Source organism: Diadema antillarum, unplaced genomic scaffold, assembly GCF_040938485.1.
Source record: "Diadema antillarum isolate AM-2024a unplaced genomic scaffold, OU_Dant_1.0 scf00000070, whole genome shotgun sequence".
In the NCBI taxonomy this organism is placed as follows: Eukaryota; Metazoa; Echinodermata; class Echinoidea; order Diadematoida; family Diadematidae; genus Diadema; species Diadema antillarum.
In genome coordinates, this window is record NW_027270959.1 from 3,265,100 (window position 1) to 3,329,114 (window position 64,015).

General features: G+C 38.0%; 2 protein-coding genes across 2 annotated transcripts; one reads left to right on the plus strand and one right to left on the minus strand.

Moving 5' to 3' along the window:
* Positions 1-19,221: 19,221 nt before the first annotated feature.
* LOC139716843 (mitochondrial disaggregase-like) lies at positions 19,222-37,691 on the minus strand. Its single transcript, XM_071628376.1, has 14 exons — positions 37,627-37,691; positions 35,688-35,818; positions 28,738-28,792; positions 28,267-28,353; positions 26,874-26,977; positions 26,302-26,430; positions 25,552-25,649; positions 24,694-24,808; positions 23,752-23,829; positions 22,373-22,635; positions 21,595-21,757; positions 20,641-20,834; positions 20,042-20,146; positions 19,222-19,506 (listed from the first exon to the last, which is right to left on the minus strand). The coding sequence occupies exons 1-14, from the start codon at positions 37,689-37,691 to the stop codon at positions 19,222-19,224; spliced, it is 1,872 nt and encodes a 623-aa protein (XP_071484477.1).
* LOC139716855 (scaffold protein ILK-like) lies at positions 36,451-60,591 on the plus strand. Its single transcript, XM_071628386.1, has 12 exons — positions 36,451-36,491; positions 37,480-38,115; positions 41,308-41,473; positions 44,239-44,334; positions 44,909-45,005; positions 46,273-46,350; positions 47,212-47,297; positions 48,905-49,136; positions 55,629-55,750; positions 56,739-56,838; positions 58,021-58,151; positions 58,856-60,591. The coding sequence occupies exons 2-12, from the start codon at positions 38,027-38,029 to the stop codon at positions 59,003-59,005; spliced, it is 1,347 nt and encodes a 448-aa protein (XP_071484487.1). The 5' UTR covers positions 36,451-36,491; positions 37,480-38,026; the 3' UTR covers positions 59,006-60,591.
* Positions 60,592-64,015: the final 3,424 nt, after the last annotated feature.

Below are 64,015 nucleotides of genomic sequence, written 5' to 3' on the forward strand. Positions count from 1 at the left end.
CAAATATGCTCAAGAAAACAAAACTGCATTCCTCGACTCAAAAAGCAGAATCAATGAACGCTGCTTTTGCTGTCACCAGTCCCTACTACACTGGCAGATTTTCTCGCAATCGTTCTAACAAGGAACATTCTGCTATTCAACTTACCAACAGTGGGTCGATATCGGTTTAAGTGATGTAAGTAAAAAAACTAGTACGTGTATCTAGAACAACTTTCGGGTGAACTGTATACCACACCACTTGCCAAATGTGCGTACATGCGTACATCCGTGTGTATATTAACAAGGATGGAGTAGGGTACAGTGTATATGATTGTTTGGTTTGTATGTTTATTTGTTTGTTTGTTTCATTTTTTGTCTGAGAAGATAGCTGGATAGCCTTTTTATCAGCTGCACTCGCTGGTCTTCCATGGCATGGGGGTCCAGTTGGATGTGAGTGAAGCGGGATCTTTTATGTCCATGAGTTGTGACTCTCTCAAACACGGGACCTACTTACTAGAAAGGACGGTACGATTACACACATCACTGCTCAGTTAGACTCGGGAATAGAGCCTGAGTCCATTCGATCTGGAGGCAGACGCGCTGCCAACTTAATCAAATTATCATCTAATGGAATGGTATTGCGACAAGCGCACACGCACGCAACAATGTGGTGCGCGATTCTGCTGTTGTAAAGACGCTATCAAATGTACTATTAATTTTGTGGGAAAGAGGGGCACGGCTTTCGAGCCTGCCCAGTCTCCTTCGCGGCGAAGCTGAAAGTTACCTCAGCATGGACTAATGTGAAAGGGGGCAGTGATAGCAATAGCGAAGGAGGAGAAGATGGAACAAGGAAAGAAGAACAGCGTGTCGGAAGCACGAATTCTGCCGAGGGAGTTAAACTCGAGGGGAAGGAGCGGGCGGATGAAGAGGACCCCAAACCCTCAACATCCGGCGAAGGGGGCTCCAATACCCCTCAAACCAGTGCCAGTGGGACATCGTCTACCCAGCAAAAAGAGCAGGGCCCAGGAGGAACTTCATCCGCTCGGGGTGGCTCAACGGAGACCAGTCCTAACCGCGAAGAAACCGCTGAATCACTGGAAAATAACACTGATGGGCATAAGTCATTATTCGACGACGACAGCGGGAGTGGGAGCGACCCCGACGAAATGGACACGCAGGTGTCTAAACGGTCATGGGCGGAGCATGCAGCAGACGAGAGCGAAGGTAAGCATGAGCCCCGTTTATCTATCTCCCAGCCCGCTCTTTGGAGATATCGCGTTCCGGAAAGTTGAACATCGTCGCCCTGGACGTCGAGGCGTCAAGAGGCAGTCGACGTCGTTGTCTCCGAAAAGAAAAGAATGAACATTAACTATCCCCTTGGGTGCCCTTTCCATAAATGCCGATGAATACATCCATAGCATTATTAAATGTTCGTGGTCTACGTGGCCCTGCAAAACTCAGGAAATTTATATCTTGGGTAAAGATATTAAAAATTGACATTATTCTCTTGCAAGAAACATATTTGCCCAGTTCTGATTATACATCGTTCCGGTCAATATGGAAAGGACCAATATTCTTTTAACCATCTCTGTCTACTCACTCAACAGGGGTGGCAATAGCTTTCTCAACAAATTTCCCATCAAAGGTTAAACTTGGGTGTAAACACGCGATAAACTTTGATTGACAGATATTGAAGTAGCTTTATCTTGTGATAACAAGCAAACCTGAATTAGTAACAGATGTAAGGGGTACACAATCAACATATGGCTTCAATTGCCTGCAGAGGGCGTGCTTAGAGCAGAGTGCTTGCTAGGGCACCTCTCTGCTTGCAGTTAACGGCTTGGACGTGATGTGGATCGGAACCTGGTTTGTCTTGACGTGTTGTGTGCCCTAGTCCCGTACAAGACCTGCAGAACTCACGAGCCCTACCACATATCATCCAACAACACACACAACACCAACAACCCCCAAACCACCCCCTCATAACTGGCAACGAGGATGGGATCGCTGCAGATGACTGGACTGGAGGCGGTTGCTATGGGCTGGCGTGCATGTAGTTTTGTAGTTTCTTTTTAACTTGTACAAAAATGTAATAAAGAAGTTTGAGTAGATTGAAGAACAAGTGATTTTACTGTTTTTGAAGAGCAGTGGTGTATAAATGTGTGAAGTGTAGTACATGTATTACAAACTCAGTTTTGTAAACATTTTGTAATCAGGAATAAATCAAAAATTCTAGTATACTAAATATTTTTCCTTCTGACGGTTGAAGGGTACAACACAGTTGCAATATGACATTGTACGTGAAAGTAAGAGGAGAGGAGAGGAGAGGAGGTGTGCAGATTCCCCTTGGTAGGTGAGGATGGAGATTTCAACTTGGAGGTTCTCCAATACAAGCATCCTACAGCTAAGGGGCTGCTTTATGTGGGTGATGATGGAGAACAGGTGCTTTTTCCTGCCATACAGGGGAAGATTCACCCCATTGGGAAGTGGGCTGATGTGGAATATCGCCCCCTTATTCCACCAGTGGAAAGGAACCCGCAGAGTAACGGATTCCAGGCAATGTTGAAGGATCTCCTAGCTCGTCTTCAACTGTAGCTGATTTTAGTACCTGAGAAGAGGCTTCCTACCTTCACAGGACAAGTTGGAGAAGTTGCTGACTTCATCAGCGCTATGAGAAGTACTTTTGTACGCTACGCTGTCCTAGAAGACCTGTAGGGGACATTTCTCGTAGACTACCTTAGGGATGCCCCAAGTCGGAAGAGAAGTCCCTCAGAGAAGGCAAGACTATAGTGGAGATTCTCACTTTCCTGGAGACATCTCACAAAGACCATGTACCAGTTGGAGAGCTGCAAGTCCTTTTCCTCGAATGGAAACAGAGACGTAGAGAGTCTGTCAGGAATTATGCTGTAGACTTGGAGAAGAGGTTCTAGCGACTTACCGTGAGGGATGCAAAGTTATGTGCGAACCCAGAGGCTACCCTGGCGGAGCAGTTCCTCATAGGCATTGATGACATGTATCTGTGAAACACGCTGAGCTACATGCATGAGCTAAAACCGTCGATCTCTTTTTGGGAGATTAGGGAGTTTGCAATAAAGGGAGAGCAGCAAGAAGAGGCGAGGTCAAAATCCAGCTTGTCAGGTGCTGCCCACCAGGCTGTGGTTCAGATGAAAGTTCTGCCTGCTGATGCAAGTCTAGATGTTCTGAAGGCTGATAGGGACATGGCAGACGGAATTGTAGCAGCAGTAAATGGCCTTGCTCAATCGTTGTTTCCACCCCCTGGCCAGCCAGGACAACAGAGACAGCCACCTACCACTGGTAATCCGAACAGAGGGATATGTTACCACTGCAGAGTCTTCGCTCACCTCACACGTGAATGTCCACATAAGGGTCAGCTTTGGAACCCAAGGAGCTTTGGAGGGGCCACCTAATGCAAGATATGAGGGGACAGGAATCTACTTGGGCCTACGCAGGGAATTTTTATCCCGATCCAAGCGCTCACCAGCTCAGCAAGGTTGATCTGGCTACCCAGCAGGTAATTCGTTGCACCAACCAGGAAACGCAGGAGATGGGTGATGGGAGGATTCTAGACCCCAGGGATCAAGGGGAACATCACAGATGGCACCAACCCCCCTCAATGCAGGCCCACTGTAAGTTTTAAGTATGTGTTGGTTTCCAGTGACGTCAGAAGCGGGGAGTTGCCTGGATTGACTTATTCGATTGATAGGGGGCGTTGGTTACCAGCCTCAAAAATCACAGACCAGGGTGTTTGTGGACAGAGATTTCTGCAAGTAAATTCACGCTAATCTGCTTAAGTCCAATGTTGTGAGTATTGCAAAGTCAAGATTTCCGTTGAGGAATGTTGAAATGATGTATGAGTGTAAAGATGATAAAAGGTATAAGTGCACGTGAAAATTTGTGTAGAAAAGTGTGAACGATTTACATGTGTATGTACGTTATAGCATGTATGTTAGTTACGTGCAAGTCAATACGTAGCGCATGAATGTACAGTGTACAATCGGTTGTGTTCGTTGCGTATAAAGCATGAAAATGAAGGTGCTGTTATATGGCAGATGAAAGTAAAAGGAAGAATAATGTTAGTACTGTAGTGTATGTAAAATACAACAGGGTGTATCAGACTTATAATAAGTGAAATTGATTAATCAAATAAGTTTGGTGTATAGAATCATTACAAGGCTGTAACAGGGTTATATGGTGTGAGAACACTACTGAGTGCAGTTGAAAGGCACGATGTAAACCTAGGGTATTAATTGGTTGTGATGCTGATACAGCATAGGATAAGTCAGATAATAGTTTGTATTGTTTAAATTCAGGGACCGTGTGAAGTTGATTTAGGTTTGAAACAGGGAAAGAGTTGTAAAGTCAGGTGTATTGATAATGATTGGAGATCATTATAAAGAGTAAGGAGTTAAAGATGTGATTATGAACCCAAAGTGTCAGGGTAAGTGAGCAGTGTTTTACAGCTGTAGCATTTGTTTATCTATTCATGTAAATCCATGATGTGTAACTGAGCACAAAGGTGCTTATTATTGTTCTTATATTTAATTTGATTTCGCAGATTTAAAGTGCAAGTGCAAGGTGCAACTGTTCAGTGCAAACTGCTCGAGTACAATGTAACCAAGGTGTAACTAAAGGGTACCGACACAGTGAAGATTCGCAAGGTGTACATTCTGAGATGTAACTGCACAAGCAAGGACAGAGAATAACACACGTGCACACGACAGCACAGTTTAAAAAAACTATGGACTGAGGACTCATTTATTCATGTGGATTTGCAGAGGTTGCTTCCTAGCATACATACGTCACACCCACCTTGAAGGGGATCGACAGATAAGAACATCCGACAACAGACGCAAGGACAAACTCCTGTGACTGGCCAGATCGATGTCTGAGATTAGTGCAGTAGCAGGGCATGATGTGATGGACAGATTCCTGTCAAGGGCTGTTGGCGAGTGTTTTTCGGTTGGAGTGAAGTTTGGAGACACAGAGTTTCCCTGTCTCTTGGATCCAGGATCGCAAATGACCATAGTTGGAGAGACATTCTTCAATGAGCAATTGAAGCCAGCAGGATTTGAGGTCAAGGGGATCCCCACCTCTTTCACTGTAGTGTCTGCTAGTGGAGAAGCTACACCATATGTCAGATGCTTTGAGATGGATGTCAGCACACTAGGTCAAGTCATCACGTCAAGGGTACACCTGGCTATCAAAGACAAAGCTGCACTGGAACATGGCCAAGATGTGATGATGGGCATCCTGGGGATGAAGGTACTGCAAGACTGTTGGGAGCAGTTAGTCAAAGCTGAAGGACACACCCATCTCCGGATGATACAGCGGCCAGAGACTCATCCTGTGTGGCAGAAGGCATTCAGTGCTGTTGACGAACAGGCCCAGTAGTGTCACGAATGTGCCGTTGAGGAGGTAAACCTTCAAAACAGTAGCTACAACGTACCTCATGGTGTCTGCTCAACAGGCAGTGTCACTTGAGATAGGCAGTCAGGTTCTAAGTGGGGAAGGATGGGCCAACTGACGCAGAGGTAGGAAGCCCTATGTTCGTCAGCAGTAGGTGAAGACTGCAAGAGAAGTGACAAGAAAGAACGCAGAGGCAGCAACTGCTGCAAGAAGAGCAGTACAAGGACGAAAGGTCTTTGAGAAGCCTCTTAGTGTAAGACAATATGTTCTGGTGAGACGCTATGGACTGAAGGGGAGGGTGAAGATTGCTAACCTCTGGTACACAGAACCCTACATGGTCGTAAAGCAACCATTTGCTGAACAGCCAGTCTACGTGGTCTGCAGTCACCTTGGAAGAGAAGAGTCCTGCATCGTACGCAGCTCAAACACTGCCCTTGGCTGCCAAAAGGAGCTGCAGAGGCCGTAGACAACATTTCAAGCGAAAGTGGATCATCCTCTGATAGCTCAGACCCCCATGGATATGTGCTGTGCCTGTACCCGGCGAGAGCCTTACAAGAGTCTCAGAGTGGTGATGGCGGAGAGCCCTTAGATGCACGTTCAGGGGAAGACTTTGGTAATAAGGACGAGATACTGTAAAACATGTATATTCGCGGCATGAAATTTTCGCGAATTGGAGCTGACAGCCTTTTTCGTGGCATGAAATTTTCGCGAATTGCCACTGGCGGTCAATGCATGTAGTGTAGACAAAAACTTTCTCGTGCATTTTAATTTCGCGCATTTTGGCGCTCGCGAAATTCGCGAAATTAAAATGCACGCGAAAATTTCTCGTTTTACAGTACCCTGAATGACAAGTTGAACTACCCCACTGTTTGAGAGAACACGAGAGTTCCTCACAGGAAGACCAGAGACAGTTTGGTCTTCTGGATCTACGTCGTCAGGAGCCTCAGAGTTAGGGCCTCGGCGGTACCCTGTGAGACCCACTAGGAGCATACAACCTCTACCTCCCAGGAGATACGCGGAATCGTATTTCTATTCCTAGCTGTTTCTTGGGTGAGACTACTAGTATGTTGGGGATAGGAGTTGATTCCCCTAAGAGGTTTTACATTGTACTTGCCGGGAAGTTTATCCAGTTGTTATAATAATAATACAATGCCTGTGTATGCCTATGTATGCCTATTGTATGCCAGAAAATCACAAGAAATCACACGGATGGACATGCCATCGCTGTGCCTCTGCCTCACATTCTGAGAGCTAAAGACATAATGCAACTAATTTATCTGTGATTTCATGCATCTAGACCTGCTGAACATGAATTTTGTGGTTCTGTCCCTGCTGCAAACACCGCTGCAAACACCAGTCTTTCGCGCTATAGTCCCACACATTCATCTTCGTGTCATGGACCACCAGTTCTTCATGCAGAAATTGCAGTGACAATGACGATCTGCTGTAAGTTTTTTCTGACATTGCATACACCACAGGACCAATATTACATGCCCTCTTGCTACAGTGACCTGTATCTCTCAGCCTTATATCCGTGGAAACCCTGAACTTAATCAATGTCAATGCACAGTGTGCTTGGATAAACTGATACTGAGTGTTAGTTATACATGTCCTACGGCTACTGAACTGTGTACCGTAAAACGGGGTGAAAAGGGACGGCGAGGTGAATAGGGACAAAACCGAGAAAAGTTTTTTGAATGTGCATGTTTCAAATTTGCTTGAACTTTTTTTCTTATTTTTATCACAGGATGGAAGGACCATCCAACAGTGTCCAGAAAGTGGTCGTCCTGATGTGAAAAATTTTTAAAAGGGTACTGGAGGTCCAAATAAAAAGTTTTCAAAAAATCACAAAAAAATCAGGGCGGTCAAAACTTTTCTGCTCCTGTGGCCATTGATTAATGAAATTCGCTAAAAAGGTTCATGAATCTAGCCTATTAGGTCCTACAACACACCTTTAAATTTGAAATAATTATTTCAACAGGAATTTGTGACAGCACATTTTTTCTTCTCTTGGGCAAAAAATCAGTTAGACTGGGGTGAATAGGGACACCATGGTATCGTTTGACTGGCCCTTTAAATTTTCTGTATGATTAACTATTATATTGTCATAAATTGCTCTGAAATGTTTGTTATGTCCAGCTATTTCCAAAAGTGTGAATTTTTATTCTAAATCTCTTGACAAGAGAGCAATAAGGTCTTTGGATATGTGGCTTCACTTTTGTATTATACACAGATGAGAGTGAACTTTGCTGTCTTAACCCTAACTTGGGGAGGAAGGGTCGGGGAACCCCGGCCCCACCCACCCTCTTGGGAATTTTTTTCACTGCCTAAGACAGGCTAGGACTTTTCCACTTGTATTTCATGACCCTTTTCTCTGTCTTCTGCATGTTTTAATGCCAATAACACATCTTTTTGGGTCAGACCCACACTATACAGCTGTAGGTGCCAGCTTATAATTGCTGTAAGAACCCCCAAAATATCCCCGACATCATAAGAGTCAAGTTACACTGAATTTAGAGTGTATGAATAAGATTGTACATCATGATTTGCCACTTGAAGAAGAAGTGGGTTGATATTTGAGTGCAATTCAATGGATTAGTAAAGTTTTGACTCACTTTTCAATCTTAACCTTTGACCTGATGGGTCACATTTTTTTATATCAGCTCATTTTGTTGGGCTGTTGAAATTTTTGTTAAAGATTGATTTAACAATGGAATAGATTGCTCTTAAATGTTTGTATATGGCCATTTTTACAATCAGTGGTGTAAAATGCAGTATTGGCACTAATTGGTGTATAACTTTCTTATACACTGACAGATATGCATTATTTTTTCTCATAAACTTACCACCCACAGTGTCTACCTTGGGTACCTTAATGAACTTTCCTCTCTTTTTCTTTCAGATGTGGCAGGCACTTACATGCTTGAAATCCAACTCTTTTGGTGTACTCACTCTGACATAGTATTTTTGTTAGAGCTAGCATATTAAATTGTTTATTCCTTTTCATTATTTTTGTTGCTGTTGTGATAGACAGGTATCCAACTTTAAGAACTATTATGTTTACCAGGTTCTGCTTTGTCTTCTTTAAATACTGAAATTGTCCAAACTTTATGTTTCGGAGGTGACATTTTCCGTTAACAATTAACCCCTCTTTTGAGTTAGCTCTTGTTCACAATTATAAAATTCAACTTTGCTAATTTCCATCAAAACAGAATAGTAATCAATCTGACTTAACTTTGATCTAAAGATTATTCAATTCAAATAACTTATCATTTTTTGGTGAGCGTTTATAAATTTATGTAACTTTTCCGTTAACATTTCTGTCACCTCCGAGACAACAGATTTATGTATTTAATTTTTTTATTCTTGACATCAGTTATACATTACATTTGCAAATATGTAACATATCCCCTCACATTATCTCTGAAGGAAGGTAGTAGAAATATAGCCTGTTGTTTTCATTTCGGAGCAATTTACAATTTTCCGTTAACACTTGTCACCTCCGAAACACTTGTCACCTCCGAAACAACAGGCATATTATATTTGATAATTTCTCGAAGACAAAGCAATTTTGTTTGATTCTGTCCAATTGACAGGAATCTCTTTTGGATGACAATAGTAATATGGCAACAGGAAGTGAGAATTTTCTAGGGATTAATAAAAGATTCAATAAAAACTAAAAATTACTGTTTCGGAGGTGACAAAACACTGTTAACAAGATTTTTTGTTCATTTCTGTTGAAGAGAAACCATATCATGTACACCAATGGTTTCATTTATTTTAATAACATAAGTCTCAAAGTGGAGAAATCAACTACCACACTCTCACTCTTTTTTTTATTACTAGACTGTACGTTTTAGGGCAAATTTACATTTTTTCACTTTTTTTTAACAATGAGAATGCACAAAATACACCCATCTGTTGTATATATAATATTGTAATCAAGATCATTTCTCCTGCTTTAGTTAAGTAAACATATAGATGCTTTCATCTTAGAAGCTTGATTTCCAACAAGCAATTTAGTTGTGAAGATTTACCAATCACAGCTTTCCATGTAGGTTGCTTTTTCCTGTGTTTCGGAGGTGACATTGTCTGTTAACACCATATTATTGTGTGATAGTGAAAGGCAAGACTTCAGTTCCTTTTCACTATCTATTAATATTTTCTAATACATATTATATATACAAAATCATCACAACAGAAGTGACTTTTGTATACATAGCTCACCAGAATTCCCTTGATACCAAAGTAATACATGTGGCAGTTCTTTAATCTTTAAAAAAAAAAGAATGTAAAAAAAAAAATTCGTCAAATAATCAAACTCCACAAAAAGGCCACATGCCTATAGCTGGTGCACAACTTGTTCTTGAATTCATAGTTGTTGTTTTTCCAAGTACAATGTGGTAATCATAAACAAAATTATGTGATTTTTTGTTAATATGACAATAATTATTACATTTTCCGAGTTGAACCAAACTGTGTATGACATTGTATTTTTTAAGATTATTGAAGTTATGTGACAACTAAAGTGAACAGAGGAACAACTCCCAAGGACTGGAAAGGGAAAGATTAAAAAAAAAAACCAAGATTTGTAGTTCTATTTCAGTACTTTTGATGAGGTGTTTACCTTGTTTTGTTATTATGTTTTATCTTAGAATTTGGCTTTAAGTACTGGAATTTCAAGGAAAAGAAAATGGTTTCTTAAATGACAAGTCCACTTTCATATACATGTGGATTGAGTGAATGCAAATGTTCAACAGTAAAACATATCATTGAAAGTTTGGGGGAAATTGGACAATCCATTCAAAAGTTATGGGTTTTTTAAGTATCTGCGCAATCACTGCAGGATGAGAAGACTACGACAGTGTATGATGTCACATGCATACAACGATATAAGGAAAATATAAGTGAATTTCACAAAACTTTACTTTTTGAAAAAAGTGCACATTTCTTCAACTTGCTTCTGATTTATTTTAGGGCAATATTATTCACCCTGCCGTCCAAAAGAGAGAAGTCATGTGTTTTGTTATGCAAGAAAAGCGAAAATACAGAATGTTGAATTTTCTTGATACTTTCTCTATATCCTTGTACACATGTGACATCACAAGCTATAGAAGTCTTCTCATTCAGCTTTGACTGAGCAGAAACTTTAAAAATCCATAACTCTGAAACGGATTGCCTAACTTTCCTCAAACTCTCACCGATGTGTTTTACTAATATTGCTATATTTACTCAACCCTCATGTCTATTGAGGTTAACTTGTCCTTTTCCAGTTTCGGTCCCTTTTAGGTTTATTTGAGACCAGTTTGTGTCCGGGACCTTCTGTGAAGTTGATGGGGAAAATTACTGAACAAAAACAAATTTTCCCCTCAAGTTCACAGAAAAGCATTATGCTGCTCTCTTCAGCTGGGAAACACAAACTGTTGTCTTAACCAAACTGTAAAAACCTGTTAAAGATTAGTATGAATTACAATCTCAAACAAAATATGAGCTGGTATCCATTATCATGAAAGAGAATAACTAAACAAAATAACAAGTAAGAACTGAAAGAAAGAGCTTATATTTGAAAATTAAAGCCATGAAGAAAGACATGAATGTTCACTAAATAGTTAACACCTGATAAGTTGGGTTGTCTCTGTGTTGTGTCACCTCAAAAACAATAAAATGTTTTTTCTTATCATATACTTTTTACTCTCAAAAGTGGCTGTTAAATATGCATGATTTGCAGGTAATTTTCAATCAATTCAAAATGATATGTAAAATATATTTTAGTAATGTCAACAGTTTCAATGAATCTGGTGTGGTACATAGAAAATTTATCCCAGATGAACCAAACACCTTTCACCAGTATTATAACATTTGTATGGTGGCTATCAAGGATGATGAAGAATTCATGAACATCCTTGAATTAATCTATTTATAAAACTATGTGCAAACAAAAATGTACACAAGTCAAATAAGAATGTTTGCTTTTGGTATTCATACCGTATGTCCCCGCCAAAAAATTACAGTGGTACACTCCGCAACAATAACTTTAAAGATAGTGAATCAATCTAAAATACAATGTAAGGGATTGAAACTATAACTCATTGCCCACGCCTTACAGAAAACCCCATTCAATTTGCTTCAGAGGTCAAAGAGAATTGAGGATTTTTGTAGAGCATGTGAGGAATCCCTTCCCTCCAAGTTCTGCATGTGTTTACACATTAATATGCAGTTCCAAGAGCATCCAAGTACTGAACTTGGAAGAATCAGACTCCTGACATCCTTTATAACAATCCACATTTCTTTGAGATCACTTAACCAAATTGACTGGGGCTTTCTGCAAAATAGAGCTAAGATGTTATAATTTAAGACCCCAAAGTAGAATTTAGTTGATTTAATCATATTGGGTGCTATCAATGCAAAAGTCTAATTGTAATTTTTTTTTTTTTTTTTTTTTTTTTTGGGGGGGGGGGGGGGACATACTATATGAATACATGAACACAATGTTAACATTGAATGTCACCTCCGAAACAAAGTTATTCTTCCCTGGTGTTGTGGAATAAAATATTCTGAGAGTAAAGAAAAATTACTGAAATGATCTTACACCCTCATTTCAATTTAAGGTAGAAAATGGAATGCCATGTTTCTTCTGGTATACAATATCTAGCTTATGTCCATCATATTCTTACTGTAAATTAATATTTTAACACAATGTTAACATTGAATGTCACCTCCGAAACGAAGTGATTCTTCCCTGGTGTTGTGGAATAAAATGTTCAGAGAGCAAAGAAACATTACTAAAATGATCTCACACCCTCATCTCAAGTTAAGGTAGAAAATGGAATGCCATGTTTCTTCAGATTACAATATTTAGCTTACATCCTTCGTCCAAATGGAAGGCAAACTACCGGTACCCATGCTAATTAATGAAGTGTAAAAAAACACTTGTTCTGTGTGGTTTATCTGCTTGAAACAGGAGTTAATTTCTTGTTCTCGAGTTATAATTATTAAAAACATTGATAAAAAGAAGAAGTTTTTGTGTTATTGTCCCTTATTCTCAAAATAAGTGAGTATTAGTATAAATGTCACCTCCGAAACATTCTAATATGTTAACTGTCACCTCCGAAACATCCATGTGTGAAAAATCCAAGTTTTAAAGAAATTATTGGAATTTCATTTAACCTACATAGGAAGGTAGCCCTTCTTAAACACTTGTTATAGTAAGAGTTTGACCTGGCCTGCCCTCCAATAAATAGTTAAAATCTTAAAAATTACATGTCAATTGGTATTTTTCAGCAAAAATTTATAAATCTCATGTATTTTTTTTTAATTCACTTTATATTCAACCCCCAAATAGTTTTGATTCACAAACTATATATTGTTGTTAACCATATAAACTTTGCATGGTGAAGTTTGACTACAGAGTTTTGTCAATATGGTGCAATTCATGAAAGCAAAATTTTGCTTAAATTTACTTCAGGTGCCAGGGTTTTCCTTAAATTACACCAAGAACCCTTCAGCTTTAAGGTCTGAAATGTTATTTTTTTCAAAAATTTGAATACTTTCAAATAGGAATCAAACAGAATAATGAAAAAATATTTTGTTTGAAATTTTGACCCTCCGAGTACAAAACTTACACCACTGATCGTAAAAAAGGCCATATCATTTTTAAACTCTGTAGTTGTTCCCGTAATCCAATTCTTTGGATGGTTTGAAAAAAAAATGCCTCCAAACAGCTTTTTTTGGATCAAAATTAGTGTTGTCCCTGTTGACCCCAAATTTGGGGTCAACAGGGACAGCATCATTTTATAAAAAAACATAGTTTTCCCCCAAATATTCATTTTCTTTCACAATACCAAATTAAAGGTATTTTAGGTGGACATAAAATCCCCACATAAGATTGAGTCTCTGAGCTGCATGAAAAAAAATACAATCATAAGAACTTTAAATTTGTCCCTATTCACCCCGTTTTACGGTACTGTGCATACGTGTATCTGTAGCGGTGCTGAATGCTATGTGCAAGCAAGTTGTGCGTACTTCAGTCGCCTAGCTACACAGTGTACTGCTTGTAGACTACTGAGTATCTCATGTGACATCTGAAGTTAAGCCTCATCTTCTCAGAACTCAAAACCTCCCGTGATTATCACCAAATGACTACACAAGTGTTCTTCACGTGACGATATATAAGAGTAAGACCTACCTCGAAGTGAAGATGAATTGACTTATGCTCTACTATAGTCTCAGAGTGCCAATGTGGATTACAGCTACAGTCCACTGGCTGCTTCTCTGCAGTCAGTATGCCTGACCTCGCCATTTCTGTTCATCACTGAGTATAGCACCGTAATAGTCATCACTCCTGGTTCCAGTACTACTGTCACACTGTCTGTCGCACTTGATACCCCAATATGGAGACCCGCAAACGGAAAGCCACAAGTACTGAAGCAATCATTCAGGCTTTTGGAGAGTATATCCAGAGTCCTGATTTCCTTAAAGCCATCAAAGAAGCTGTTGAGAAAGCCATGAATAAACAAATGACAAAGTTTGTCCAGCGCCTTGACCTAGTTGAGCAAAAGTGCACCAGTCTCAAGGAGAAGTCCGATCAACATGATGGCTGCATCTTTGACCTGGAAGCATCCCTCAAAGCAAAAGATGCTGAAATAAAACGTCTCACCACCGCTCTTGATGATCAAGCAACAGCTGTCAACAATCTCAAACTGACGATGAATGAAGCAGAGCAATATTCCCACCGCAACTCCCTGAAGTTCCATGGTGTCAAAGAGAGCAGACTAGAAGACACAGACCAACTCATCCGCCAGCTCTGTTCCGACCAGCTCGATGTGCCCATTACTCTCAATGATCTTGACAGATCGCATCGTGTTGCCCCCCGCAACGACATCGCGACATCCCAGCCGTCAAACTCCCAACAATAACAGCAACAAGCCACGCACGATCATAGCAAAATTCAGTTCTTACCGTATTCGCAATGCGGTTATCCGTGCCTGTAGGAAACTCAAAGGCAGTGGTATGTCTGTTACGGAAGCTCTCACTCCCATGAATCGGGAACTCCTCTGGTCAGCAAAAAAACATCCCAAGGTCAAAGACGCTTGGTCAATGGATGGACGAATCATCGTACTCTTGCCAGCAACAAACAGAAAGACAATAAAGAAGACCATCCGTAGTAAATGTGACTTGGAAAAGCTTTGACATGGGCCTAAATTGATCCCAAATAGGCACTTAGATATTGGGTAACTTGTTGAATTTTGTATTTTTTTTTTCTTTTTGAATTATATGTACACACTTGTATATCTCTGATTTTCTGTATAACTTTTGCACTTCTTTTCTTTTTTCTTTTTTTTTCCCCAGATGTTTGAGCCTTGTAATAGTTGATTACTCAAGTGGTCGAAGACAACGGAACCTCAGATACTTTATATACAGATACTCCAGTAATAGTGCATGATGATGTGAGGGTTTCTCCCTTAACATCTGTTTTTCAGGAAGAATCAACTACATCTTCCAATTTCTGTAGTGAAGAAAATGAAAATGTTGAAAATGAAGAAACTCACTCAAGTGTAATCAAGTATTATCTGGCTAACGAGTTTGATGTAACAGTTCAGCAATTAATATTAACAGATAATTCTAGTATGTTACATTTTAATGCAAGGAGTCTGTCCCGAAATTTTGATCAAATTCAAAGTTATATCTCAAGTATCCAATTTTCGTTCTCAGTGATAGGAATATCAGAGACATGGATAAACTCATCTTTGACTTGAAGTGAAGTTGTATACGTACATGATATGTGTACTTAAATATGTTGTCATCAGGGACGATGACCTTTAAGCAGGGAAGAGATGTAAGGGGTACACAATCAACATATGGCTTCAATTGACTGTAGAGGGTGTGCTTGCTTGCTAGGGCACCTCTCTGCTTGCTGTTAACGGCTTGGACGTGATGTGGGTCGGAAGCTGGTTTGTCTTGATGTGTTGTGTGCCCTAGTCCGATGCGAGACCAGTAGAACCCACGTACCTTACCGCATATCGTCCAACAACACACACAACACCAACAACCCAAACCACCCCCTCACACGGATATCGAATGTGGTCCACCATTGGGGCGCAGTGACCACTGTTGTCTGTTTTTAATTGGATTGTGAGAAACATGCTAGAATACCAGAACTGCCTGCTTGACTTCTCATCAACAAAGGTAACTTCAATGACATGAGATCAATGATGTCCGACATCGACTGGAACGATGTTCCCTCTGACAAGAAGTGTAATGATGCTTGGCAGGTCTCTACTATGTGTCTTCAGACCTGTGTGGAAGACTGTTTTCCAGTAAGTCCTCCAACCGCAAAATGAAGTATACACAATAGAAGAATTGAAAGCATTGACAAAGAAGAAACAGGGCATGGAGGCATTACAAAAGGACACTCAACCAAGAGGATTTTCAATGTTGTAGGGATGTCAGCAACACCCACTGGAGCTTCGAGGTCAAGTGTTAACTTTGAAAGGGACCTCCAGTGTCAAGCATAATTCCAAAGATTTCTGGCATGTTAACACCAAAGTCAAGACAAGATGAACAATAAATGCTCTTGTGATTGAGAACGTAGAACAACTCACTACAAATGAAGAGATAGCTGAGGCTTTTAACTCTACCTTCTCTAGTGTGTTCACCAGTGAAGATATAAGCAATAAACCAGAACCTCAGAGACAGTATGACGGACCTTGCCTAATGGATGTCGAGATCACACAGGAAATGGTGGAGAAGCAGCTTAAGACACTTAATGTAAACAAGTCTGCTGGTCCTGATGGTTTTCATCCCAGAGTATTGAAGGAGCTGGCCAAAGAGATCAGTTAGCCCGTGGCAGTCATCTTTCAAAGATCTCTGAACAAAGGAGTCCTACCAGTGGAATGGAAAATGGGTAACTTGATACCAATCCACAAGAAAGGTAAATAGACAACAAGTCAGTAACTATAGGCCTATAAGCCTATTCAACTTCTATAATACGCAAGGTCATGGAGTCTATCATAAGAAATGCTGTGATGGATCACATTACAGACACAACCTACTTCATGATGCACAGCATGGCTTTACTCCTGGTCGATCATGAAATACCCAACTCATGAGACAGGTTGAAAACTGGACAAACCTCCTCGACCTGGGAAGACCTCTTGATGTATTCTACCTTGACATTAAAGATCCAACACAACCCCGAGAAGAAATACTTTCAGTTAAAGAGTGGTCGACTCTTGAAACAGTCTCCCTTCATCAGTAATCTTGGCTCCTCCACTTAATGATTTTAAGTCCAGGTTGGACAAATCATGCAATACCCAACTCATGAGACAGGTAGAAGACTGGACAAACCTCGACCTGGGAAGACCTCTTGATGTATTCTACCTTGACGTTAAAGATCCAACACAACCCTGAGAAGAAATACTTTCAGTCAAAGAGTGGTCGACTCTTGAAACAGTCTCCCTTCATCAGTAATCTTGGCACCTTCACTTAATGATTTTAAGTCCAGGTTGGACAAGCACTGGTGCTCCCTACACCAATCTCGTCCCTAAAGAATGTATAATCCATTCATCCACCATGCATGTACATTATGTTTTAGGTAGGACCATGTACAACTCGAAGGAATGACCAGAAGTCTCGACAGGACTACAAATATACCTACTACTTCCGTACAATGATGGTGATGGTGATGCTGATGCTGATTATGTTGTTGATGTTTGCAGTGAAGATGGCAGAGATTATCATTACATCCAACAGCGCCCTCTTGAATCCTAAGCTAAAGCTAGCCAACAGGTCTACACAAGGAAAGACAAGACTACGCGCATTGCGAAATCAGGAAACAGTTGGTGCGGAACAGAAAGTGAACTTGCTTAATGGTGCCCTGAAACTTTTGGCCAACTCTATTATCTTTTTTTTTGCTCATTCCAAGCAATCTGAGAACCAGAAATAAAGTGGAAGGCCTCAGCTTTTCTGCAACAATGTAGAAAGTCAGGAATCATTGAAATTAGCAACCACTCCTATGTTGATGATGGCAGTAGAAAACCTGCACACACTTAGAAGTTTAATGTTTTTATGGTTCACTAACATGTCTGCCTGTTTCTTATTCTCACAAAGAACTCTGTTAATTGATTGCTTACCAACCATGCATGACTATAGACAACTCCCATTAAAATGAAGTACAGTAAACCTCGGATAAGTCGACGTCGAGTGAGTCGAAAATCACTTTAACTCGAAGCAAAATAAAAAGTCCTGATTTTTCCCTATGTATTTTCTCTCAGAAATATTTGGATAAGCCGAAGTACAGAACATTCAGTCCCTTTTGTACAAAATACACGTAGTTTACATCACTTGAGCCGAAGAAGATTTGTCTGGCATTCTCATTACATTTAGAGGAGAACAAAACAATTGGCATGTCACAGAACCCATCCCTGGCCTGCTGCAGGTAAGCATGCACACTCACCGTACCGCTCCGCACGCATGTCAAATACATGTATACACATGTATACATGTATACACACAGCACATCGATCCATACTTTATCCATACACACAGCACATCCATACTTTATCCATGTCAAGCCAGAATTCCTTGGTCAACCAATCGCTGCTTTAATATTTTAGTGACAGGCCAAGTGGGCGGAGCTTGTTTGTGCGTGCCCGGCTGGCTGTATAGTTTTGTTCGATGGAGGTGGGATGGGCCTGGGAGAGTGTTTGTCTCTCAGGGTAGGTTGACAGAGATGACTACCTATGTTGCACCATAGACATAACACATGCACATTGCCACATTAGCGCAGACATTCTCAGAACTACGTTTAACTACTAGTATTGATACAAATTCCATGTTCAATTTAGAACAAAATGAGAACATTATCTTCAAGAACAGACCAATTTGAATGCAAACACACACACGCACGCACACACACACACACACACATGCATGCAAATGTACTATAATACATGTACATAACTGTGACTCAAAAAAAAAATCGACTCTCATGAGAGTCAAAGTTCACTTAAGTCGACGCATTTTTGTCAGTCCCGAGAGCTTTGACTCATGCGAGGTTTACTGTACTTGGGACCGGCAGTTTTCTTTTGTTGAATCAAAATTTCATTATAGTCAAACAGTAAGGTATATGATGATACATTGTATGTAGAGGAGTCTGATTACTTTGGGATCTAAATTTTTACATGTACTTTGTTGAGGCAAAATTTGTTATAACCGTGTTCATTATAACAGAAGTGCACTGTAACACATAGGTTCTTTACGCTTAACAATTGGGCAGCATTGTACAACTACTTGAACAAATGTAGAAGGTAAAAGATCCCTGAATTTACTTCAACAGTCTTAATTTGATACATAAAGAACTGAACTAAGAATCACACTGTTATCATTTGCATTACAACTTTCTCATCAACAATGTGCTTCAGTGTCCAGATTTCACACTTCTTCATATGACACTAGCAGACAGATAGAAGAGCTCCCCAGAATTTTCATGACAAATTTCTTCACGAGAATGGCAAGAACCCATCTGACATCGAAATGCCCTGAAATGCTTGCAAAAAACAAAAACAAATATGATAACACTGTGTAGATGTTCTAATTACGAACAAGACCACCTCTCAATAACCACTCATCACACTCTGTTATGCTGCACCCGTTATTTTCTTGTCATAGTTGATATAATATATGTACGCTTCATATACATGTACCCAGGGTAACCAGATTGGGGATTCTTCAGATATTTTGTAATGTCAGCATTTTTGCAGGCAGTAACAGATGGGTGATATATCACATTTTTGATGATGTGTCATTGTCCAAACATCAAAAGTTTGAATGATGGTCTCCGTCAGGCTGTGGAGGCCCAGGAAGAAGATTCACTGTCTCCTTCTGACCTTTCTTGATCACCTGCAGCTTTAAGACTGACTGATGAGGCTCATGGGATGACACCCTGCCCCCTCCTTCTCCTCCTCCTCCTCCTTCTTTTCTGTTTGAATCTCTCCTGTTACCATGGTGATTTTCATCCACAGCAATGTGAAGCTGGCATCCTCTGGAGATGAGCCGCTTCTCCTGAGCAGCTGCTAGCTGGTTGACAATCCGACGCTCCACCTTCACAGGTAGAAGAAAAACGAATACAGGACTGATTGCGATGCATATTTTCTTTGAAAGAAAAGACAAACTACACAACAAATGAAGCTTATTTATGGACTTAAAAATATCAAATAACTAAACCATTACTTTCGAAATGCTCTGGATTTCATTTTGATACTTTAACAACAGAAATCTTGAACGGTGACTCAATTCTCACTGTGCCTGGCCACTAATTCATTAATAGTCAATCATGTTTGGTGTTCTGTTTATTTCCTCTAAAACCGTTTGAGGTAGTGAAAGTTTGACAAATTCACTTGGGCATTGTTATGTGCAAGTCCTACTGAACAGCAATTTGATGCGAGTGGGAAAACATAAGATGACAAAATCTTTACTCACTGACAGTCTTTAGGTACAGAGTGTACTTGTATCACAAGACCTGCCAGAAATTGTGCCCAACCGGCAATCAAGAAGAGCAAGAGTTATTTTTTCTTTTCATTACTTTCTCCATGGCAAGAAGGGTCAAAGGTTGGAGCAATTCCTCAAGCACACTGACCTCATGTTTGATAGACCTGGCTCCATAGTGGACATCGTAGCCATCGGCCAGGATTTCCAGGACCTCCACATCCCAAGTCAGTTCCATGTCGTGTCTATCTTTTGCCTTGTAGGACAAGAAATGCAGATAATACTAGTAAAGCATCCATACCAAGGTTGTCTTTCGGCACGAACCTAATGAAGTATAGGAATTATTATATGGAAGTCTGTATCAAACGTATACCACACAGCTGGTACAATGTACCGAAACTGTCATTATCAGTGGCACTGATAATGCAATGAGCAATCACTTATACAAGAGTAAATTCATTGATCAGCTTTGGTGTGGGTGTGTAATTTAATGCAAAAGCCATGTAGCTATCTTTTTACATAGAACAATTCAAACTTTAAATTCATTTTTTAATCAAATACCTACAGTAGATACTGAAACAGACTCACATACATGTATATAAATTCTTCTGTTGCCTTATGAAAATAATTTTGCAAAACCAAGAATCACCGACACTTAAACGCTACAACTTGTGAAAGGAAAGAGGTGTCTGGACATTCAAGTAAACCCATGTGGCTCCCCAATAATCAAGCAAATGGAGTCTAACCTACCCTCTTGGCCCAGAAGTTCAGCTCCTTGGTGACCAGCCGGATGAGCTCGGACCGGGAGAAGGGCAGGAAGTACACCATCTCGTTGATGCGGCCCAGGAACTCGTCTCGCCGGAAGTGACGCTTGAGGATGGGCTGGACGACGTCCTCCTTGAAGCGCTTGGATATAGTCACCTGCTCCATCATCTCAGCCACCACTGCCAATCAAATCAACAATTTGAAATTTGTGCATCATTTTTACAATCCTGAAAATTGGATTCCTTTCATATTGAAGCAGGTATATCCTAAAGGTAGGTACATGTATTGCTGACCTTTACTCCAAATAATAAAATTAGAAACTTCTTAATGATAGAGGGGGAAACAATAACATAGATTTCCAAGGAATCTATTCAGACCCAAAAAGATTCCGTTATTTTTGGTACAAAAGGGCGTATTCTCAAGTGACATGGGGTTAGTTTTTCATTTCTTTTTTTTTTTTTTTACTATATAGTGCATTACCGTAACAAACAGAATTAAGAACATTGCAGCAATCCTGAATGAATGACTAAAATTGTGATGTCCTAATTAATTTATACTGATACTGCTGAGAGAAAAAAAAAATAAGCAGTGTGCGGTCATGGTGATTTTGTGGTGAAAATACCTCTATCTCTATCCTAATAAACAATATTCATTTGTGAACAGACATGCCACCTAGCAAAGAAACTTAACAAGTGTGAAATTGTAATCTTACATCCCCCAAATAAAAGAGGAGTAATATCAGAAACACAAGTATTCGAATTCATGAAATTCTTCTGTCAAGTTTTTATTGCAACTGATTAACAAATTGCCCTACGTCAACGTAAACAAGTGTATATTTATGTCGATGTAGAGCAGTTTGATAATCAGTTGCAAAACACAAGTTTTGTTTTCGTTGATCTCGGTCACAGAAATAATCATTTCGTATCTCCTCGTCCGTACTTTTCTCCTGCTCTGTGACCTGCCTCTGCTCCATCATGGCCTTGGCTTCTCTTCGCAGCTGGAGGGCGTGTCCAGCAATCTCATCACTGGCAATGTTAGATGTCATGACAAAGATGGCGTCCTTGCACTCAATGGTCTTCCCTTTCCCATCAGTCAGTCTGCCCTGTGACAGAGGATTAAAATGGTAGAAAAGTGCATTGACTTTTGACCATCTGTGGCATGTCAAAATTGTCCTTTACACTTAAGCCTCCCTTCCTTGTCTTAATTGTTGATTGTACAGTTAACTTCGCACAAGTCAAATAATCACCTGAGTCGAAGGTCTTTTCAAGTCCTTTCCTCTTTATATTCTATTGATTTTAACCCCTCATACAATGTAAGTCCAAGTTTCTCTAAGTCAAAGCTATTTCTTCAGTCCAAATAGATTCGACTTAGGCAAGGTTGACTGTACTTGTAATTTTAAGTTGGAATGCTGGGTTTGTGATGTGTATCAAATTGTACAATCGTATCGGGGTCATCATGATGAATAAATCAAATCAAAACTAAACATCCAATAGACAAACAAATCAAATCACACACATGCACGCTCACATAAACACAGGTATACACACACTAGGTGAACACGTACTGTATATACGCATAGTACAGTGTATTCATTGTATGTCTTTATCCATCTCTACATTCAGTTATTCATCCAGTTATTCGTAACCAATCACACAATATATACATGTACACAAACATGAGCACAGCAACTACAATGCGTACATGAAAATGAACTGACCTCATCAAATAGCTGGAGCATGATGGTCAAGACATCGGGATGGGCCTTGTCCACCTCGTCGAAGAGGACCACGGCATTGGGGTTCTGCTTCAGCTTCTTGGTCAGCTGCCCTCCTTGTTCGTGGCCCACGTAACCCGGCGGGGAGCCGATGAACTTTGCCACCTCGTGCTTCTCCTGGTACTCTGACATGTCAAGCCTTATGAAGCCCTTCTTCACGTCCTTATGCATGTACCTTGCTATTTGCTTCGCTAGCTCCGTCTTACCTGTTATATATTAGTCGTTCAATAGCTTTCTTTCTTGGTTTACATCGGGCAACTCATTATTGTCTTCATACTGTTTGATAAAAAACCTCCACTCCTCAGTGATTGGCAGTACACTGACAGTCTCCGCGAAAGAGTTGCTACTAACTGTAAAAGTGGATATTTTCATGCGACTAATTTTTTGCACTTGTGGGGGTAAGAAGAGTTTCGCACGTTCTCAAATTCCGCAGAATCAAGACCTCAACTACTGGATCATACGGCAAGCAAACAAAATTGCTTGCTTTTATTTTCGCGCTAGTTTCTGGTTGCGCGAAATGCGCAAAAATTTCAACACTGGGAAAATTTCCACTTTTACAGCAATTCATCTATTTGCATCTTCAGGTTGGTAGCACACATAGACATAAAAAATGAGCCAAAAGTAAGCATGGACTGATTAACTGATAGAGGGAGCTCTTTACTTCCCTTTACTCCATGATCACAGAATCAATGAAATGACAGTTGTATGTTTGGATAATGCTTGCTTTTGTCAAAGGACCCCAACTCTACTTCAGCTACACCTGTCTGTGGATTTCCCAAAGTAAGGCAAGAATACATTTCACACACTAGGGGTCCTGTGCTAGTGACACCAGGATGGTGTCTTCCAGTGGTCTTCAGATAAGTAGCGGGTCGACACAATCATTTCAATTATGAACTACATGTTATGAAAGAAGTTTATATGTAACAAGTTTTATGATGCAATCACCACATGATTTGTTTTAGTAAGCCACATTTATCATAACCTACATTTATACAGGATTTTTTTTTTTTGGATCAAAATGGCTTTACACTGCTGAAGCAAATGAGAAACAGCCTTTTAACAGACATTAGACCACGATGACATGGGCCACAATTTTGTGAAATGAGCCAAATAATATTCTGCATATGAGCCCGTGGCTTTAACCCGTTGAGGACGAGTCCCGAGTATACTCGGGCAGGTGTCTGTGGGAAGTGCGTGTTGTAGCAATATCAAACCATCCTCAACGGGTTAAAGAAAACACAAAATACTTTAAGAAGTGTTAAGCATCGATCAAAGAAAACAAAAGTGTTCGATATTGATAAACAGCTCCAGTTCCAGCTTACCTATTCCTGATGATCCTAAAAAGAGGAAAACAAGAGGGTGGTCTTCATCCATCCATCCATTCTCTTTCCTCCTGACAGCTGGTAGAAGACAGCGCATGATACAAAAAGATATGAATTCCTACCCTAATTTATTTACCATGCACACACGTAAACACACAGAAATAATGAACACAACTTGTAAACACATACTTAGATTTGTATGAAATGATGAAAATTCAATGTTTCTGTCATTGAAGTCTGAAACATGATGTTACACAAAGATCATACAGAGTTACTATACAGCTACAGCATTCAGGTACTGTAAAAGTGGACATTTTTACAACGTTGAAATTTTTGCACAACCAGTAACTAGCTCAAAAATACAAGCACATGAATATTTTTGTTTGCCATATGCAGCAGTAGTTGATGTCTTTATTCATGAAATTACAAACAAGCAAAACTCATCTTATTTGGCCGAGCGAGAAAATTACACACATAAAAATATCCACTTTACAGTGATACTAAAATAACCTTACAATGCCCTCCCTGGGGTTCCTTGGAATGATCTAAAATTTAACCTACATGTAAATCTAGTGTCTAAGAATTTTTTCTGAAAATCATGAGGTTTACTAATAGCTTTTCTCCTACCAGGAGCTACTCTCTTGGCATCTTTATGGTCATTTGAAGTTTGATTGTCAGATCAAGTTTTGTTAATACAAAAACATTTTGAAGATTAGGCCTTGACTAATAACCACCCTAATACGATGGGTGACCTGCCTCTAGTTTCATGATCTTCTGTTTCGCTGTACATAACAGGGTTCACATCTGAATATGTTTCATACTGAAATCATCATCATGATACAACATACCTGGTTACAATAATAGTGATGATGAAGATGAAGATGATGATGATGATGATGGTGATATCAATGGTAATAAATTCAAAACATTGCAGGCACAAACCTGCAGCCACTGTTGCTATGGCACCTTCCTGACCAATGATATGCTCCTTCAGTCTTTGCTCCAGGGGAAAGCGCCGCCTCTCCTCAGCTGCCCGTTCAGCCTGTATGCTCTTGAACTGCAATTTCAAGATGCAGATTATTCCTTCCAACATCTGCACTACCAGTTTATTGAAAATGCAAATGCAAACACAAACGGAAATCATAACTACAGCTCAACTACTGATATGATACCATCAGAGAAAAGTTCACACAAACTGGGGCAATAAAAGTAATCATGCTCAGAGACATAGTGAGATTAAAATGTGAAGTTGAAACATAACTATGAAAATCAAAATAACTTGAGTACGGTACTTTTAATTTCTATCTACAGATGCTCTTCTTTCATGAGCATGTTCTAAATTGCTCTACATTTTATTTACAGGTTTCCTCTGAGTTAGATGAACTTACATATATTTCTCTCGAGGAATCTTTGAAAGAGTTGAAGTATTTCTTTAATACCTTAGAGTGATATCTGTCACTAACAAATTATGCACTTCATTAACCCATTGAGGACAAGTCCCGAGTATACTCAGGCAGGTGTCCATGGGAATTGCGTGTTGTAGCAAAATCAAACCGTCCTCAACAGGTTGATAGCGAAATGTTAAATGTTTAATGATTGAGTTTGGGGTATGAGAATGCTTATTGATACTCTGATATTCAAACCATCACAACTCTGCTTGTAATCATTTCAGATCACTTTGATCCTTGTCTATTCCTAGGATTTTGGTAGCGTTTTTCAGGGTACAATAATCTATCGGATGCAAGCTTGGAAATTCATAAAGTGGAATGTAGTGTACAGGTTCAAATGAAACAAACATACCTTGTCAGCATATTCCCTCAGAAGTTCTTTCGTGGCATTATCCTTGGCATATTGCACAGGTTTGTGACCATTTTCATTCTCTACCATTGGGTCAGCTCCTGTATGCGAGAAAAACAAAATCATAAGGTGTGGCCAGGAGAAAATGGCTTTTAACCTTATAAAAAGAGCTTCAAATTGTCAAGAACCCAATCTACTGTATCAATGTCAATCATCCTTTGACATACACAAATATCTGTATTATACAATTGTGGCTGTTTATCCCGTTGAGGATGGGCTGATTTTGCTACAACACGCATTTCTCATAGACACCTGCCCGAGTATACTTGGGACTCGTCTTTAAAGAGGTTAAGCAACATCTTCATTTTTCTTCAGTTTAAAGGTAAACAATGAGGAATAAATTTTCTATATGTGGTGATTACATCTAATATAATAGCAATATTAGCTACACGCCGTATGTAAAACTTATCATTAATAACAGTGAACATGTACGTATGTATTATTTCTTGTTGATGGAAATTAAAAGATTTGAATTGAAAAAAAAAAACAACATAGTGTAACATGCATTAAATTCATGTTTGGATTTTATTGAACTAGCATAGCAGACAAATTTGCCACACCAGTTTAAGCTTCCAATGGCTTCTTGTTTGTGTCTTTATTCACACATGAAAAATCTCATATCTACCATGGTACAGAGAAATGCACACGCAAATTGAAATTCTAACGAAAAGTTTGATTTCAGTGAACATATACCTGCTTCCAGAAGAATCCTGACTATGTTGATGTCATTGGAGAGAACAGCATAGTGGAGAGCTGTACAGCCTCGGAATGATACCCTGTTGTTGAGCCTGTCACTGAAGTCATCTTCACGATCATACAGCACTGTCATAAAAGTTATTTCATTTTAAAGGAAACTATGTGAGATGGGTCGATAGTGAGGTGTTTCTGTGAAATTAAATAATTAATGTTCTGCAGCTAAATTCAATACTACCTATTCATAAATGAGATAGCTTGTTTTTTTTTTTGGATAATTGATCAGTATGTGATTTAGTCAGTTTGTCAGAGGACTGCAGAATGTTTCCATATGAAAGATATATATTTGCACATGGTTTTTCAGAACTGGATACAAACAGTTTTTTGGTTTTTTTTTTTCAGATGGAACCTGCAGTTTTATTCTCTTTGCAAATATCAACCTTAGAACCTGGCAAATACAAACTGTCGAAGAACCGCACCATTTGGGCAAGTTTGCAACATGTGGGTAATATCAGGTGTAGCAACTTGCTACACGAAAATGTAAAGTGACTTCCATATTGCTCCATTCCCACCTTGTATAGAATTCAGCTTCTTTTCTTGTGCAGTCTGCCATACACTGCTGAATTCATCCCCAAGGTTTGGATCGGCACCAGCCTTCAGAAGAGTTCGCAGGGAACTTCCAAGGAAGAGGCGAAATTGAAGATGGAACAAAATGGATAAAAAGAAGAGAAAACTGACTAGCTTCAAATATAATGAAGAGAAAAGAGTTATGACTGGTCACCACAGCATATCTTGCCCATTATGTGTTAATGCTGTGTTTGTATAAAGTTTGGCTGATTGCTATTATACTAGTCAAGCTAGATCTATCATTCATACAATTTTCAGGCTAGAACAACGTGTTATCCATCGTTGCAGAGCCACAAAACAGTACAAAAGTTTAATATTTCAAGGGAAATTCGCTTAAATTATAAATGGAAGTATTGCAAGCGCTAAATGTTATCTCCATAGTGACTTTATGAAGCACTACAAGCTGAAGTATTTCCAAGTCAATCATTTAAAATGGCAAATCAACCTGTTTCTGGTGGCCATCTGCCTGCAGTGATCCCTCAATCATCGTTTGAGTGCAGTCCCCTCAGAAGCAATTCATTGCTTCAGAGGAGCTGTTCTGGCTCAGAGGAAAAGACCACGCACTATCAAACATGAGGTTCCTGGTTCCAAGTCTCCTGGCTGCAGCAGCTTGTGCCCCTGGGCAAGGCACTTTATCCTCATTGTCTGGTCCTTAGGAGGGGACTTAAAGTCATTGATTCCTTAGTTACATCAGGGAGGTGGGAAACTATTTCCACCACCCTGATTACATGTATGTATTCTTTGTTTCTTTGAAGCGTAGGGCCTATTCAAGTGTTTAATCTCACCAAGTAGAGTTCTGTACTATGAATGGGACAAAAAGCAGGATGTAAAACTCCAGGGCAACCACAATGAAGGAATTAAATCAGTTAAAGTTGGAATTTAGCACACTCTATTATTACATTCTATTCATGACTTACATACACTATTTTTCAAAGGAGTGGCATTATCTTTTCAAAAGTTATTAGAGTTGAAATGAAGAGAGTGTTACTTAGGGTTTTTAAGACTGAAAAGGGGCCTATAGGACATACCTCACTACACTATTCTTTAAAAAAAAAATAGATAAAAATAAAACTGCAATTTCCAATTCATTTTATGATCAAAAACTTATGTAAAATTAAGATACAAATTGTTCCTATAGGAAAAAAAAACCCCTAAAAACTGACTATTGTTAGGTATGTTTATTGGCTTTAACATACTGTATTTTGAGTCCGCACAAAAAAAAAATAAAAAATTGGCGTGCAACTTTTTGTTGGTTTGTGATAAACAGTCATATATAATTGGCACTAGCCTAAGAACTATATGGACCTACAAATGATTAAGACAACTTGAAAGATTTACCTTTCATGTTTGTTGACTGCAGCTACATGTAGAGCAGTCCATCCAAGAGAATGTCTCTGATTGACATCAAATCCAGACTTAAGTATTCTGAAGGACAAAATGAATGGAAAAACATGACAGGAAACCATGGAAGAACGCAAAAAATCTAGTTAGGTAGATACCAACATCTTTTAAGTCTTGCTATCATGCATCAGAAAAAAAAGGAAGAATTATCTATTCTCAGTTTCATAACTATTATCACTAACATCATCATCATCATCATTATCTACATGGTATCAAGCAACAATCTAATCCATTGTAAAGCATGAGCTTAATATTTTGATATAAATGCATAATCATCTCATTATTGGGAAAGTAAGTTTCATGAAGCATCATGGAACATCTTTGTCACACAGTGAAGCTTACATTCATGACAGTGATAACTGGATTGGACCCACAAGGTGAACATTTAATGTTTTCTTTTAATCTTACCTGCATAGTTCTGCTTCATCATTCTTCCTAGCTGCCTGGAACCAAAGATTTTTCACTGTACGAAAACGGGAAGATGGGGAGGCAAGGGGCAAAATCTGAACATTACAATTCTAGGTATATGTTTCGATACATCATTAACACATTGCTTATGGGAGGCAAGTCATGTGCCATTTTTCATGCTTATGGAAAGTGCAGTTTCTAAGAGACTAATTTATAGGGGTCATAAGGTCAATCAGATGTTGTCAACCGTGTTTACACGCGTATGCTTTAAGGTTTCAGAGTACACAGACTGTATTAACACTAAAAATACAAAAATGGTCCTCTCATTCACACATTGTATTTCATGTAAGATTATGAACTCTGATTGAACTTGATTTACCACCTTGAATTGGGCATAAGGTATAAAGCACTTACTTGCCCTCTGTATCAATCCTCTTGAGTCTTGTTTTGGGTAATTCCATGGGGTTGGGACTGAAATTGTGACATACAAGTTGAAAATTCAAGTTGAGTAAATTGAAATTTCCTTTTTCCCCCTGGTTTGTTACTCCCATTCTTCAACTTATTCCACTAGAAATCTGTTTATTACTTCGCACACTTTCAGTCAGCATGGGTAAACAGGTATGGCAAAATACCTATGTTACACGGACTTCATTTGTTGACATCCTTCATGATTTTGTGTTCTGAAATGATAACAATGAACACATCCACATTTTTTTCGTCCATAGCACATCAACATGTTATTTAACAGGCGCATGAGATCATTATTCGTAAGATTGTATGTTCTGATGTCAACTGCAAGCCACTTTTATTAACATGTTTTTTTCTACAAACCATTAACAATTTCAATCAAAGGTTTAACTTTTTCATCAAGAGTGACACAATGACAATATTCTTAAAAACACCACAATTGAAGCAAGTGATTTGTATGGGTATTCAAGTGAAAACATGATTTTATTGTCATAATCAGGGGTTTTCAGACAACAACCTCACCCACAGTGTACTACCTATGTTACACGGACAGTATGTCTTTGTAACATAGGTACACTACGACATATCACCTGATTTCCTTTATTGTGGTGTGAGATGTTAAAACCTACACATATAGACTTTATGTATGTTCCCACAAATAACACTATTGTAACAATTCTTTGGAATTATATCTACTGCACACCTGTGGAACAATACCTATGTTACACAGACTTCAATTTTTTGTAACTCTGGTATGAAAGAAGGCAGACTTAATCAGAAGAAGAAGAAGAAAGTGAAGCTTTACACAATTTGACCTTATATACACTAACAACATCATCAACTAGTTGTCAACTAACTAAGAAAACTAATAAAGAGAAATCGGACAAGTCTTCTTGTCTTCTCCATGTTCTTTCTTTGAATTAATTTCTGCTCTTTTGTCCAATGTCCATTTAGCCCTCGATTTTTGTCTTTCTTCTGTCCATTTTCCCTCTGTGCAGTTTTCTTCTTGTCTAGTTTGTTACATCCGCTCTTCTTGGGTGTTGCTTTGTCAGCTTCCTCTCTGTTTGTGGAGTGCTGTGGATGTGTCTTTTTACTCTTTCATGTAGTATAACACGTAGCGGCGGCAGAGGAGGAGCCATGGCAGATTCATCAACAAACTGAACAAAAGGTGTAAAGAGAAATAGAATTAAAAAAATTAAAAGAACATTTTTGTTGGGGTTGACTATATATTCCTGTTGATGTATCTGTGTGTTTATGAATGGAATTAAATAATTTTAACAATTTTGCTTACATTTCTAGTTCTTGGCATACCCATTAGCTAGAGTTCCGTGTGTACCTCCCACCAAAATTAAAAAAAAAATGGGTTATGCTTAAAATGATGTAAATATTAATAATAATAATATAGCATGTACAACATAGGAAAATATCATTTTCATACTCTATGCTAAAAACTTGTTTTCAGATGTAAGCTAGAAGGGCAGGTCGCTGCCCCCAGTGTCCTAGCTAAGGTTAGGGCTAGGGTCAGGGTTATGGTTACGGTTGAGGTCCTTACTAGACTCCCAAAATAATACTAGGCCCTATTTTATATTCATCCCTCGTCGAAATTGTTGCCTTCTTTTTGAATGATAGTGTAGAGCAATAATAGTCCAATTTTGATTGGGGTTCATAATTTTATTGAAGCCTTTCCAACCCACTACCCACCCAAACTGAATATGACACTGGCATTTTAGCTTTGAGACTTCACAGTGGGTGAACATGGAATGGAAATGGTGAATCCTTGTGAAATGTTAACAACTTCATCAGAGCATCTAACAGGTCAGTGAAATCTTGGAAGGAAAACATTGACATTTTCGAAGTAAATCTGTTAAAGAGAAAGAATTTCACAGCTCCTAGTTCCCTCAATATCACCAGCAAAATAAGGCAAACTCTATTTCTCTAGTTCAGATGCAGTCTGGACATCTACGTTTTCCAACTAGTATCTCGATAGTGATTAATACTAACTCTAGCACGTCTACCTTGGTAGATACCTAATGACAAAAGGGTCCAAAAATTCACAATAATCGGGAGGTAAAACAATTTTATATTGCAGTGAAGATACACTGATATACTTTTGTATAGTTTTCTAAGAGAAGAATATATGCTCCTTTTGCAGAGACCGGCATGGAGGGAAAATTTGGCAATCAAAATTATGAACATGAACCTGAAACAAATATCTCAGTATGTGGGACTACAGTATCATTGTCCACAGTATTTTTGGCCAGTTCAGAGGTTTAGATGTCGTTTTTTTTCCTCTAATAGAGTTACAGAATATGACAAATGTTATTATTATTGTAAAACAGCATAAAAGCTTACCAATTGACATCAGAAACATTAAAACTCCTGTACCTACGTTACATGGACAACGGCACAAAAACAGATCTTGCGCTGTCCAGGTAGGTGTATATTGGCTGTGAGTAGTTTTTCTGCCATTTGGGGAGGACTGCCAGTGACATGAATACGATTGCTGAAGTTAGTAGCTCTTCTTTTTATCGCGAGACACGTCTTTCCTTACCTACGTTACACGAAGAGGCCGGACATCGCACTGAAGTACAGTGATATGTTCCGTATTTTCTCGTTTATTTGGAGGATTTTGATGCTAATTTTTGGATAAGAATACTCCTGAAATATAAATCTCATTATAGAAATAAAGTTTCTGATCATATTATGATTGGAAGTGTATGTAAAACCATGCTAATGTGCCTTATAGTCTTTGTAGAAGTCACCTTGCCTCTCTTAATAATAATAGGCATAATGCTGAAAGGTTGTATATTCCTGTTTTACATTGCCATGAAAATGGCATATATTTATGTCACAACATAAACCAGAAAAACCATGGACATCATTAGTGAAACAGTCATAGACAAAATACATTTGTACACAGGCTTGTTTTTTTTTCATCAAAATAATTCTTCACACATTTCTCTCAAGAATAACTGCAAACCACAGACAATTATTTGATAAATTTTTCAGAATATGACTTTTATTCCTACACAACATGAAAATCTAGAGAAGACCCAACCCCATGGAATGACCCTTTTATGTTATCTTTTAATAGCACTACTTTCGTATGTAGGGCAAGTGCCTTATGGGAATATAGTGTCTGGGTCTGAGCCATACATAGCTAACCCCAGCACGGGGCACTGTAAAAACTTTACTACTGGGTTGGGGTCGCTGGTGCAGTTAGGTCATAGCAGCTAATTCACATAAATTCAGAAGTTTTCAGTGTTTAGTTTATAACTATTGATGATGTCCAGTGATGCACGGCAATGCCAATACCCAATACTACTGGTATATTATAGGCTCTTCCAGAATTTGACTTTATACAATGAGAGAAATCCCTTTGGTGTAGTTTTGAGTTTGTGTGAAGTTTACAATGTGCATTGATTGTATCTTTAAACATTGATAAAGTCAAGAAATGATGACTATTTAAACTTTTATCAATCAATGTTTACCATGTTTACAGAATTCCTCAGAAGGGATGCCATGAAGCCAGGCACAGCGCAGCAGGTCTCCGTGAAACATGTACATGTCCCCGACAACAAATTGAAGATAAATCTACAGACAGATCTTTCAGTCAATTTACAACTGTACAACAAGGGAACACCCCGTGCGCCGTGGTTAGACCTTGGCTTTCAGTCTCATGCTTTAGAATTAGATTTTTAGATAATTTAGAGACCGATCACAGGGCAGTAATTTTAGAGTCTAATCTACGAATTTGAAGATTAAACTAGAATTTTAATGAAACGAGATCTATCTAACCACAGTGAGCGACCCAACACGTACCGGTTTAATACACACAGTGCCCCGCGCCGGGGTTAAGATCTAAGACTAGGCCTATCAATCATGTCTATATAGCTGATAGGTCATAGGGACACTGCATTCACTGCAGTCCAGGAAACCCGCTCATGAGGACCGCTCCGCGTATGAGGACTGCCCCGCCTCATGAGGACCGCCCCCACGCCTCATGAGGCCCGGGAAAAACGCCTCATGAGGCCCCTTATTCATTTCTTATTCATCTCACATCTGACGTATAAATTGTCGCAACTTTGCACGATGATTTTTTGTTACACACACGTCCACTATCCATGATGAAAAGAAGAAAAAATCCTGTCAGATTTTTTTTTCAAAACTCGATTTCTGAAAAAAAAAAAAACAGACAGGATTTTTTCTTCTATTCATCAATCATGGTCGTAGTGGACATGTGTGTGTAACAAAAAATCACCGTGCAAAGTTGCGACAATTTATACGTCAGATGTGAGATGAATAAGAAATGAATAGGGCCAAAGGGGGCCTCATGAGGCGTTTCCCCCCCCCCCCCCCCCCCCCCCCCCCCGGGCCTCATGAGGCGTGGGGGCGGTCCTCATGAGGCGGGGCAGTCCTCGTACGCGGGGCAATCCTCATGAGCGGGTTTCCCGGACTGACTGGGCCTAAACATGATTAACGTATTTAATGGTAACGTTACCGTACATAATTATATGACTCTCTTAAACTTCGGAACCCTTGACAATGGCTAAAACTCAATGTGGACAATGAGCACACCACTGAATCCTTGGTCATTTGGTAGTAAGTACTAGGTGTTTCAAAAAACATTTCCCACTTTTGATTCTTAATGATTCATAAACTATATATCAGATAACACTGTCATTGATATGAGTGATAGCTGAATACTGTACAATTTGGTTGAAGGTGGTTTAAATATGAAAGCATAAATCAGTTTCATGAAATCCATGATTAATTTCACAGTTAGGTTCCAGATTTTGCTCTATTTTCAACCCTCTGTACAAAATTTCACTTTGCACAGGGGTCAATGGGTGTGTATGGGAGTGTGTGGTTAACACCTGACAATGGTCCTGAACAATGGCCAGGGTTTGAATGCTTCATTATTTATTCATGAGAAATTCCACTGTCACAACTAGTCTTTATTCAGGCTCTGGCAGTATCTGTGTAAAGTCAAACACCTGTCGATACTGTCTTTGAGTCGCGACAGTCCTCTCCCTATACTTCTGAAAAACGAAATTACAATGAATACCTTCTGTTCCATCGTAAACATGGTGACAGGAAGAAAAGAAAATCAACTAGAGTACTGTATACGCTATAATTTTCGCGTACATAAATTTTCGCGAATTGCCGATGTCACACATTTTCGCGAGTGGTTAAATTCGCGATTGGGGGACCAGAGAAAATATGAAGTGGCAAAGAAAGTGTGAATTTTCAACTTATTAGCATATAAGAATGATACTAGTTATACACTGCATGAAAAAAACTTGCCAAACTCTGCGAACTAGTAAGTTAGAATTCAACATTTTTGAAGTGGTTAAGTCCATCGCGCTAGATTTGTGACGAGTGGTCCCCTTGCGATAATGGATTGGCTCTCAGTATCCGTACGTAGACGTGGACGTGCGTAAACAAGCTTAGCCAGTATTGTCTGTTCGGTAAGCCGTGACATGGTATTCTAGTACTGAAATGTTCGTATCATCAAGGCAAGGGATTCATTTTGGAAGGTAATATTTTCGCGTGTTGTTAATTTCGCGAATAGCTCCCGACTCGCGAAAATAAAACCCCCGCGAAATATATAGCGTATACAGTATACACTCTTGTGTATATGGAGCCTTAAATAAATCTACTGTGAAACAAATCGCCCCAATGATGAATGCTGCTGAACTCTTTACCAAAAATGATCTCTTTTTATCGAAAAAGCGAAAATTTGTCAGACTATTTAATTAGTATACATAGACAGTTGTATAAAAATGAGGAACTTTAGATCATTAAATGCTTAATTATATCCCAAATTTAGTGATATAGGAAGCAAAATTTGAAAATGATTGCCAGCTGGAATGAAATGTGGTGTTTGCAAGCACATGGAAACATGTGCTTACTTTTTCCATGTGCATGCATTTTACCCTTTACCGAGCATGAATTCAGACTAGCAGTGCCCAGGGCAATCAACATGAATTATTGATTAAGCATTCATGTGCCAGGGAGTGCGAGACTGACGCCCAGTCAACATGGTCAACAGGTGGTTCAGGCATGTCCATTGTTCAGGGCCATTGTCAGCACACACTCACATACACATCATTGGTTTCTGTGTAAAGTTCATTTTTGTACAGAGGGTTAAAATTTGACCAAAATCTGAAACCTTACTTCAAAATCAATCTTAGATTTAATGAAACTGATTTATGCTTCCACATTCAAATTACCTCCAACAAAATTGTACACTATTCAGCTATAATACTCATATCAATGACAGTTTTATCGGATGAACAGTTTCAGAATTATTAATGATCAAAAGTGGGAAATGTTTTTGAAACACCTAGTATATGATGGACCGTAATGCGTATGGGGCTGCTGGTCGCAGTTAGATGGACCCTAACCCCGTCGCGGGGCGCTTATTTGTCCGTATGGGGTCGCTGCTGCGGTAAGATGGACCCCTACCCGAAGCTTACCCACATCTACTGCCTCGGCACAGGCGGCTACTGCCCCGACAGCAGCAGCGATGCCGAGTCCCGCACGAGCAGCGCTAGCGGCTCTTGCATTCGCCGTCGAATTATCAGTCAGGGCAGTTCGAAATAAACGTCTGTTGCATGCATGATATGCTTTCCTTTGCACATGAAAGATTCTTGAGACAGGTGCAAGTGAAATTGTGGCACGACTTTGTTTAAAGTTCGTAAAATTCGAAGCCAAAGATCGCAATGTCCTCATGTTCGCACTGCTCATGGAGGCTGCCATCTTGATATGTCATGATGTTGAGTTTGAGACTTTAGAGAGTACAAAACGCAAATTACAAATTTCACGAATTCCCGTGGAAAATCTTTCATTTAAAAATAAAAATATACTGCATAAAGTATTTTTAATGAGAAAAATTAAATGAAATACAAATGCACTAATATATCTGGCAAGAAATATTAACAATTTATCCTTCTTATGAGTAAGTGAGTCGCCTAATTAGGAATGCGAAGAATCTTGACCCACAACGCGTTGAGGTCATTAGCTTTCAGGCGAAAGCGAGACGATGTGCATGTTATTGAATGGTGGGTGCAACCAGATTCGCTGACCATCATCATCAACGAGTTTCCACACAGCGTAAGCCGGGGTAATCCAATCGGGATACGGATCGGGAGGGAAGGATTCGAGCACGTCTAAGCTGCAAGTTTACGTACACTACGTCGTTCTGTTGCTTCTTCATGCCCTGCTGAGTCAAACAATCCTGACAGCTGAAGTCTAACTAACTCATCAACTAGTTAGCAGTGGTTAGTATCCTACACTAGTACAGGTACAAACCGTGAGTAAATTTAGATCTGTACCATAAATAACGTAATTATAACGTTACACTCGTTAGACGCTAGTGTTAAAAACTCTCTTGTCTTTATAAATTAATTTTGATCCTTTTTTATGATTCCTCTTTGACTTTAACACGGTTAAAAGTTTAAATTACTTAGCTTTGCCTTTAAAATTTATTTTAGTTTGTACTTTCTTCAGATGGTCCAGTATTTACTATTGGTGAAGATGAGAATTGGGCTTTTAACTTTTTGCGAGATACCAAGAAAACACTTGACTTATGAAATAGAATCTAGTACAGAGCATACCATTTTATTAAAGAGGAATTCTAAGTTTATTTGATGAAAATTGGGTTTGGAATGACTGAAACGTCCAAAAATAGAGTAAAACAAAGCGATCGTAATAACTAACTGCTAGTGGGTCTCACACTTTATTTAGAATCGCTCTGTTTTGGATATCTCGGCCATTTCAAAACCAATTTTCATCAAATAAATGTTGAATTCCTCATGGAATTAGATTTCTACATACTCTCTCATATTTCATATAAGAGGTTATAAATCATCTCACCAAAAAATGTTAGAAACCTAAAATTAGGTCTCAACCAAAACTATACAATCCCTTTAACATGAAGAAACTTCATCATGACTTTGACTCTGATAGTCAGGGATTTAGTCTTAAAACTTAAGTAGACAAATCTTCAAAGATTTGTGGATTATTTTGTGGTCGATTTGCAGTTCAAAGTTTTAGCAGACTGTAACTAGTATACTAGTGAAGAGTATGGTGGTACTGGTTCCAATCTGAAGAACTTCACTAGGCATAGAAGTCACTCGATCAGCTCATGAAACTGTACATCGCATCGAGGTATCCCAATAACTACTTAAATTGTCTGTGTGGGGAGATTGGCTGAAGAAGCCCCCCTCTGTTTAGGTTTCACAATATTTCTTGTTGACTTTAATGCAGAAACACCCATCGTCACGGAATAGAGTGTCTCTGCTCTGTTTATTGGAGTTGGACATGATGAGACCAAACTGAAAGCCTTTTCATCCACCAACATGACTGTGAGTGTGAGGTTGTGCATCTGTTGATGAAACCAGTTCCTCTCTTTACTCTCCAGCTGCTAGCTGGGTGTATTGTGGATCCAGCTTAGCCGCTAGACAAGTAGCAACTGACATCTTTATCTGGTGACTGGTTTGTTCTGTGCCTTCATGTGCTGGAATATTGATCAACACACACAACTTGGATTAGGGCGCCTACTGTAGCTGTACTCATTCTGCCAACGAACTGCATGGGTGACCTAACACATTCACTATTGGGTGACTAATCAAGGAAACATCCCACCCCAAGCCCACGCTTCACTTACTGCAGAGCTTTTGTGAACTAGACTCTGTGTTTGTTTGTGATTGGTATTCACATACAGTTGTTGTAAAATCAACTGTTCACACAGAACATTTAATCATCAAACACTGCCAACTTTTTGCCGTTTGCTTGAAAGTGTTCGGCGCCCAAGATGGATGATATTTTCTCACAGATTCGGGATGGAAATGCTGTCTACGTCAGAGTCTGGCTTGATAAAGTGGAGAACGATCCCAATCAAGGGTAAGACAATTTTACTTTTTGGGGGGATTTGATGCTATTTTTTATATTTTTATTTTTATTTTTTGAAGTGCAGAAATCATTATGAGTGCCCCTAAATAGTATTTGGTATAAGATGCACCCACTATCAGAAAGATTACAATGTACCGGCAGTGTACCGTTTATACAATCTTTCATTATTGTAGATTAAGAGTTAACTTTGCATATTCATTGTGTTGAGACAATTATATAATATTTCAACATTAATACAAAATTTCATACACAGTACAGAAATAGAAGATGGAACATGGACATTGTACTGTATTTACAATGTACAATTGTATACATGGATGTACATGTAGTACCCAAACTTTAGTCGTATTCAGTTTCATGCATGAGTAATCACTTTGTTAGCTGACAGGAGTATTAAAGATACAGTATGCACTTTATACATGTACACACTGCACAGTGTGTACTGGAAATAAAATGAGCTACAGTACTATTGTGTGGTTTACATGTTTACCAAGTTAACAAACATAATTTTGTTCAGGGAAGTATAAAGACAGGAAGTCTCGGCGGCTCTATTTCCTTTGAGGAGCTGGAACATGTTCATGATACAGGGGTGCATTACTTTGCTACACTGTACGTTATCAAAGCTTCCGTAGGAAGTTGGTTGCAAGGCTTAAAAGATCAGATGCCCAGTTGAAAAATAATACTTCCCGTCTCCTCAATTATCAAGGTTTATAGGAAGCCAAAAAAAGTCTGAAATACTGCAAAAAGAACGTTCAGATAATTTGTTTGTTTATAAATTGTTGCTGTTTTTTTTGTGACAGTGGATTCAGAAGATAAGACATGAAAAGAGCAACATTCTGATTGGTTGTTTCACACATGGATTGTACAATGATTACAAAAACATAGTGTTCATGTAGGCCCTACTTTGTCTGTGATACATTACATTTTAGTGTTGGCCTTCTATTTGTGCAACGTAGGCCTTTAAAAGTGTACACCATAGCTACAATTGTAAGTTCCATAGTCTATCACTCTTTCTGTCCTAAACAATATTCTTGATAGTGTTGTTACCTCCTACTGTACATTTGTACATGTTGTTGTATTTTAGCTAGTACATTTGTAGTTACTGATTTCCTTCACTTTTTCCCCTCAAATCATGATTTTGGGTGTGTGTGTGTGTTTTTTGCAAAAATTTTTCTTTAAAATTCAAATCAAAATCCTCAGTGAAGGTTCAAGTGAATGGCCCGTAGGGCCTACAGTGTATTAAAAAAAAAAAAAAAAAAAAAAAAAAAAAAAATCAACTTTATTTTTAGAATAATAATTAATGTTTAACTGATCAAAGTTAGGAATACTTTTGGAAGAGACTCTGTATACATGCATATTACACTGCTATCATATTCTGGTTTGAGCATGCTACTGTAAGTATTGTCCAGCTGTTCAAGTGATACCGTTCATGTCCAAGTTTTGCCTCGTCCAACACCTGGACTTTCAATCAAACCTACAGTGTATGGTTGCCCCCTTCCACCCACACACTTTACTGTCTGTCATACTCTCTCTCTCTCTCTCCCTTCCCCCTTCTCTTCCTTCATCATCCTCCCCCCCCCCCCCCTCCCCCTTGCTCTCTTTTACTCTTCAACTACATCTCCATCTCTTCTTCTCCTCCTGTTTTGAATACTGTACATTGTACTCCCACTCCTCACTCCCCCCCCCCCAGCTCAGTGTGGATGACACATACTTTGCTATGTGTAGAGAGGGAGAGATAATAATTAAAGGATGATCAACTAGTAGGCAGTACACTTACAGTCTGATCGATGACTTTAGCTTTAATACTTGAATGATCTGTCTGAATTTATTGTGATACAATGCAGATTAGTAACTACACTGTACATACGTACACAGCCCTGTCGCAGTCGCTGTACACAAGTGTTGCTTTGCACAGCGTCTGATTGGGCTAAATATTAAATATTTAGCCCAATCAGACGCTGTGCAAAGCGACACTTGTTTTTTAGTATTGGGAAGCTTTCAATACCTACATGTAAATACTATCTGACTGTTCTGCAATGTAACTGTTAAATAGTTTACATGCAAGTACTAACAGATTTCTCTGTGACCTTGCTGAAAAACACTACTGTAGGACAAGGAATAACTTTTAAAATGGAATTCAGAAAATAGTTTGAATTTATGTGAAATTGAAAGAAATTTGAGTCTCAGTGCCAAGTTGCCAGGTACATGTACAGACTGTACAGTGCATGCATGTTTTGAATTATTCAATTGTACATTTGATGTACAAACACTGTGTTGCTCTTAATAGCTGAAATTATTACTGGTCAGTAGTCTAAAGATAAGTCTGATTATCTCTTTACTTAAATTTGTGATTGATCATGGGAGATTGTATTTGTTTCATATACTTGCTGTGAAAAGTTATGACAAGTTTGTGTATACAATGGGTACTATGACTATTCTTTTAGATGATGACTATAAAGTCATCAAGATTACTTTTTGATGTCATTTCCACATCTATGCAATTTAACAGATTAAAGGATCAATTGTTTGTTTATCTGTATCACTTGTATTGTCTTTCAAATTGATAATGATAATAGAATAATAATATTGATAATAATAACAATAATAATAATAATAATAATAATGATAATAATAATAATAATGATAATAATAATAATAATAATAGTATGATGATAGTTTTGAGACGAATTGTGAATCGAAGAACTGGAATTTAACTTACGTTTTTGGCAACGTTTCGCTGATTAATCACAATCAGCTTCATCTGGCATCCTTCCAGAAGAAGGCTGGTCGTTATATACGTGAAGCTGTGTAGGAACGTCACGCAAGGGTGCACTACCCGTGCGTGACAGACGACTTGGAATCTCACGGACCGCCCGGTCCCACGTATGTGACAAGTTGAAGCCCCCCTTCTTGTTCAGCGAAACGTTGCCAAAAACGTAAGTTAAATTCCAGTTCTTCGATTCATAATTCATCTCAAATCTACATCGACTGGATGAATAATAACTTTCATCAACGTATAAAATGATAGTATTTAAGAATATTAAAAGTAATTTGATAGTAGTAGTAGTAATAATAATAATAATGATAATAGCAATAACAATGATATTCTGTACATTGTATAAGTGTACTACATTGTAAACTACTCCTAATGTGTTGTACATGTTGTACATATTAATTCAATAGAGACGACCATGGCTTTAGTCCCATGCACTGGGCCTGTAAAGAAGGCAGGACAAACATTGTCGATATGCTGCTCAGCCGGGGAGCTAAAATCAACGCTACCAACATGGGTGATGACACGGCGCTGCACTTAGCAGCAGCTCATGGACACAGAGACATTGTCTTAAAGGTAAACATCACTCTATCGTAATTTCTTTACAATGACATGTTGTCCTTTTTGCTGTTCAATTTGTTTGTTCATGTTGACAAACATAATTATGTACCGGTACCTGGAGATTGTAAAACTCATTCAAGACTAGTTCTCAAAATTATCTACTGATCATGCACATTCTTTAATTCATCAGCATTTCTATGTTCTTCAACTGATACGGAGACAATTGAAACAAACATACGTGTACATGTACATATCGAGTCATTAATATTCCTTGTTAACCCTTACTATGCTTTGTTGACCAATTTTCACTGATCAGTGTCTTTAAACCAAATGTCAATGAGTAGAGATACATTGTGTAACGTGATCCCCCTAATCCTTCATACTGTAACACCTTGGCCTTCCTGTTGAGCTGTGCACATTTCAACTTCTGAATGGGCTTGGTAAACAATGAAATACTGTGCCTAGTGCCTAGTCTTTACAGAGCAATAAAAGTTACCAGCAATCACTCTGAACATTAGTTTATGGGTCTTTCCATGGGGTTGGGGCACGAAATGTAACATAGAGGTCAAAATTTCATCATCATTTTATTCAAGTTAAATAAAGTTCTTTGAAACTATTAGTCATTATAACAATAGTTTCAACAAAAATTTTAGACAACAAACGTCATTTTAGAATGTTATGGCCAAATGTTGAAAATCATGAATACCTACAATGTATGTGATGCGGACGCCAAATTTGAGCTCTTGAGGGATTTTTTCATGAGAATTCCAATTAAAAGAGTTTAGAACATCAAACCATTTCTGCAATACAAGTTCTTAAATGTAGCATCCTCATTAGATGCACTTTTCCCCGAGTAACATCATTATTTTTCACAAAATACTGAAGTTAACCTGTCATAGGAGTAGTATTAGTGCTCTTTAGGTTCATTAAGGGTCAAATTTGACTAAGAAAAAAAATGTCATAAACTTGCCTTCCAAACACTTTGAATGGACCAGAATGAACAAAATGTAAAATATGCAAGTTTTTGAGAAGGATGAATTTTGTCTCATTAGTCCTTTTTGTAGTAACGGATATGAAAAGATGGTTACCTACGTGATGCGGACACGGTGTCCACATCACATAGGTATAATTTGATATTTTTGAAGAAATTCACAGCTAACAGAGTCCTACTGTTCCAGTAGCAAATGGTTCTTGAAGACTTGGAATCGAAGTCACAAAGTGCAAAGAGTCATGAATAGAACTGAAATGCAAGGATGTCAGGATGATGGGATCACCAATGGCACAATGGTGTCTACATCACATAGGTACTATTTTGAGCTACAATGAGCTCAAAGGAGGCCTCAATATGCTTACTTTGACCATAAAATGCATTATATTTGAAGCAACTGCTAGAAACAATTAGTTGAGAAACACTCAATGCAATATCTGCAGTAACCATGCCATGGCTGACAAATGAATGTACAGTACCTATGTGATGTGGACACCAAATGTTGGTGTCTGCATCACATACAGGTACATATTTCTGGATAAAAAGAGGTTTGTGTGTGTTTTCCTGAGCTAAAACATTATTCTTTGACTGTTATACTGAAAAGCATTAGGAATGGACTAGAAATTGAGTATTATTTTTTTATAATTTGTTTATTTTAAAAGTGATCGATAATGAACATGAACAGGATTTACCTATGTGATGCAAAAATCTAGGACACGGTGTCCGCATCACATAGGTATTCAATCTCTGAGAAGAAATATTTTTGTGCACATAATTCTGTATTAAATTGATCCATCCTACCATGAAACATTGTTAAAAAGCAATAGTTTTGAATTTAATAGTGAAATTTGGCATCCAGCAAGCAATAATAAATGACTAGAATACCTCGATGCTGACACCAAACCCTCAAACTTGCCCTGGTCCCAACTACAGCGTTCTTCAAATGTCCGGTAATTGTAGTCTAAAAATTTATCCAACTCCTCAGTCCTTGAGGGGTATGAAGTTAGTCAGTTTTGAAGACTTTAGTGTAAAAAGTGACTTTTGACATTTCCTTGTACCTATGTGATGCGGACACCAAAGCTCAAAATGGCTTCTACTTCTTGCAATTATGAAACCAGTAAGCTTCCAATCACTTCCATCTTTGGCACATATGTTTATGGCCCAGGGTTGATTTCATGAATAGGTTTTGCAGCTCTGAACAATGCAACATTTCTGAAGGGATAGCCAGCATACCTATGTGATGCTACATTCAAAGGATCAATGTGAATCATCACATAGGTACACCAATCTTCATGTGTAATTTTTTAATATTAACTCTCTGATGGCCAAATAAAATTTTTATTGTGAGTGAGACAACTCATAATAGTGTATTTGCAATGATCTAATATGATCTATCACAAGGCACTTCTGTGTATTAGTGTTTTGAACCCAACATACATTTGTGTTACACTTGGTACCCCCAAAATAGGGTAGGACACCAAACATTAAATGAACACAACAACAACAACAAAAACAGAAGATTCAATTTCTGTACCACATGTTGTAACATACATACACACATACCATAATTACTAAAAACATTGAGCTTTGGGTAGTGTGTATTTACAGAAGTTGCATTTGTATGTGCAGGTGATGAGATTTTGCCTATGTGCCCCAACCCTATGGAAAGACCCATTGTCATATTTTATACTACAATGTACATGTATGCATGCATGAGGGGCACTTCGTCATGTTCTTCACAGTTTGCAGTGTAATATGAATATTTTGTCTCCTGACATACACCATCTTGCAGCTGCTGCAGCACAGGGCAGATATCAATGCAATGAATGAACACGGCAACACACCTCTTCACTACGCCTGCTTCTGGAATTATGAACTGATTTGTGAGGTAAGTGACAAGCTACACATTGTTTCAACCAGATCTTCCTACTGTATTTGTCACAAATTGGGCAATATATATGTTGTTCCATCATTCTATGCCTTTAAAATTTCTTTTTTGCATTTTCTTAATTTGATTTTAGTATAATTACCCTTAAAAACAATCCATGTTGGGTTTTTTTTTTAAGTTAGATGTAAGATATGTTCACATTCTTTTGCTTTTAATATTTGTCTTTATATCATAAATTGTTGTTTGTTTTTTGGTTTTTTTTGGTCATATTCCATTTCTGTTTGTTTCATTCAATTTTTTTGTTTTGTTTCAAGATGAACAAAGTTGAAAGTTGAAAGCCGGATGTGGTTTGCAGAATAAGCCACTACAGTGTAGATTGTTGGTGCATTACAAGTGCTGTACTTATTGCTACACTTGAACTTTATATGTTTCAACTGATTTTAGATGTGGTCAGAGATGGGGAGTCATTTGTGTTCACTTTGACACATTTTTGTTTCATTCAAAGCTGCATGCAAGCTGCATAGTACGCACATGGACGCCTCATTTGAAATGTCTGCTTTCTCTCCCATTCCAGGACTTGATCAACAACGGAGCTATGGTAGCCTTAGGAAACAAAGATGATGATACACCGCTGGACAAAGCCAAGGAAGATGTGGCAGCCAAGCTGAGAGGTGGGTAGGGCATATGTCTGCTGATGGTTACTGTAAAAGTGAATATTTTCGCGCGAGTAATTTTTCACTTGGCCGGGGCCGGATAAGATGAATTTTGCCTGTTTTTAATTCTGCGGAATCGGGACTTTAACTACTGGAACATATGGCATGCAAAGATATTTACATGCTTGTATTTTCACACTAGCATCTGGTTGCGCGAAATGCACGAAAATTTCTACACCATAAAAATTTCCACTTTTACAGTACTTGACGTGTGCTTTTGAACTTGTTGTTGTGTACAGGAGTTTCAAAAAGTGTTATTGAAGCAAACAAACAAACAAATGAAGGGAAGGAACTTGACAACATGGTTATCATTTAAGCCCAGTGTGCTGCTGTTTATAATTATTTTTAGCAGTTCCCGCCTGTAGAGTTTGTCAACAGTGTTGCTGATACACTTGTTTCGACTATTTTCCATTCAGAAGCTTGCCTGGCTCACCTAATAGCCCCAATGACTGTCATTGTAAAGTAATTCATACACAGTACCTCACTGGACATCCTACCACAGATGGATTGAGTATCAAGTAAAGGTCATTGAAACTATCTGCTTATGGCTGTATTTGAATGCAAGTACAGAGAGGTACACTTTCATTTACCATCAGTGCGCTGCATATTTCTCATGTAATTCAAGAGCCATGCTTCTAAATAATGTTGTCTTATTACCCTCTGAATATGGAAACTAAGCTAAATTATCTGTTATCCAAGACAAGGAAGACTGCAAACTGTATCTGCAGGGAGCAATATAAACCTATAAGCCATGATTTACAATTTCAAGGCCCACATCATATGACGCACTATCAACGCAGCACACTTTAATCTGTTCATATGTATACACTATAGACTGATCATGCCAAACATGGTTTACAGAACAAGAGATACTGTAGTACATATTTGTATAGATCTAGACATTAATGTAAATTTGTGAGGTGTGCATTATAGTGCATTATATTTGTGTTGCTGAATAGCTTGTGACTTGATGAAACACAAATCATTATCTGGTTTAATAACTTGGTGCACCACAATTTTATCAGTGTAAACCAAGTCAAGCCAAAAGTATGTGTGAAATTTCTCATGCACATTCCTTCGCACCTGTATTTTGAGTTGACGGTTGTCACTAACCTTTTTTCTTTGTTTTCAGACCATTTGGTACACAAGGATTGTTTACATTTATTCAAATCTCCTGTGACATCTAAACTTTGTTTTGTTTTTCTTTCCTTGTGACCCATTGCAGAAAGAGCAGCTAACATGGGACAAGATCTGAACAAGATTCAATACAGAAACAACTGGAGTGGCACAAAGACGAGAAGTCGTAAGTTGAGAAAACTTGCTCTCATGATCAAGTACTTCAGACCATACATAGTTTTTAAAGGGTAACCTCATTTCATATTCTTATAGATATAAATAGATCTAGATATTATATCTTTTTATACTCAAACAAGAATAAAAAGGATGTTTTTTTAGGTTTGATTTTCTCCGTTGAAGTGTAATGAGTCACAATTGAATATTCAAATTAGATGAGTTGATGTCACAAATGATATCATGATTTATTCTGATTTCTGTCATTTCTTAATTAAGAGAATAGTTAAGTTTTGTTTGTGTGATGATGGGAGATATTAATATCATAATCTCATTCAATTTGCAGAAGTGATTGTGGCTGATATCACCTGTAGTGACACAATCACTTACTTTGATATGATTCTGATGAAGTAATTCACATGGCCATTTTCATGGCTCTATGTGAATGTGATTTGCAATGTTTGGAGAATAGAAAGTATAACCAGGAAGCTACAGAAAAATATATTTCTTACAGCAGAATGAATTATAAGAGAGTCCTTGCATTTTGTTGAAGAGGCGTGAGATGACTTCAATTCCTCTTCAAGCTACGAAGTACATTTTATAATCACAAAACCCCCTTCTGTCTCATGTTTGCAAGTCATAATTGATATTTTATCATGTACAATGTACATGTAGTGCAAGACAGGGTCATTAAGAAATTTGAAAGTGTGATGCACCTTACAGTGGAATCCAAGGAATTGTGGCAACTCCCCAACCTTTCACATAAACAGGGTGCCAGTTCATATATCTGGAGTAATGTTTGATTGTACAGGGGCATGTACAATGTATTTCTTATAAACTACATGTAACCATCATCTCTTCGTCGTTCACAAAGGTGATGGAACACTGTCAAGATTTGCTGGCATTGATCTGAAGCATGTCAAGCTGCAGAACAAGATTAACGCAAGCCCCACAGGAGATGTGAGTACAATCATCACATTTCTGGTTGACACCCTTGATGCAGTAAGGACATATGTCTGCAATTTGAACAATTTGAATTCAATCCTTTCTAGTCAAAGTATTGTTCATTGCTGTTGCATAATACAAAATAAACATACACACAAAGATCTTTTCTTTGTATTTTACCAACATCAAAATGTAGCACATTTTTTTGACAAGTAGAGAAAAGAATGTGCTTGTTTTTTGTTTGGTTTTTTTTGTATTTTTTTTTGGGGGGGGGGTGCTGGACATTATTCAAATATTTATATTTTGTGTACCTCTACTGATGTCAGTCAGATTAAAAAAAATTCATGCTCTCCTAAAATGTCAAAATCAAATTTAGGGAATATATTTATTTCCTAACTGCAAAGTGGAGAGAAGTGTAAAAACAAAATGTGTATCAAACCCCCTTCTTTAATCAAATACTAGCATCACGCTTCATGCGACTAAAGCTTAGTACATGTATCATATCAAAGTACAGCGTGTGCAATATATCTTCCTTTGATAAACAATTGTTTAACTAAGGAAATGATAACTTTCATGACAGTTGAATGGAACCTCTTTAGTGCATTGATGTGACTAAATGTGTAAATGTACTAGTAGTTTTGGGCTTCTTCTTTTTTTTTTTCTTTTTTTCTTGGCAGTGGTATTATTCACAAAATTGTGAGTGCATCAAGGGTTTTATATAGTTACATGTTTTATGTATATGTAAATGGAACTTCAGTGAGTATATGATCCTACAGATGTGAACAGTTCTGGTACTTGTGTCCTACTGTACACGTATGCATACATATCCGGGCATGTGTGCAAGCACTTCATCATTCTGGGTTTGCTTTAATATGGGATGAAGCAGGAAATGTAATCAAAACTTGGCTGGGTGATGAGCCCAGCCTTCAGTTGAGCGAAATCGACCCTGAGAGAATGCCGCTGACAGATTCACTTAAAGCATGTCACATGTCCTCTGAATTCTTCTGCCATGTGATAATGTCCAAATCAGATTCCATGCTAGAGTCTTCCAAACTTGAGCAGTTTTGATTTGAAATAGATATAAACTAGTTGTGATTTAAAAGATAATGTAGATAGTGATAATGATGATGATGATGATATCATAATGATAGTAATTCTTATATTAGTAGTGATAATTTTAATGATAATAATGAGAGTAATTATGATAATCAAGTAATAATGATAATAGGAATGATAGTAATCATCATCATCATCACCATGAGTGTGATAGTCAAAATGATACTATCATGATTATGAGACCATGTATAACAAAGCTGTTAGTATCTATATACTGTAAAAGTGGATATTTTTGCATGAGTAATTTTTCTCCTGTTTTTAATTCCGCAGAATCAATACACAAACCACTGGAACATATTGCACGCAAAAATTTTTGCGTGCTTTTACCTTGGCTTTGATTCCTTGTTGCGCGAAATGCGAAAAAATTTCAACACTGCAAAAATTTCCACTTTTACGTACAGTAAGCCTGTGAATTTACAAGCTTTTAAAGTATTTTGTTTTCGAAAAATTCCTTTCCCTCACTTTCTCTGTTTTTTTTTTTATTTCTCTCCCTCATCCACCCAAAGATGTGGAAGGGCATCTGGCAGGGAACGTCGGTCATGGCCAAAGTCCTGAAGGTCAACAACGTGACCTCACGCATCTCCCGAGAGTTCGGCGAGGAGTTTCCCCGCCTGAGGATCTTCTCCCACCCCAACATCCACCCGGTGCTGGGCTGCGTCAACCAGCCCCCAAACCTGGTGGTCCTCAGTGAGCACCTACAGCATGGCTCTCTCTTCCATGTTCTCCATGAAGCATCAGGTAGGCATGGTCTCCTTCCTTTCTCTCTCTCTTTCCTTTCTTAATATCTTACATTGTTGTTTATTTGCTTTGTTGTCTCTCATTGTTTTGAGATGTTGCCACCGTGGTGAAGGAAGTTCTCTCTTCTATGTCCTCTGTGGAGCGTAGATTAGGCGTAGTCTCCTTTCTTTCTCTCCCTCTCTTTCCTTTCTTAATACTCTTATGTACATTGTTTTTTGTTTGCTTTGTTTTCTGTCATTGTACTTTTAGACATTATCGCCGTGGTGAAAGAAATTTGTGGCACACGTCAGTAGTGATCTCAAACAGATGTTAAGCTCATCTGGAGAGGTTTTTATGAGTAATAATGTGATACAAATAATGCAGAGGTGAAAGGGCATTCAAAGTGCTGATGGAGTGCACTCGAATGCCCAGAGTGAACTGCATCTCCTCTAACATCACAAAATTTAACCTGTGCATTATATGTTTTATAAAATGGTTCTATGAACTATACTTCATTTTGATACCTTTCAATAGACAAATACCTGAGAACTATTTTGAACTTTCTTTTGAAAAAGCCAAGATGTGTGAAGAAATGTTCCAAACACACTGGTACTGAACTCATTTACAGTAAACAAGTGATAGAGCGCATGCTTGTTAAAACTGCCTGAGTGTGCATTGCTAAAGTATACAATTTTAACATCAGTGAGCATGATTATGGCAGGCCACAGATATGTGCATTGAGGCTTGTATCAGAGCTTTCTTTAGTCCATGGACTATGGTAAAAACTTATACCCTCTGGGCATGTTTAATAGTTCTTGGAAATAAGAAGACTGGTCAAATGGTTGCTCTCAGCCAATCATTCCATGAGGATCCATATCACCATTCTATGATACTTTTTACTCGATAATAGTATCGTTTGTATAGGGAGAGATTGATGTACGTTGTAATGGTGTAATTGCTGTCTATTGAATTGTACAACTGTTAGTATCATAATAATATGGTTAGTTTGGAAGTGATACTGTAAGTATGGAAGTGTTTGTACAGCTTGTACATGTACAATCTGGAGCAGTATTACTGTGTCCAAATACATGTAGATACATTGCAAGCAGTGAATGTGTGTGAGCCTCTATCAGTACAATGTATCTTTACATAGTCAATATAGATTATGACTTTTTATGTTGCCAAGAAATACTGCAAAGTATATCCTCTTCAATAGTTAAAAGGAGACTTTATAAAAAGTTTCAATTTTATTTGATGAGTACAATATAGTTTTGTTGTTGTTGTTGTTGTCCTGTTATTTGTTTGGGGAAAGCTATATTGTAGGGAAAGGGAGAGGGATGTCTGAAGGGCTCGTCGTTGCTTTTCACAATACAGTAAGAACCATTTTACTGAGACTAATGTGTACACACATACAAATATGCTGTACAGGCATCATAATGGTGAAAAAAAAAGGACATTGCATGCCTGACGCTGTATCCAACTGTTTCCTGCGTGATACAGCTGCTGTATATCATATGTACAGTATAGTTCTAGCATAGTCGCATACATGTACCACATACTGTACCCTGCTGGTATGGTATTAGCTTTCAGAAAAGAAAGGAAAGGTTGTGAGTTAACTGAACACATTTTGTTAGCATTTGCCAGCATCAAGTACAGATCTGTTACAAATTTGTAGCCGATATGTTTCATAGCTGGTCTGTTAACTTCCACTGCTGTATGAAAAAACAAGATCAACATAACAGGAAGTAGTTGTACTGTACAACACTTTGATACTAGAGTCTTAGTCTTAGAGGAGTACCTGGTAGATCCAACCAAGGGCCAAAAAAAAAAGAAAAAAAAAAGGCACCCCTATCTATGAGCGTGTTTCTACTGAGAGCACCTCACATCCCTAGCATCGCCACGAATTTTGTCCAACGCAGCACCTCGTATTTTACGACCACTCGAGCTGTTTCTACTGAGCGATAAAATACGAGGTGATGCAAAGGTGACGTGCAAATGCGGCGATTCCGGAAGTCAGGTATTTTTAAGTCACAGATTTGGGTCACGCGCGCACTGCCTGTTAATACGATCCGAACCCTGCCTGCTTTGCTACAACTGCGTCGGCTATTTTTTGATTAGCCATTTCTCTTCGTCTTCCCATCCAATATACCCCGAACTAACATACTGGTATCCTGCCACTGACTGATGAGAAATCTTTGGAGATCGAGGGTCCAGTTGAGATTTTCTCAAGGCTGCGACATACTAATGTGGTACTCTCGCGATTCGAGACAATATAAAATGAAATAACGCGGTGTAAAATCAAGTAAGTGATGAGGGCTTAGTAATGCAATAAGTTAGGCTGTTAATCACGCGAACAATAGGCGATGAATGCCACAATTCACATGTAACGTAACATATAGGGCCTATAACACATACACAAGCGAGTTGGTACCAAGAAAGCATGATGCGAACACGGTCGCTGTGTGTACACACGTATTTTGTACACATGTGTGCGATGAACCGATTGAAAAGCGCGGGGAGAAATTCTAGACGTCCGATACACCACGAATTTCGCTACCCGGTGTGTTTCTACTGAGAATCGTCCTTCGCGTCACCACGCATCGACCACCTCAATAGATGGACGACGGAGCACCTCGCATCAGCCGGCATCGGCCACTACCAGATCTGTTTCTACTGAGGAAAAATTCGAGGTGTCACCACGCATCGGCCGGTATCGGCCGGCATCGGCCGGTATCACCACACATCGGCTGGCATCACCTCAAATTTTCGTCGCTCTGTAGAAACACGCTCTATGTAGATGGGTAGCTGTGGTGTACACTTTATGAGTAGTATTATAGTTTTTTCAGTGTATAAAGTATGGTCAATGAAGTTGCATGTACTGTTGTATGTACACCCTCATTAATTTGTTAAAGAATAATTTTCACAGACACATACACACACACACACACACACACACACACACACACACACACACACACACATACACACACATACACACACACACACACACACACACACACACACACACACACACACACACACACACAAGGTGGATTCAGCAAGTTCATACAGGAAAAAAAAAATACCCTATGGTGTAACACATTAGATGAGGTTTGAGGCAACTCATTCTAAAGTTGTGAATGTATTATGTTTCGAGTTGTTGCCATGCCACACCCTTTCCAGGAAAAAAAAGAAGTAATTTGCAGATGTCTACTGTATATCATGAAGAAGGCTAAAAAATCACTGAAAATTTGAGTGGATTTGCATAATAAAGTATAGTTTTTTACATATAACATGGCATCTTTTATATTGTATACCTCGATCAATATCTTTAGAATACACTTTCTTCAAGTAAATTTATGATTTACAAACAAAAGATATGGGTACAAAATAACACTCTCATAAAGAATATGCAAAAAACTCACACGTGTGACTGAACTGAAGTAAAGAACTGAAAATTGTAATTAAGATTAATGCTTCCCTCTTCCCAAGAATCCATAATTTACATTTAGCTGCTATTGCAGTATAAAGGTACTCTTTATCATGAAAGCATATTTTTTTTCTTTCCTTACTTTCCTTTGCCAATTATATTCAAACCACAAACAAGGGTTGAAAATCATAGTATCTTCACCTATTCTAGAGAGGATAAGACATACTAAAAGAAAAAAAAAAGTAAGCATATTAAAACAGAGGAAAATGTGCCTACATTGGCCATGCTTAAAGGGTGTGTACAGTTCTGGTCGAGGTGAAGATTTAGCTTTTAACGTTTTGTGAGATATTCAGAAACCACTCTATGAGATGTCAAGGAGCATGCAGTTCTAAGGGGCATCAAAAGTTTGTTAAATGAAAATCGGTTTTGAAATGGCTGAGATATCCAAAAACAAGGTGAAACAAAGAGATACTAATAAAGTTGGGGCATGTTGCCTTTTATTATTAGCACTTTTTTGGATATCTCAGCCATTTGAAAACCAATATTCATCAAATAAACGTTGAATCCTTCTTAGAATTACATGCTCTTTCATATTTCATAAGAGGCTTTTCATTATCTCACCTAGGAATGTTCAAAACATGAATCCCCACCTCAACCAGTACTGTACAGTCCCTTTAAGGTCTGGTGTCCCTTTTCTATCAAGCATTGATATAGAGGTCACAAGGTCATCTGTGTCATTAGGGTTATAACTAGGATAGGGTGTGACAGGGGAGGCCAAATTGATACTGACAGGGGTGATGCTTGCCCTCATCTGCTGGGCACACCGGCAAAATTGGAGAGGATACAGTCTGCTTTGATGTATTGATGTGAACACCCTCCAGCTTTGATGAGCAGTGTGTTTTTGTTGTTGCGCTGTTATCGTTTGGCTATAATCTTGTTGAAAAGGCAGAGAGGTGATTTTGCGAGATGTGCTTGTGGTGTGAATAGGGAGGGGAAATGGGTGTGCAGCTTTTATAGTACAAGGACGATGCATGTACGTATAGTGTATAATTTTCAGATTGCCTATTGCTCCAGACAAAAAAAAATGATAATAAGAACAATGATAATCTTGCTACCTATTTCTCAAGCTTCAAACAAAACATTGCCTGGCTTTTAATAGTGAACGTTTCATGGCGCATTTGATACAGTTAGCAGGACCAAATTATGAAAAGACACAATGTGTGACCACTACACGCACATTGGTCATTGAACACAGTCTGTTCTGGTTTAAAAGTCCAGTAATTCAAGTGAAGTGTTATGTATCCCTACCACAAAGTGATGTGTGACACAAATGAAATGTGTGTTTATTTATCAGAGTTGATAGTAATAATGATAATAATAATAATGATAATAATAATAATAATAATAATAATAATAATAATAATTATAATGATAATAATAATGATAATAATAATAATAATAATAATAATAATAATAATAATAATAATAATAATAATAATGATAACAATGACAATGATAGAAGAAGACCAGGAAAGGAAAAGTCGAAAGGGCATACTGAATTTGTACACTACCTCTTTGATCTCTTTGCTTGAAGTATGAAAGTCATTATCTTTTTTCAAATTATTGCATTTTCATGGCATTTTTATACAATATAAAGCATGTAATACAGTGCAGTGTAGATATGTGTGGAGTGATTGAAAATCAATGGTACTATGCTGTATTACCCAATTGTTTTACCTTGAGTAGGATATAATACACTGTTGACTAAAGTTCAAGTACAATCCATTAAGGGATACTGTGTAGTTGTGTTTTGATTCATCTGTTTCACTGAACCAAGTACCACACTAGTCTCATATTATTAAAATAGTTTGGTAGTTGAAAGATGGAAAGGAGAGAAATTGAAACCTGTTAACATGTCACTGTAATAGTACTTAGCTTTGATAGATGTTGTATCTCCTGTATGATTTATTATCTCTGTTAAATTCATATAAGTCAGTATATTGAAGACATGCAAATGTCATACTCTGAACAAAGCAGTATGCTTGCAATTTTCTGTATTAAAGAGGGTACACATTGCTGCTGTGCCAAAGGTATGGATAACATTTTGGAATTTCACATTCTTTTATCCATTGTGTTTTTTTTTTCTTTTTTAGTGTTATTCCAGAACTCCATTAGTCACATTTTTACATAATATCCAGAAATGTAGCAGTATGCAATGGAAAAGAGAGTCTGAATTTTTTTTTTTTTTTTTTGACCTGGATTGTTATTTCTTTGTAACCGGAATTTCGTTATAACCATGTTCGTTATATGGAGTACACTGTACAACATTTAGTCCGCTATCATTCTTTGGAGGGACACATAATGATTCTTTAATCCAGATCATGTAAACATTACTACATGTACATTCCAATGCTTTGTTAATGATGTGTTATATACACGAATGATCAGAATCTTCAAGTCATCATTATCAACTTGTCATACATGAATCAAATTCGTTCAGATTTATTCAGATTATACAAAAATATCTCTTTATCATTCACTTGTCCTTGCCTACCTTTCCAGCAAACAACCACCAATGTAGTTGGCAGCAAATGATAATAATAATGATAATGATGATAATAATGATGATAATAATAATAGTAATAATGATAATAACAGAGTCTGAAAATCTTGTTTTCCTTTTCCTCTACGTTATATTACTGATTATATTGTATTGTATGCGTATGTTCATAATCTAATGCAGATACATATCAATCTATTTTGTTTGTTTGTTTGTTTGCTTGTTTGTTGGAGAGGGAGGGATGGGGGATCCACTGTTACTGCTGTATCTATTGTAATGTAATACATTCAATTGCCATTCACCATAACCTTCTCTTAAAATACCAAGCATCCTCAGTGGATGGTTTTACATCTATGCACATGTGTCAAAAATGCCAGACTTGGGTTTTTGCCCATTATAAAAGTGTTGCATATTTACAGGCTGTACACATTTTGTACACAAATTTCACAATTCTGTCTCCAACATGAAATGTGATTGTCAATGTAGAAACAACTGTGAGTGTTCTCTGTGTCATCATGTCCAGGTATTGTGGTGGACCACGGCCAGATGGTCAGCTTTTCACTGGACATTGCTCGAGGGATGTCCTTCCTCCACGCCATGGACCCACTCATACCAAGATACTACCTCAACAGTAAAAACATTATGGTGAGTAGATCACGCCATTTCATTGTAGCTCCATGTTACTCCATGGCATTTGACTCTGTGCCTTGTGACCTTTTATGACCCCTAAGGAGCTAGGGTGACAGTTATCCAAGATGAGGATAGTGGATGTCCCAATGATGGTAATAGTGTGTGCACAATGTACAATGTACATTGTATGTGTGTGTCTTACATTGTATTTGTGTGTGTAAGGTGTGTGATGTACAGTTGTGTGTACTTGTATGTGGGTCAAAATGTGTATGGGGATGTTAACATGTTTGTTTGTTTATGTGGGTGTTGTTACCAGTAGGTATGTTGTTTATTGTATATGGTCAAAATCTATCATGTTGTTTTGTGTTTGTATAAGTATATCTGAACATTCCTGTAGACATATTGTGCTGCCTTGTGATTTACTGGTATACATGTACAAGTTGTATACTGGAATATGGTTTGTGTGAGTGGTCATGTTCTACAAATGTATGTTTGGTTTGATACCTGTATATGAAGAGTTTGTTTGCAAAAACCGATAAGTCCATATTTGCCAAATGAAGATATTTGCGATTAAAGGTCAAGAAAAATAAAGAGAAAAATAAGAAAATTTGTGCTTCTTTTGACCATAACTTCAAAAATGTGCCTTTATATGTAGTGACCAATATATCATATAAAAGGTATTATTTTGTACTTTATGACAGAAACCGTACTTAAAAATCTTCAAAAATGGACTTATCGGTTTTTGCAAACAAACTCTTCATATCCTTTGCCCATAATGTTTGTATAATATGTTTAAAGGAATTTTTGATATCTGTGGTTGTCTTGGTTGTGTGGATATGTTTTTATGGGTGTATTGTATGTGTGTTTAATATTTGTCTGTCTGTGTTTGTTCATCTGTCTGTCTGTTGTATGTGTGTGTATGTGTGTGTGTGTTTGTGTATGTGTTAGGGTTTGGAAATGATGAATTATAATAATCATTTTCTTGTTTGTCTGTATTGCTTAGATTGATGAGGACCTGACTGCCAAGATCAACATGGGGGACACGAGGTTCTCATTCCAGAACCGTGCCAAACTCTTCAACCCTGCCTGGATGGCTCCCGAAGGTAATACAAAGACAACCAGCATCAAAACAAACAAAAACAGAAACAAAGCAAAAAGATACCAAGGTTCATTGATGATTAATCTGAAACCTGATACCTACATGTACTTTATACACCATACATGAAAAGGTGATGGTGACCCATCTTTTTGCCCTTTTGTGGTACAGGGCTCTCTTTTAGTCCAGTCTGTATGTGCAACTCACTTTACTTTTTTAATAGTCAGATTTCCTTGCAGATTATTACCTGTGTTTCTTAGAAAATTCTCTATCTCTGCCAGGAGTAGTGTTCACACTAGTGTCAAACTCCACAAGAGAAGTAAAACAGGATTTGGGGGCCAGCTGTATCCCAGTATTCGCATTTAAACAAGGAGTTGGCAATGCATAATTCGCAAGATCTTTCTTGTTTCAGATATGAAAATACAGTATGTACTCGATGTGGATTCTGAATACACACATAAGTCATTTTTATTTACTTATTAATTCATTTATCATTTATTTTTTATGAGTTCATGAATGTACAATAACGACTGAAGTAGTGAACAATATAGGTCTATAGATGGTTTTGACAATACAAATGTTCATAATGTAAGGGCAAGAATTTAAAACAAACCTAGCTTTGATTGAATCTGATGAGAAAATGCATCAACTGTTAATTCTGTGGTGCTATAAAACATTATTAGATTTTCAGATGGATAGTGTCTTCAGTAGGATTGAATAAATAATAATAATAATGATAATAATAATAATAATAATAGTAATAATAATAATAATAATAATGGTAATAATAATAATAGTAATAATAATAATAATAATAATAATGGTAATAATAATAATAGTAATAATAATGATAACAATATTAATAATAATAGTAATAGTAATACTGAAAATAATGATAATGAAAATAAAAATAAGATAATAATGATGTTGATAATAATAATAATAATAATAATAATGATAATAATAATAATAATGATAATGATGATAATAATAATAATGATAATAAAGAAAATGCTTGTGCATAGGGATAGTTGTGATATGGTTTTAGGTGTAGTTTGGTGTGGCTTAGCGTGCAGATACATGTATAAGTGTATTTCATGGGAACAATTGCCGCAGGAGCAAATGTTGTCGAACCCTATGTGGCACTATTAATGGTCACCCATCTCTGGAACTGCTTGTCCCATGACAGCTCTCCAGCGCTCGGCAGAGAACATGAACAGCCGGTCAGCAGACATGTGGAGCTTTGCCATCTTGATCTGGGAACTGGTGACGCGTGAAGTGCCGTTTGCTGGCCTCTCCGCCATGGAAATCGGCATGAAGGTATCAATTTGAGACTCTTTCCAGGAACACATTTCAACTATACTGATGAAGAAAAAAACTAGCTACACAGTGTATCAAGCCAGTAGGAAAGACAATTATAATCAAGTTCAGTTGAAGATTTTTTAAATGATACAGAGAAATACACCGCACAGGCATTCTACAAAGATCTCAAGTTGGAAGTCTAGTTTTGATACAGATGTTTAATAGTTCTACTTTGAAATGGGGGGAGGGGGTTGGGAGCTGGGGCTGGCTTCCTCATCAAAGCACTCCGCAAAGTACACTGTAGATGGAAATATTCTTAATCTATACTGTTGTCTTATAAATTTTTAGATCACTAACATGTTACCAACACTGCATTATGTGATGATCCAGTTTTTGTGAAATTTGCCACATTGGTTTGATTTTCAGAAAATTAACATGGCAGGATTTTGCTTTTTGATAACACAAATGCAATGTACACTTGTACATCAGCTCTAAGATGAGTAATTGCTAACTTTACTTCTTGACAAAGGAGTTTACTTATTTCTTGTTTCATCTCTGCATTTCTCGATTGAGATTGTAACCACTCTTAATGGCAATTTGTGAGATGTACACATGGCATAAGTGCAATACTTGAGTAACTCTGAGGCTGAAACGGTGCAGCACTGGCTGTCACCATCCACAGCGTGAGAAATAACATGATGAATTTTCTCTTCCATCACCAGATTGCCTGCGAGGGACTGAGGGTGGAGCTTCCCCCGGGCACATCGCCCCACATGGCAAAACTGATCAAGATTTGCATGAATGAGGATGCCACCAAGAGGCCGCGCTTCGACATGATCCTGCCCATCTTGGACAAGATGCGCACGGTGTAGAGAGCCAGTCAGGTGTGGGAGCGTTCACCCTCAGCATGCAGGGAGATTTGGCCTGTGGCAGCATGGGAAAGTACCTAACGTGGAATCACACAGTCAATTGTGTTTGATTTCTCCCCTTTCTCAAAGGCCGTTGTGAGGATGGTGATAGGTGCATTATAGATGCAGAATTGGTCTCCTATGTAGTGAGCCCTTTATGACAAATGTACATCCAAAATTTTAGAATGCATGGTAGTTAATGCTATTGAAAATGGATGTTAGAATTGTACCAAACTAGTGAAGCTGTAATAATTGGCCTGTATGGCAAGGTAAAGTGTTATAGAAGAGAATAATGCCCAGTGATAAAGGTGAGTTACACAGGAAAGTGTTGGTTTGGTACAAGAAATGCGTCTTGACAAGGAAGAGTCAACTATGAATTTGTCTATTGCAGGTGATATAGGTATCACAAATCGCAGTTAGATGCAAACAAAAAAAATAACATTGAATGCACTATGAATATGGAAGTTTACAAACAGAAATTTGAGTAATTTTCCACAGGGAAAAACCTATTTTATATCTGAAAGCAGTGAAACGAGCACTGGACCAATGGTTGTTTTGGCAGATTTTTGCAATCATTAAAGAAAAATTGTGGCCTATTTGAAAATGACTGAATCATATATTTTCAAACATCAGATCAGTTTGGAAATTCACGCTTGTATGAGAACTTTCTTGGTCATGTATGACCATAATGCCATTTGTATGGGGCTTTGCCTATATTTTGTAACTTTTGTAACTGGTTTTTATTCCTGATTTGACACAAGTTTTGGAATTGTATTATGCCAAGACATTTTGTTCATGCACACAGCATAGAAGCAAAAGTTATGTTCCCCCCAAAAAAATAATAATAAAAAAATGAGGAAATACACTTTACTTATTAAAGCTTAATTCTGTGTATGAAGAAATCGCCAATGTGAATAGAAAGAGGAGTTTTAGGCAGTGCTGTCGCTAACCCTGTGGTATAGTGGGTAAGGTTCTTAGCTTTCATGTAGGAGGTCTCAAGTTCAAAGCCTACCTGAAGTTTGCATCCTTCAACAACACATTTTGCAAACGATGTCCCTCTTGACCCAGGTGCACCCATGGGTACGTATCAAGGCTGGGTTGATGATAGCAACAGGGCCTTCTCTGAAACCAGTGCTAGAACGGAAGAGACCAGCTTTTATAGTAAAATGCTTTCGTGAGTTTCTCCTTGTATGGTATGTTACATAATACTGGTATTCAACTGTTTTCAATACTCTAATTTTTCTTTGATTTTTCCCAGATGTTCACTGGTCTATGTGCTTCGTTAAAAACAGTATAAAGAATTAATGAAGAAAAATAAAAGATGTATGGAGTTTCTCTCTACAATGAATTCCCCTGTAATGGTAAGATGAAAGTGGTGCTAAAGCCTTGGGTGTATAATCACCTTGCAGTCCACAATACCATGCTGGTAGTGGTAATTTGTGAGTTAGCACTCATATTCAGGTGTGTGTCAGGTTTGTTACTGCCATGTGGACAGGATAGACTGAATATTGTATTTGGATTATGACAAGACACTGGTGTTAAGGTGTCCTATATTTTACAATCTAGTGTACACCCGAATTAATCTTCTGTGGTGTAAATTGAATATACATGTATACCAAATGTATAAAGTGATGTGATATGTGAATATTTTCCTTTTTTTATCCCTTAGTTGGATAGGTTACATTTTTTGAAGATATTTGTTTTGGGATGGGATGCATGAGATCATGAAGTACAATATGTGTCAGCTCAGAATATCATGTCAGTTAAAATTGTGGTTACATTTTACTTTCATAAGCGATCACCTTGGGAATATTTGACAAAAATCTATCAAGCTTTAGTAAATGTACAGATGTATAACAGGACGGTTGATTGATCATGATTAAAGCAAATCTTTGTTGAGGTCACGGGGTCAAAGATTACCATTATCTTTTGACAGTAGATGTGAATTTATTGATTGCCCAAACTCAAAGTCGTGTTGTTATGTTATCATTTAGCAGTGCATGGCAATTATTTGAAAACACTTTGTTTTCGGACTTTGTTCACGTCACCAATATGACAAAGCTGTTCAGCAATTGGGTGAAACAAAATCATGTGAAAAATAGAGTTTTCATGATAATTTATGTACTATAGAATTTCATAAAAGCTGTTGTGTGATTGGTGCTTGGGAGGCATTGAACAAATCATGATTGCAAAATGGATCAGCACATTACAATGTATACCCCTGAAGATATCTTCATGAGCCGTGGAGTCCTTACAACCTTATACAGACGTACAAGACAGACAAGGGAATATTTTTGATGTGGTACAATAGCTTGTGCCTCTACACTCTACCTTTGGTTTTGCCTTTCACACAATCCATCAAATAGCCATGTTTGATCCACTTCCCCCATTATGAATAGGCCTTTAGTATTGGACAACCAGCATTGAGACTATGTAATTATATGCTTTCTTTCCGTACATATCATGGTACATATTTGCTACTGACTTTCAAAAGGGGGCGCACTCTCTGGTAATTGTGATTGTAGTAATTTGTAACCTACCTATGTCGCAAAATGATGTCTCATGTCTCTTGTTGCTAGGTGAGATTTGTGCCAAGATAGAGACAGAAATCATTGAATGAGTCTTCAAGAAAAGTGTGCCAGATTCCAGATCACGTCTTCCATGAGTGAATACAGTGATGCAAGCTTTACCTAATCAAGAATGAGTCTTCTGAATAGCTTCGTCTTCTTTTTTTCTTTCCCCCCCCCCCCCACACTCTCTCTCTCTCTTCCAATTGTGAAGTAAATTTTACCGCATTGATTTCGCATGATACTGGCTCATACCACACTACAGCACTTTCTTAATGTTATTAAAGAAATACTATTTGGAGCGATTCCCATCCAGCCTTGTTTGGTGCGCTATGACAACACCAAGCCAAGACGACCGTGAAGATACTAGATATGCAGGTCTCACGACAAGGACTTCCATGCTACATTACGTAGGTTTATTAGGCATCGCAGATTAGGGTCAGTGACTGAGGCTGAAAATAAATGAGGTGAAAAAACCAGCTGAGATCAAACGTGGTCGGAGGACCAAAATAGCTTTAATCTGATATTTTGGAGTCATTTACCTGACAAACAAACTTGGGAGTTATTCAAGAGCATCTGATTTTCACATTTCTTCATGAACATGTGGCTTGTTTTGCCAAGACAGAGTATGTCATTTCCTTTCATGCAAGATGTATAACACTGAGTGAGTAATAGTTCAGAGATTACAATTTGTGACAGGCCATCTGACTGCAGCAAGGATGTGAACTGTTGCGAAGGTGATGTCATCACGGTTGCACGAGGGCGCTATGTAACTGGGCTCTAAGCCCAGAGTTTGAACTTGGAAAAGACTGAATGTAGTAGATGTACTTATGACATGTACCCGTAATTGCATGAGCATGTATACAAAGAGCAGGAGTATACATTTGTAATGCCCGTAGAATTTGTTCAATACCTTTTCTGTGTTTAACAGTCAATATGCCAGAATCTTCCATCGTACTGCATTGGCATGTTTTAATGGAACCCTTCATGTAGAGATAGATAGGTAGTCTGATTATATTAGAACTTGTCTTTCAGAGTAGTGTGTGCGGCACAACAACTTTTTTTCTCTCCAGTGTCAATAACACAGGACAAAACTCCATCCACCGTAGTAGAATAAGATGATTACAATGTAGGTAGCGGTATAGTATTTAGTAATAGAATTGGTAGGTCACAAGTACACTCTCTCGTTTATACCAAACAAACCTCAAAGTACAGGAGAGATTTATTTAATTATTTTTTGTGTAATCTTAGACAAATGTAATTTTAGAATTGTAGTAATGAAACTATTTTTTAATACCGTATATTTGTTTCCATAATTGTAATTTTGATTGCTATTTGTCATTTAACCGACGGGAAGGAGCTAGGGATGATTACATTGTATGTATCTCACACACACACACACACACACACACACACACACAAAGAGAGTTTAGTTAATATGCATGCATGCCTGTTCGCTTTATGTTGATTGGTGCTAGCAGAACAGATGTGCCATCTTTTAAAATGAATTATTGCCAAATGTTTTGATTCTGTTGAAAATGTATTTCCTTCTCATGTTAAAAAGTCACTCTGTTGCAACTAAACAGCCTCTAAAACTATGCAGGTTGGGTTATTATAGGGAAGAGCAACAACAACAAAAGTTTTGCCCACAAATTATTGGTACATGTATGTATATACAATGTTTATCTTGTATGTTGCTGTTCTGATATAGATTGTAGACGTTCTGCATACAACTGTATGTTCATACAGTTTGTAGTTGTGCCAAAGGTTTTGATTCACTGCTTTTACTAATCTGTGTGCAACTCAAATATTTAGCTGTAAAACTTGTTATAAAAAAGAAATTTCATCCTGCATAATGATTAGCTAAGAATCTCTATATCATGGTAGTTAAGCAGCGTATCACTTTGATTTATATGATATATGTTTAGATAAATATGTTTTTAGACTCTTTTTGATCAATGTATACTTTTCAGCATTGATAACTCACTTCTCATTTCACGCCAAAGATGTAAGATCATAACTTGTGAAACTGAAGAAAATTTCTGGGATGACATCTTGAAAAATGGCTATTTTCAAGGAGCCCATAATGGTGTAGGATCACATGGATAATTTCCTGTAAATGAAGTAACATTATGTGAGCATTTCTTCATCTTGGTTCAGACGTTTCCCGAGCTCTTGCTTTTGTTGTGGGTTATTTTTTGTTTTCTTACAAATACCAATTATTCAGAAGGAACATTTCATGATCTCCTACCAGAGCATGTTACAATATATCACTGCTTGTTTGTCGTTTTTATTCCCTGCCCCCATGATGACTATTGATACTTTTTATCATTATACTATTCTTTGCCTTCTTCTTTATATTGTACGACTTCTTTCCCTTTTCTTGACAAAAAAAAAAAAATGTGTA

Excerpts from the sequence above, each read along its gene's own strand:
- LOC139716843 (XM_071628376.1), bottom strand. The coding sequence starts at position 37,691 with ATGTCAGTTGCTACTTGTCTAGCGGCTAAGCTGGATCCACAATACACC. Across the intron at positions 26,431-26,873 it reads GAAGCTGAATTCTATACAAG|TGCTGTATGATCGTGAAGAT; the intron begins GTGGGAATGGAG and ends CTTTTATGACAG. Across the intron at positions 20,835-21,594 it reads GGTCACAGAGCAGGAGAAAA|TGGTGGCTGAGATGATGGAG; the intron begins GTACGGACGAGG and ends TTTGATTGGCAG.
- LOC139716855 (XM_071628386.1), top strand. The coding sequence starts at position 38,027 with ATGGATGATATTTTCTCACAGATTCGGGATGGAAATGCTGTCTACGTC. Across the intron at positions 47,298-48,904 it reads ACGCAAGCCCCACAGGAGAT|ATGTGGAAGGGCATCTGGCA; the intron begins GTGAGTACAATC and ends ATCCACCCAAAG. Across the intron at positions 49,137-55,628 it reads TGTTCTCCATGAAGCATCAG|GTATTGTGGTGGACCACGGC; the intron begins GTAGGCATGGTC and ends CATCATGTCCAG.